General features: G+C 36.5%; 2 protein-coding genes and 1 pseudogene across 4 annotated transcripts; 2 read left to right on the top strand and 1 right to left on the bottom strand.

The window, feature by feature from the left end:
• Positions 1 to 1,612: 1,612 nt before the first annotated feature.
• Positions 1,613 to 4,405, top strand: LOC143532876 (uncharacterized). 2 transcript variants are annotated; one of them, XM_077027797.1, is made up of 5 exons: positions 1,613 to 1,804; positions 3,083 to 3,196; positions 3,511 to 3,607; positions 3,736 to 3,822; positions 4,074 to 4,405. In XM_077027797.1, exons 1-5 carry the CDS (start codon positions 1,734 to 1,736, stop codon positions 4,200 to 4,202), a joined length of 498 nt encoding a protein of 165 aa, XP_076883912.1. In that variant the 5' UTR covers positions 1,613 to 1,733; the 3' UTR covers positions 4,203 to 4,405. The 2 variants fall into 2 exon arrangements, with proteins under 2 accessions (XP_076883912.1, XP_076883911.1); XM_077027796.1 differs by having other exon boundaries at positions 1,616 to 1,803; positions 3,079 to 3,196.
• A 1,342-nt stretch (positions 4,406 to 5,747) lies between these two features.
• Positions 5,748 to 15,865, top strand: LOC143532885 (serine/threonine-protein kinase/endoribonuclease IRE1b-like). The gene is made up of 6 exons (XM_077027804.1): positions 5,748 to 5,916; positions 9,503 to 9,734; positions 9,847 to 11,150; positions 11,235 to 11,410; positions 12,106 to 12,352; positions 15,268 to 15,865. The coding sequence occupies exons 1-6, from the start codon at positions 5,774 to 5,776 to the stop codon at positions 15,716 to 15,718; spliced, it is 2,553 nt and encodes an 850-aa protein (XP_076883919.1). The 5' UTR covers positions 5,748 to 5,773; the 3' UTR covers positions 15,719 to 15,865.
• Positions 15,866 to 16,412: 547 nt separating this feature from the next.
• Positions 16,413 to 27,725, bottom strand: LOC143532879 (uncharacterized; annotated as a pseudogene). Its single transcript, XR_013135258.1, has 6 exons — positions 24,738 to 27,725; positions 24,073 to 24,659; positions 22,759 to 22,811; positions 20,023 to 20,706; positions 19,137 to 19,629; positions 16,413 to 16,531 (listed from the first exon to the last, which is right to left on the bottom strand). The product of XR_013135258.1 is annotated as an uncharacterized LOC143532879 (transcript).
• Between the last annotated feature and the right edge of the window lie 44,364 nt (positions 27,726 to 72,089).

The raw sequence follows: 72,089 nt of genomic DNA on the forward strand, positions 1-72,089 counted from the left end.
GTAGAGTATATTGAAAAGATAAAGATTAATAGAACATACTGGATTAAAGATATTGGATTCTTTGCAGACTTAAAGTCATGGAGGTAGGTGGTGATGGTAGGAGAAAACAGAGGTGGTTGGATGGAGGTGAAAGTGTTTGAACTTTGAATATTGGGTTGGAAGTAATGGATGCTAGTTTATTAAGGCTATATGTAATAGAGTGGCTATAAAATGAGGCGTTTTGCGTCATGTGGCGCCCAATCAGCAAATGATAGGTTTTTGTTTTTCGGGTGTAATGGTATTGTAGCCTTTTATATATATATATATATATAAACCACACACAAACAATTATAATAATACTTAAAACATAAACCAACTGAGCGAGAAGCTTTCTTCGGCCCCCACATTTTGCACCCTTTATCGCCTGAGGGGCGGTGTTTAAAAGACAAATCGCCCCAATTTGCCCAATTTTCTCGCCCACTACGATGAGCCTTAGTGGAAGGAGGAAGTGAGCGTGGGTCCTCTAGGCTTTCTTATTATTAAATCATTAAAAATGTGATGTCATATAAAAAATGCCACATCATAAAAAAAACTTATGGAGTTATTGTTCCGTTAGTTCGGGAGTGCCAGAAGAAAATAAGGTGAACGTTGGGAGTGGTAGGAGACAAATCATTAATTGGGAGTGTTATTAACGAATGAGTAAAATGTGAGAATATTAAAAACCGATATCCTTAAAAATAAAACACTATATATACGGAGTAACATATATGTGTTAAAGAGACATCTGACTGTAAATGTTGGGTTGATGGAGGATTTAGTTAGGTAATTATGTCCTACATTGCATTTCAATCGACTAGCTTATGTAAAATCTAGTATCGAATGCAAGGCTTGGACATCATTCTCCTAAGCACTAGTTTGTTCTTCACCTTCGATACAAACACACCGTCACCGATGCCTTTTGGTGGTTTTTTCCTCGTTCTATAAAACATCCACCTTAAGTAACGATTAACGAACCCATCGTCAGATCTGTTTGGGGTTAGGCTTCTGATGAAAGGGAGAGGGAGGTCATGGTGTCGAAGAAGACGATGGTTGTGGGTTGGGTTAAATTATAATGAAATAAATAATATAAAATATTTAAATTATTTTAAATTTTTTTAAACAAATAGATCAATTTACCCTCATGTGCGAGGCACATGCCATGGCTTAATGAAGAAAAGTAATTTGGTTAAGGTCAAAGGACAAACGTTGTATCATTTCGAAACGTAAAGTACAAAACAAGTCAAGTTTAAATATAAGGGACGACGAGTGAAATCAAGTACAAACATAAATAATAATCTGTGTAATTCTATCTTATGAAAAAATAACAAAATAATATATATTGTTTTATACATAAATTGTAACTGAAAAAAATCATAAAAGTAATTATAAATATATGAAAACTAACTACTAAATAGTTAACGAGTCGAGCTCGAACCTAAAAAAATACTCACAAACAAGCTCGAACTCCATATAAGTTAAGCGAGCTAATCTCAAGCATAGTAGAGTTGGAGTCGTTTGCACCCGATTAATCAATTATCAAAACATACGGAAAATAATTTATTCACATTTCTTTTCTTGTTGTTAACAAAACAAGCATCGATTTCATCGACCGAAATAAATAATAGTAAACTCTGTGTCACAAACAAATTCTCCATTTACATCTGTGTTGTGTTGTGTTGCTAATAATTTAATTTGAAGAAGAAGAAGAAGAAGTGATGTCGTCTTCTGCACTATCCAATTCGTCGATCCTTTTACCCAACAACCCATTTTCATTTTCATCATCTGGTATTTTTCATTTTTTCCATTATTATTGTTATTGTTTCATATTGTTTGTATTATCCGTAGATTGCTTTGCTTTGCTTAACTTTAGAAGCCCTACGTATTAGTATTGCTAGGGATCACCATTTTTAAACAAATACCGGTACCCACCCAACACAATCGGTACATGTACTATGATACTCGATTTTCAAGTATTCGGTACCAGATTTTTCAGTATTTTTAATGGTACCAGTACTAGTACTTGATTTTCAAGTTTATGGTACCCGATATTTTAGTATTTTTAATGGTACTGGTACTGATTTTCGATATTGGTACCATTCGCTTTCGGTATCTTTCGAAATTTTTAGTTAAGGAGTATTTTAATCAATGGTACTGATCGCTTGGTAACGATTGATACTATCGATACCGGTACTTGATTTTCAAGTCTTCGGTATTGGTACCGGTATTTTTCAGTTCTGTTACTGATTGGTACCGAAACCGAAAAAATAATTCGGTATATGGTTTGGCTCATTTTTGGTATCGGTATTTTTCGGTACGGTACTAATCTCATCCCTAGCTCGATTCGATTTTTTAATGAGTATTACTGCCATTTGCTACATCTGCTTTTGATTCCAGTTTCTGAACTTTTAGGGCCAAAATAATGGAATTACTAATTTTTTGCAAAGTTGAAACTTTTAGGGGTGTAAACGAGCCGAGCCGCTCGTGTGCTCTTGAGATCGGCTCATTAAAAATCTTTATCGAGCTGAGCTTAAACGAGCTGGAATCCGGATTCGGGTTTTTATTAGGGCTTATTTAAACCACCTCATACCTGGCTCATTGCCATCCTAGTCGTAGTTAACTCTTGTCTCTTGGAAACGAAAAGGCGATGCATCATTGGCTTGAACCCTGTACCCAACTATTTTTTTTAATTGTATAGTCTTCTCGGTTTAAACGAGTTCAAGATTTTATTAAGGCTTATTTAATAGACGAGTTCGAGCCTAAACGAGCTTTTTATATATAAAATTTTTATTTAATATATTTATATAATGGTGAATGAAATTTATCCCGTTTACATTACCTTAAATGTCAAGTAGGTTGTGGGTATGGCACATGAGCTGAAAAGTAAAAAAGAATAGTGTAATTCTCAAAATGGTACATAATTTGTTTCAAGTTAAGCTAGTGTCATCTTATACACAATACATTATACATAACTGCATTGTTAGTATTCATAACACATTCTTCGTTTATTTACTTTGAACAAGGTTTTTATTTTATTTTTTTTTTCGTGTGAAATCAATCTAGGTTCTTCTATAAAGAAACATGGCCAGGGTATCACCAAATTCTCGTTTGGGCAAAGTCACACAAGCAATCTAAAATCGATGACGCCCAAACAGACTCTCTCGGTCAAAGCAGGATACAGGTGAGTGTTACATGCAACTTGTATGCTTTACCAAATTCAAGACCAGTGTTTTGTTTCTCAAGATGTTGATTTCAACCATATTTTACTTGTGAACGGGTTGATTAAAAGTTTCCATATTGGGAATACACGATTTATAACGTCGATTAATATCGAGAAAACACGATTTAATGCATAACTAAAACATCATATTAGTATTGGAAAATATGCATTTTGCTAAGTGAGTTAATTTGTCATCTCATGTTTTTATATTCATTAACAGTTTCCATATTGAGAAAACACGATTTATAACGTCGATTACTATTTTGTATATTCAGTGATGATGGAAGATCGAATAACGGGAGTGCCTTCGTTGGTGGCTTTGTTCTAGGGGGGTTGCTTTTTGGCACACTTGGTTGCATATACGCCCCTCAGGTTTATTAGTAAATTAATATGCATTTATTTCTGTATATTATATAAAAATGTTAATTCATTTATCATTATTGTTTCATGTTTTGAGCTTTTTACTCAATCATGCATGATTATTATGTATTTGTAAACAGATAAGCAAGGCGCTAGCTGGAACCGACAAAAAGGAGTTGCTTAAGAAGCTGCCTAATTTCATTTACGATGAAGAAAAAGCTTTGGAGGTACACATTTTTCATAATATGCAAGTCAAGTTCTTTATGAGTCAATATAATCTTTATTAATAAACAATTTTGACCCGAACATGTTTCGACCCGTTACCTGACCCGACCCGCTTGTCAGTCTTGTGTTTGACCAATAATCTTGCTTTGTAACCCAAAAAAAAGAGAGAACTTTCCTTTCCTTTTCTTTTATTTAAAGCAACCCTTATATTATAGATTCTTGCGAACATTTATTTTTTATACTTTTATTGTAGAAAACACGTCAAAAATTGGCGCAGAAGATAGCAGAGCTGAACTCTGCTATCGATGATGTATCATCTCAGTTGAAATCAGATGACGTTAGCAACGGTGTTGTTCCTGATGAAACCGAAGCTCTCACCTAAGACTCGTGTGTTCTTGTTGTCGGGACTTTTATAAATGTTGAATGTTGGTAACAAATATGTTGTTTTCTGGTTTATACTTTCAGATGTTACATATTTACATTGGTGGCACTGTGGTAGAGCTTGTAACGGGCCATCTTCGCATTCGGCTCATGATTTAACTGAATGTTTTAATCATGATGTTTATGAACTTGTTTTTATATAAACTTCTCTTCTCTTATCTTTACTTATCATTTACTTTTGTTTTTGGTATTTGTTTCAAGAGCGTAGCGAGGGCACACACAAATATTCTTTTGGTATAAGCTCATTTTAATCTGAACTTGTGTTGACCCGTTAGATGGTCCGATCTGACCTGCTAGACTTACAGTTTTTATAATCTTTCTTCAACTTTGTTGGATACATAGTAAGTATTATAATAGATCAAATCAGTAACTACATTAGTACTAATATGTTAATGTTGTGTATCGTGATATTAACTTTGGGATAATATGACACAAATACAAAACTAAAAGCCATTAACTTAACCAAAACTTAAAGAATTGAATCTATAAGAAAGAAACATTCAGGGTATTTTGCATATCAGGAAATGTTTTGTTATATTAAAATGATGGTTCTTAAAGTTTTGTGATTTGCACTTCGCCCATGAAAGTTGAAGAGTATCCTTATCCTATAATATATATAGAAGCCGTCATCTTCTTTTTGAACATTGAACAAACCAAGTTTTTGTACACACATTTTAATTGATTTGTTGCTCTAGAAACAAACATTTGTATACAAGAAATCCATATCACACTCACTAGTTCGTCCGGGTTAATCTCTCTTTCGTGGCTTTCCACACGTTGCTTCATTGTATCTTGGAATCCAATTCGTTAAAACCCATGACACGCAAGTCGAATGACTGAATAAGGAGAAATTGGTTTAAGGATTGAGAGCACTGTCTTGAAACAATAACGTGTAAATAGGGCTGTAAGCGAACCGAATGTCTGGTGGACGTTGTCCGTTCGACATGAAGTTCGTTTATGTTTGTCCGTCTAATTAACGCACTGGACATGAACAAAAAGATTTAGTTTCGAAAGCTTAACGGGCAAACGTACATGGATAGAGGTCACGTTCGTTCAATAGTGTTCGCGAACGTTCGGTAACGTCCGTCCGATTATGTCTGATAACGTTTGTTTAATAAACGAACCTGATATGTTTTGGTTAATCTGTTTCCGTAACCGGTTTATAATTTTCTCCACCAAAACCGTTCCAAACCAGTTAAGCGAACCGAAACCGGGCAAAAACCGAACCGAAAACAATCAAAACCCAAACCCAAACCGATCGTAACCTGGTCAAAAAACCGATTTCTACTTAAACCGGCTTTAACTTTTGTTGACCAAACCGAACTAGTTTCAACCAAACTTGTTTTGAGTTTTTAACCGGCATTTTTACCTCTATAAAGGACTAGTTATGTACTTAATACAAAGTAATTCATTAATTAATTCATACGTTTCTTTTGTTGTTTTCACCATAAAATATTTATTATTATTAACTTAAATGTTGAAAATGTTGAAGAAGCTAATTCATCTAAACGAATGATGCGAGGACCATTGATTTCACTATTACGTCTTCTAGCCGTGATTCCGGCGGCTATCGGAAGCTTTCCGATCACGGCACCCACCTCCGGCGGCTCTGTTCTCGATCGCTTTCAGCTTCCGGTGAAGATCAGCTCCACGCCGTAAGTTTTTCGAGTCAATTTGAAGGTGTTTTGGATTGTTAGGGTTAGGGTTAGGGTTAGGGTTAGGGTTTTGGTGGTAGATCGGATTAGTGGATTGAAGTTGTGTGATTCATTTCATGTTTATTAGCAAACTAGCTGAGCCGCTCATGAGGTACTTGAGATCGGCTGGCTAAAAACTTGAAATCGAGCGGGAGCGGAAACTAGTTCGAGATTTTATTACAGCTCGGTTAATAAACGAGCTCGAGCTCTAGAAGTTGTGTGCTTCGTTTCATGTTAATTAGTAAAGAGCCGAGCCGAGCTGCTCGTGAGATCGGCTGGGTAAAAACTTTAATCGAGCTGAATGGAAACTAGTTCGAGATTTTATTATGACTCGGTTGGTGTATTGTGCTTGAGCGGGCTCGCGAGCTTAAGCTAGCTTTTTTGTTATATGATTTTAATTTAATATACCTTTATTGTAACATTTTTATATATAAAATTAGATAAATAATTTAAGATACTTTTACAGTAACTATTTAAAACGTGCTTAGCTTGGGCTTGTCTAGGCTCGTTTACATCTCTACTTACAATAAACCATTAACACAAGTTAGGTTCTTTATTCAGTTCACTTAAGCCTTGTTAAGAAAAACTTTGAAGTGTAAATCTATTGATCTTTATTCTCTTTAAGGGTAGTAGTAATGCATTTAGTGTTTCAAGTAGCTTTCTTTTGAGGATGAGCCTTGCTAGAATGGTGAAGCTCAGTACCAAGTAGATATATGCAGGTTTATCTCACAATTAATGTCCTAGTAACTAACTAATAGGGGTTGCAGGTTGTTGGATTATTTGAATGTTCTTTAATAAACTAGTTTGACCCCCCCCCCCTCTCCGCGCCCCCCCTTCTATGCTCTGCTACTGGTTGGCTGTTTTATCCCGATCAAAAGAAATAGTATATTGTGACTAGATAAGAAACATTGTTAGAAAGATGTGTAAGAAGTATAAAGTATTGAACTTGTGACTTGGGTATTTATGTAGGCAATGGGGGCAAATATGTCATTTAACATCAGTTATAATCCATAAATCAGAAGGTTTAGTTTGTTAAGCCAATGGAGGGTTTCCAGTGGCTTGGTTTTAGATTGCGCAATGCGCTCCGATGCGTTTTGTCCAAATCTCCAATGCGTGATGCACGTTGCAAGTGCATCATGTATGCGATGCGCTCGTCAATTAAAAAATACCATTAAATTGAAACGTGCTTAAATATGCATAGTTAATTTGCCTAAACAACCTAAATTAATTTGTATCATTTTAAGGTTATGTATATGGTGTTTATTGACCTAGAAAAGGCCTACGACAGTGTGCCACGACAGGTGCTCTGGGAGTGCTTGGAGGGTAGAAGAGTGCCCAGGAAATACATAGAGATAATTATGGATATGTATACCAGGAGTGAAACAAGTGTCCATGCGCCAGTGGGGGATACTGATTTCTTTCCTGTAGAGGTAGGTCTTCACCAGGGGTCAGCGTTGAGCCCGTTTCTTTTTGCAGTAGTCTTGGATGAGTTGTCAAAGTCGATTCAGGGGACTCTCCCGTGGTGCATGATGTTCGCAGACGATATTGTGTTACTTGCTGAGAAAAAACAAGATCTAAACATGAGGCTTGAGGAGTGGCGAACAACCTTAGAGACAAAAGGTTTAACGATTAGCCGATCTAAGACGGAGTACCTCCACTGTGATTTTGGTGGGATAAACGACAATGAAGACGCACAGATCACAATTGAAGGGCAGGTGGTCCCGCAGGTAACGAAGTTCAAGTATTTAGGATCATTTGTACAGAGCGATGGGGAATTATACAGTGATGTGACCCACCGAGTTCAGGTAGGATGGTGTAGATGGAAAGCAGCCACAGGTATATTGTGCGACAAGAGTTTCCCGACTAAACTAAAGGGAAAATTCTATAGGGTGGCAGTTAGACCTGCAATGCTATATGGAACAGATTGTTGGGCCATCAAGAAGGCACAAGTGCGGAAGATGGAGGTAGCAGAAATGAGAATGCTACGTTGGATGTGTGGGCACACAAGACTAGACCGAATAAGAAACGTTGTGTTTCGCGAGAGATTAGGGGTGGCGAACATAGCAGACAAGATAAGAGAGTGGAGATTGAGATGGTTTGGACATGTAAAGAGAAGATAGACGACGAATCCTGTAGATCCGTAGAAAACATTACTATAGAGGGGAGGAGGGGTAGAGGACGACCGAAATTGACTTGGGATGAGAGGATTAGGCATGATTTGATAGACCTAAACCTCTCCGAGGACATGGTTGAGGATAGGAATTCGTGGAGAAGTAGAATTTAAGTTAAGGATTTTTAGAGAGAATTGAATACCTTAGGGCTTAGACTTAACTTATTTAGGTCACATACCATAATGGTATTTCCCTTACATATATCATTATTATTATAATTATTATTAGCTTTTTTATAGCTGTTAAACTGTGATCTTATTATTAATATTATTATAATTAGTAGTAGTTTTTATATAACTGTTAAACTTTGATTTCCTTTATTTTGCTTCATACACATGTTCTTAGAGCCGAGGGTCTCTCTGGAAGCCACCTCTTTATTCCTTTGGATAGAGGTACGGTGTGCCTACATCCCACCCTCCCCAGACCCTACTTATAGCTTTGCTGTCGGTGGGATTTTACTGGGCATGATTGATTGATTGATTGATTGATTTAAGGTTATGTAATTCTGGACAGTTATAAATAACTAAACGTTACTTTTGTACCACCAATGCTCCTCCTGTTAAGAATCCATATAAAGCATTTACTAGCTTGTTGAGTCAAACAGATGTATCATTTGGATTAAAAAATGTTAAGTATCATCAGAACCGACCAGCTTGTAAATTGTAACCGGAGGTGAACATTTGTGCCTAATTACTGTACTACTTACCTCAATTGCTGTTCCCAGTTTGAATTTTTGGTTATTTGATTGTTGATATGTTGGTCTGTATATTATGTTGTCCATTCAAGCAGCTGTTGCATTTTTAAGTATTTTACATGGTTTGTCGCATAATTGCTGTTGTGCTCTGACGCCTTTTGAAACCAAGAATAGTGCTGTATGTGTTTATGAAATTGTTATAGTCAACTAATATCACAGTAATTAAAAGCTGAACCTTGAGAGTTGGTGACTTGACTAAAGCAGGACACTTATTTAGTGACGGGATGTGAGAGTTGTTATATGCTACTATATTTAAATGAAAATCTGATATAAAACCAACTCCTCTTGGATTGAATAAATCTGTATGAAGACAAGTTTCAGCCCTGTGTTTTTCTTATTGTACTTGTGTAACTAGCTAGTATGTTAGTAAGCACTTTTAGCCATTTAGCATATTGTTCTTAAAGTTTTTGTGTTTCTCTATGTCAATATGCATTCTTTGGTCTTGGTGCTAACATTATCTTATCTGTATACTTCTGTCACATTTATTAAATTATCTTATTTGTGTACTTTTGTCATACACTTTCAATGTTTATGATAGAAGCTTATAGCACAATATGTGAGCAAATTGCATGACTATCTGTAATGTCATTATAATATCTTGTATGTCTTGTTTGCCATGCAGTAAATACGATGCTATATTGGTGGCTGGTCCAGATGGCACATTATATCAGGTGGATATAAGTTCAGGTACAATCCTCTGGTCTTTCCCATCTGGCACGCAGATATACGATGCGCATCAAACTCTTAATTTGGAGGATGATGAACATAACTCCTCTAGACAGCATAATAAGTTTTATATCGACTGTGGAGATGACTGGCAACTATACGTCCATGGCTTGAGTTCCAAAGCAGAGGTAAGGACTTTCATTGACTTTATACTTGTTACTTTGACCTGTTTGAGATAAAGTCATAAAACTCAACCTAAATTAACTTGGTTTTTATTTTCTTTTTCTTTTGTTATTGCAGAAACTTCCATTTGGCGTTGAAGAATTAATTGGAAGAACGCCACGTGTTTCAGTTGATGGAGTTCTGATAGGGTCTAAAAAGACGACTGTATTCCTTGTTGACCCCCAAACTGGCCGTGTCATTTACACTTTCAAATCAGACGGGGGTCCAAGTTCCGAACGTGGTTCCATAGTTCTCAAAAAAGATGCTGATAAATGGAAGGATCCAACCACTTTTGACTTTGAGCCTGTTGACCATAGTCAATTGCTTTACATCAAGAGGTTTGACTATGAGCTAACTTATTCTTCACCAACAACTGGCAATGTTTTGTGGTATCTGATGTTTGCTGATTTTGAGGCTTCCCGCCAATGCCGTGGTTCTAATAACTTTTTAGGTGGAATTAAAGGGGATGAACATTTGGACGACTTTTGCCAGTCAAATCCACCTGTTTTTCGAGCCCGTGATCCTCGACAATTGGAATTAATTTTCTTGATTAATAACTTAAAAATGCCAATCCGTACTGGTGAAATATTTGCTCTACCTGAACCAGATGATGACCGTAGTTCTTCATCTGGTCCCGCTGCGTTACCAAGCCCCTTAATTTTCAATCCAGAAATACCGCATCAACTTGTTCCTTACGTGCCAATTAATCCTCACGATAAGCATGCAAAAAATGCCACCATCACATCTGAGATTCTTGCAAGTATTCATGTGTGGTTGCATGGTTTTCTGGTTGCATGTCTCTCGTTCTTAATAGCCCTAATTTTCTACTTCTGGAATTTTGGGAGGAGGAAGCAAACCAAAGTAAACGAGTTTATTAACAATACTAAAGTGCAAAATGTGACATCAAAAAAGAAGAAAGCTCGAAAATCTGCTAGCAGTAAGCTCGATGTCAATAACGAAAAGGAAATAATGAACAGGCTTCAGTATGTTGAGATAAGTGAACGTAAAATTGGAAAGTTATTGGTTTCTGTTAAGGAAATTGGCAAGGGGAGTAACGGTACAATTGTATTTGAGGGAGTTTATGATGCTCGACCCGTTGCTGTGAAACGGATTGTAAAGTTGCATCATGATGTTGCTTTAAAAGAGATTCAAAATCTGATTGTTTCTGATCATCATCCTAACATTGTTCGTTGGTATGGTGTGGAGTATGATCAAGATTTTGTTTATATTGCTCTTGAGCGGTGCATTTGTAGTTTACATGATCTAATATTGTCACAAACAAATTCAACCGTTCAGTTGCAACCAGCAATGGAAGTGGTCAAGGATTTTAAGTTATGGAAACCCAATGGGTATCCTTCACCAGAATTGCTGAAAGTAATGAGGTTAGTCATTTTCCCTTTGAATGGAAACTTCTAGAACGTATTAGATATCAATATTTATATTTATTAATGAATTAAACAATGCAGGGATACAGTTAGTGGACTTGCACATTTGCATGAACTTGGTATCATTCATAGAGACTTGAAGCCTCAAAATGTGCTGATACGCAAAGATACTAGCTATATAAATGCAAAGGTTTCTGATATGGGCATTAGCAAGCGCCTACCTTCTGATATGTCTTGGTTAACAAAGAGTACAACAGGCAAGTTTTCTTTGCAGATTTTAAAGATGTTTATTTGAACCTGTTATGATCATGTTAGTTCGTTTATTTGGAGTAGCGGTGCCAATCGTGTCTGGTTGACGGGTTGAACTGTTCAACCAAACATGACCCGTGTATTTTATTTGTGTGAAAAGCATCAACCCTAATCTGGACTCAAAAGTTACAATTGTGTGGTCTGCACATGGCCCTTTTAACCCAGTTATCTATATGTATAAAACGGGTTGGCGGGTAGTAATCAAGTTGTTAAGGTGTTAATATGGTTGGTGGGTTGTAATAAATGGGTTAAGGGGGATAGCGGGTAGACTTTTTATTAAACTGGTTGGCGGGTCGGCCTATTTAAATTAAAGGTGCTAAAAAGTCAACCCGAAAACGACTCATTTAATTGAAATGGTAAACTTGCACATGACCCGTTTGTTAACAAATAACAAGTCAGATGTGACAACCCAAAACCTGTTAATTTTCATGTCGTTTTTCCGATTGTGTCGCCACCCTAATTTTGTGGCTAGCACATGCGTCCCACAAATTGAGATCGATGATGATGAACATTTAAACCCAATTCTATGACGAGGCAAAGTTTAATCATGATGTATTAAATTAAATTGCTTTTTATGCTCTACCATGTGTTCCTTTCATGACATGTTTTTAGGAAGTTAATCATATATAACATTCACGTATAGGTTATGGTAGTTCGGGTTGGCAATCACCCGAGCAACTACGCAATGAACGACAGACACGTGCTGTGGATCTGTTCAGTTTTGGGTGCCTGCTTTTCTTCTGCATCACTGGTGGACGACACCCATTTGGTGACATGCTTGAGCGTGATTTGAACATTGTAAATGACCGCAAAGATCTCTTTTTGGTGGATAATATTCCAGAAGCTTTCCATCTTATCTCTAATCTGTTACATCCCGACCCAGAGTTAAGGTATGGCACTTAGGGGGTGTTTGGGATTCCTTATTTCCACCTCCTTATAACTTATTCTCATAAGTTATAAACCTATTCCCCTCACAACTTTCAATTTTGCCAAACGTCTTATGACTTTTATATGAAAGTTATAAGTCATAAGGAAGTAAAATAAGCAATCCCAAACACCCCCTTACAAAGACCTAAAATATCTTCCAACATCTTACACATTAAAATAATAAAATAAATATAATGATTGAAAAATAATGCTAATAATTATTAAAAAATGAATGCTTTAATTGGGGTAAAGACTCTATAACTAGGGTTATTAATCTAGTCAAGCCGTTCGGGTTACTCGGGGTCTCGGGTCAGGTTTTGGGGTAAAAACTCTTAAGACCGCCTTTATCCGTGACCTTTTGTGGCAGGTTTCCATGATAAATTGAAAAAGAAAAAGAAAAGGAAAAAGAAAAAGAAAAAAATCAATTGACCATCACAACCTGGTCACTGTGACAAGCTTGGGTTGCCATGGGTTGTATGACACATGTCAGCCCATGAGTGGTTGTATGAATTTTCTTTTTTTATTTACCAACAACTAGGTTTATTAATCATTTGATTTTTGTTTAAGTACTTATATTATTTAACCTTTTAAAAAAATATAAAAACACAATCTTCATTAGTTTTTTTTTAACATTTCGATATAATTTTTATTAAACACAGAGTATTTCAATAATATGTATTTTTTTAATATGAGTTGGTAAGTTTTTTTTGTTAAAACTTGCAAATAAGTTATTACGTTCGAAACGAAATTTAATTGTTTAATTTTATAAAATCTAAAAAACAGTATTGTTTAGTTTTTTGAAAATATAGATGTAAACATTTTTATTTTTTATAATAAAAATTATAGAATAAATTAAAATCTAAATAAGATATATGCAATAAAAAATGGTTTGAGTTGGGTTGTTAATGAGAGTGAACATTTGGGTTGGGTTGGATTGGGTTGTGTAAGCGGAAAAGAGAGAAATTAGTTTTTTTTAAAGGTTGGGTTGAGTCATGTTGTGAATAAAGTTAGTCTAGCAGCTTAAATATCTATTTATAAACTTAACGCATCTTTATATCTATCTATAAGAGGGGCATTTTAAGTTACCCAAAAATTAAGAGTTTTTAAGCATTTAATGCATAATGTACAAGTGTACAACCCTAAAATGATGGTAAATTGGTCTTTCAAACACTAAGTACACTTCAATTTTCTTATCTTAACAAAATTTTGGTTAGTTAAATAGTAATTACATTTTTCCCTTTATTTAAAACCAACAACCTCCACGATTTTTAAAATGTCGTAACTTTTTTCACACGTTAATACATTTTAGAAAATTATATCATAAAAACAAGCATTTGTTCTCTTTAATTTGAGTATACTATTGTTATGGTTTTCTTACCTTTTTTAAAAAATGTTATATCACATGATTCTCAGTGTCTAACCAAACCACTAACAGATGAAAATAACCGAAATCAACCATAAACCGAATTAACTGAATCGTTTATCAGTTTTTTTGCCCCCTCTGTTGACTGAAATTAACGAAACCGAAATGAACCATTCATATTTCATATATTTCTATCTTTTATAAGTTATTCCTCCATTTCATGCTGTATACCTCCGTTTTATGTTTTTATACCTCCATTCATGCATTTATGTCATCATTTTATGTATTTATAAGCAAAAATTTAGCTCAGGTTTGGGTTTGGTTATTAACCGAATCGAAATGAGAACGGACAATCGAAATGAATAAACCTAACAAGTTAACTAAAACCAGTTGGCTGATTAAATTGATTGACCGATTGGCCTATATCCGTACCGAACTGTGTACGCGTCTGGCAGCGTTTGTGTTCCCCGACGCATTGCGCGCGTTTTAGTAAAAGTATATGCATTTAAGTCTCTTTCAGGTAATGCAATATAGTAGGATAGAAGACGAAACCTTGTATCGCCCCTACACCATATGCTGGATTTCCTTACTTAAACATGGTTCTGAAAATTTCTAAAAAATCACTGAAATTACGTAATTGCTAATATGGGTTTATCATCATCATCATCATCATCGTACTCAGTATATCCCACCAATAGCAATGCTATGGTAGGGTCTGAGGAGGGTAAGATGTAGACAGCCTTACCTCTATCCCATAGGGATAGAGAGGCTGCTTCCGGTGAGACCCCCGGCTCGATAGTAGTTTTGAATCAAGCCTTGGACATAAGACACATAACACTCAATCATCGGGACACCGGCTGATTGGTGCATGTGCCCTTGTCTATCGGCTATCAACGCCACCACATGATGCCTGATTAACCTTCCGCCACTTTTAACGTTATTTTCACGTAATTAGTAAAATAACGTCAAAATTAGTGCAATTTGGATGATACCTAGCCTTTTGGATGTCTAGCTTTTTTTGGATGATACCTAGCCTCGAACATGTAATCTTTTGATTTCAAGTGGAACTTGAATACCAACGAACCACAAATTAGGTTTGGTGGGTTTATGTCTAGCTGATATAATCAGTCCTCACTCCAGTATCTTCTAAAGCCATATTAACAATTATGTAATTTCCGGTTTTTGTTTGAAAATATTTAGAACCGTGTTTAAGTAAGGAAATCCCATAGATGGTGTAAAGGCAATACAAGGTATTGTCTTCTTCTATCTGACTATATTGCATTACCTGAAAGAGACTTGTATACATATACTTGCATAAAAAGATGCATTAGGTATTGGTCGCGGTCATACATAGTCTTTACCCCGATTAAATCATCATTTCTTTCATTTTTTAGCATTATATTTAATTCATTTTAGTTTATTTGAAACAACATTTCCCCTGTTTTGTGATTTCAAATTTTTTCTTTCTTTTCTGTTTTACACATTAAGATATTATATTGGTTAATGTTGTTGCAGACCAAAAGCCGCAAAAGTACCCCACCACCCTCTATTTTGGGATCCCGAGATGCGTCTCTCGTTCCTCCGAGACGCAAGTGATCGTGTAGAATTGGAAGACCGTGAGACGGATTCTGATCTTTTGAAAGCACTAGAAAACATCGGCACAACTGGTTTAGGTGGTAAGTGGGATGATAAGTTGGATTACATCCTCCTCAGTGATATTGGGCGTTACAGAAAGTACAAGTATGATAGCGTTCGTGACTTGTTACGGGTCATAAGAAACAAATTGAATCACTACAGGGAGCTCCCTAAAGAAATCCGAGATGTGTTGGGGCCTGTTCCAACAGGATTCGAGAGCTATTTTAGTAGCCGGTTCCCGAAGCTTGTCATGGAAGTATACAAAGTGTTGCAAGAATATTGTGGGGAGGAAGAATTTCTTCACAAGTATTATAGACAAAACTTAGCTTAGTTTTAAGTTAAATGTGTGTTTATGTCAGCAAAATGTAAGATGGTGTACATAATTGTAATTTGAATTTATCATAGAAAACTAATACAGATATCCAAGTTTGACTTCACAAGTCAGCACTTTGACTTTTTAGGTCAAACCTGCTTTGTACGCAAATTAATTGGTCAAACTTGCTTTGACTTATGTGTAATCGTGTGCTACATAATTTATATAACTGGTATCGACGGTAAATCCCATTATGTGTTATCGTGTGCAATAGAATAGAATTGATATAACTGGACTGAACAAAACCAGGAGCCCACAAAACATGCTTGATCAATAGCCGAACCACTGTTCAAAGCAGACCTTCACCTCCACTCATAGGCACATCACTCAGCCACCAGGTGGTTGACAAAATGATCGTGTCAGGACGTATCCTCACCAAGAAATGTGTATACAACTAAGAGATTTAACATGCAAAGCTGCAATGGAGATGACTGACAACTATACTCTTCCAAGGCAGAGGTGAGGAATTTTGTGCTATTTAAGTTCTCTTTGCATTTATATTCCATGTTTTTTTTTCATGAATTGCTAATTAAGATGAAAAATCTTACGGAAAGAACACACTCGCCAATAAAGGCCATCTGACCTGCCATAACTAATTCCAAACAAGAACAGCAACACCTACTCGAGTTATAACAAGAATGAACTATATATTTTAAAAAATACATCTTGCAGATTCATATATGAAATCCACAATGCCAGTTTTAATCCTGTGTCTTTCAAACATCTGTACCTCAGAGCTTCTAAATAACACTGTTTTCAAAACAGCATGCCCTGAATACAAAAAAAGTATTAAACAAACAATTTACAAACTTTAACCAAAATGTTACAAAGTATCCCAGGACAAGAAATGAAGCAGAATTTTGGTTTTTAAGAATACTCCCACATAACATTTTAGTTCAAAAAATGTAGATTTACATATTTTGGTTCCATTAACTATTTTGACTGTTAGGTATCCAATCCAACTCCGGTCTGTGCTAAAATTGAGGTAAACTCTATATATATCCTAAAAAAATATAACTGAAGTGAATGCAGATTATTGCATCTTTAGTGTGCTGTATTGGAATAACACTTGCACCAAGCTGAGATATGTAAGATTTTATTAAGTGACTGGTCTATTCAGTGTAAAGCGCATCATTTGGGTTGTTAAAGACTTTTTAAACATGTTTAATTAACAATGATGACAAATGATAGATAATTCAAAGAATATTCATTTGTCAATTTGATTGTCTCTTACTTCTACCTTAGCATGTTTTATGTGTAATCTACCGTGTCTTAACCTACTAGTCATGCTTTTATAAAAAAATATACATTACTCGTGGTAAACAAGATTTACATCTATTTCAGATCAAGGAGACTTATTAGCTCACCTTTTTAATGATTAGTTGAAAATCTAAGTAGTCACCAAATAACATCTTCTAGAACTGAAACCCCTGCAGAAAATGTAACATAATGATGAGTAGAAAGTGATTCACTTGTTTTCCCCTCAATGAAATAACAATTATATGCAAGTTACATATGACGATTCAATGTAGAAAAACAAATAATAAACATAGACGATGATTAAAAGAATTCTAATCAGTTAAGCTATAAAATCTTACAGAAAGAACTCACTCGCCAATAAAGGCCATCATACCCACAAATTCCAAACATATTACAATATATGAAGTTATAACAAGAATGAACAATATATTTAAAAAGTTACAACTTGCAAATTTATATATGAAATCCACAATGCCAAATTTTAGTACTCTGTCTTTCAAACTTATTCCCTTCGGTGCTTCTAAATTGCATTGTCCGAAACGGCCCCTCTACTTTCCTTTTTATGTTTATGCCCTGAACACGCCCTGCTTGCGGTGCGCGCATATAATGTATATATGTGTGAACCCTCGGGTGGGCAAAAGTAAAAGTGCACTAATTTTGACGTTATTTTACTAATCTCGTGAAAATAACGTTAAAAGTGGCGGAAGGTTAATCAGGCATCATGTGGTGGCGTTGATAGCCGAAAGACAAGGGCACATGCACCAATCAGCCGGTGTCCCTGATGATTGAGTGCTATGTGCCTTATGTCCAAGGTTTGATGCAAAACTACTATCGAGCCGGGGGTCTCACCGGAAGCAGCCTCTCTATCCCTATGGGATAGAGGTAAGACTGTCTACATCTTACCCTCCTCAGACCCTACCATAGCATTGCTATTGGTGGGATATACTGAGTACGATGATGATGATGATGATGTTTATGCCCTGAACACAAAATAAGTATCAAACAAAACATGTACAAACTTTATTCATTTTGCTCGATTTCCTTATTTGTTCCATGTTTCATGGGACAAGGAATGAAGCAGAATTTTGGTTTTTAAGATTAATTCCACATCAGTGCATCACATTTTGGTTCTTAATGCAAATTTTTGTATTTTGGTTCCATGAACTATTTTGATTGTTAGGTATCCAATCTAAACTCCAGTAAGTGCTAAATTTTGAGGAAAACTCAAGAACTCAGAATTAAACACTGCATTGTATGCTTGTATATGTATCCTGAAGAACAGTGGCGAAGCTTGGACCTAAGACACCGGGGGGGGGGGGGGGGGGTCGGACTCAAAATGTATACAAAAATTCACTAACGATGCGGGTCGGGCTCAAATTTTTGGCCAAAAACGGCTAAATTTACACTACGTACAAAAAATTCTAACGAAAACGGTTAAATTAACACTATTGCGCAAAAATACAGGGGTCCGGGGTAAGTAAGCTTTGCCTCTGCTGAAGTATTTAACTAAAGTGAATGCAATTTACAGTTGACACTACAAGTAAGAAATGGTATCTTTAGTTAAATGTATTGGAGAATCACTTGCACCAAGTTGAGAAATGTAAGATTCCATTAAATGAGTGGTCGATTTAGTGTAAACTCAGGGCCGTCTCCGAGAATTTATATGCATCGGCCGAGCCGAAATAAAAAGACCCATAGACCTTAACGAGTAACAAATAAATATAAACAAAAAAAATTTTAGGCCTTATGTAAATGGTTTTTAGTTTAGTTTAAACAATTAAATTTTTAAATGGGCTTCATTGATTATGATTTAGGTTGTGTATAAAACCTTTTGTATAATAATAAGCCTAAAAATGTCTTAAGAGAAACACTAGAACCTACAACCTTTTAGTTGGAAGTCATACCTCTTTACCACTAGACCAAACTAGTTATTGTATAATTAGGGTAAAACATTAAATATACATATTTTTATGGAAAAAAATATGTATATATAAAAAATTTTGTGCCCCGCCGGTCGTCCACATCGCCCTATGCCCCAGCAGGTTCAAACTCATCATTTTGGTTGTTAAGACTTTTAAAACATATTCAAGCTCCTCAAGTTTCAAGGACTTGAGACAAGGTAACACAACCTCTTTCGGTTGAGATTCAGATTCTTCCTTGACAATAATTACCTTCAGGGTTTGACAGTTGGTTATATGTAGGTCTTGGAGTTGCAACAGACTACCAACCATGGAACTAGTAAATACATGTTTTAACCTTCTACATCTTTTAATAGAGAGTGTTGTTAGGTTTGGAAACTTCAATAGTGTCCTCCCATCATCACTGCTCTTCCATATATACTTGAGATTCCATATATCCCTTAACTCCACTTGTCTTAGGTTTGGAATTTCAACAACAGTTTCTGATTCATCGAATACCTCCTTCACATGTCTACACCCGGATACTCGAATCCTTTCCAGCTTTTGCAGATGCTGCAACTCATTGGAGGGAATAATGCATTTAACCCTATTCCATTCCATGTATTCATCCATGTGTATTTCAATCAAATTATGAAAAGACCAAGCTGGTAATCGTTCCAGATTAGTACTCTCTAAACCTGGTAACTGTGTCTGCAAGGCAAATATAAATAAGAAAACACACTTACTTATGAATGTTGGATTGACATATGACATATATAGATAGTTGGGTAATTATACACACCATTTCCATCAAACAGATACACAAATGAAAATGATACTGTCTTGCATGCGTGGTGTTTTCTTAATGAAACATCTTGGTTTATCTTTTATTATCTACTCGTATTTCAAATACATTTTTGCCACAGACTTTGTGACCCTTTTTTATTATCTTTTTTGTTTGTTTTAATTTACTTATACTGTTTTGCGACTGCTATTTGTAATTAGTTTTACTTACTTTTTCCACCAATTTCTGACCGATTAGTGGAAAGTTTTGCCTCCTATCTTTTTCGGTTGCATATTTGATTAAATTATGCAAAGATATACCTGATTTGTAGTCACATGAAAGTTAAGGCCACATTCAAGACTATGTTTTCCTAAGCTTGTATGCATGTACTCGAGCTTCGGATCTGTTGAATGACCCGATGTGAACACCATCATTTTTGCGCAGGAATCAATCACAACCTTTTCCAGTGATGGCCATTGGAAGTCATTCTTCCCTAAGAAGAAACCCTCAAGGTTTGGTAGACATATCAGTTCAAGAGACTTTAGACGAGGAAAGGCCACATCCTTTCTTTGCCTTCCTTTTTCTTCCTTCACAATTACTTTTATAGCCTCACAAAAGTTTATCATCAACTCTACAAGATGCTTGAGGCTTTCAAGTGTCGAAAAGGTGAATACAAATTGCAAAGTATCACAATATGTGATTACCAGTTTCTTTAGGTTGGACAGTTGAGGTACATTAATATTTTCTAGTCTTGGAATTGTGGTATTGCTAACATCATTTCCTTCATCAATGTTACTACTATTTCCACCATTGTTCTTGTTGATCCCTTGAGTTTCAAATACCTCTATCAACGATGTACAACATATTACTTTCAACACTTGAAGCTTTTGCATGTTTCCTACTGCATAATACGGAACCACACTTGACAATGCATCACATGAATCTATATGTATCTCTTTAGAGTACTGGCATAAGGACCAAGAAGCAACATTGGGTTGGGATAGCTACAGTAAATGAAATTCAGTGTTAAACAAATTAACTACACAAGAATGATTTGAATTTCATTGTTTATGTTTGGAAGTTTTAAAACCCCTAATGGGCTTGGTCTTTCTCCTAACATATTTAAGTGATGTATATATCATGACTCATGAGGTTGAAAAAATAACAATGATAGGTATTGTAGGGATAGGATAATGTGGGAAATATTGATTAAATAGACGATATTTAAAATATATTTAAAATTAGTTATAAATTCAATCATTTTTATATATAATTTATTATAAAATGATTACATAAAGTGACAGGCAAAAGGAAAATTTTGGGGGCAATATAATATAGGGTTTGATACACGATACAAAGTCTTTTAATAAGAGTCCGTAGACTTTCAATTTTGGGGGCAATATTATAACAGTGATAGTACAATGTATAAATTGTAAAAAGCTGAAAGTGTTTCTGTTTTATTTTGAATTTATCAGAATTTTAAATTTTTGTATGCGTTTGACTATATATTGTTTAAGAAATATTAATTAAACCTTACATTTTCACATCAAAGAGTTTTTCCGCTTTTTATACAAAACTTTCACAATGTATTTAGGGGTTTAGGATTGTTTATTTTCATCAATTTATAAATTATTAACTTATTGAAAAGTATTTAAGTGTTTAGGATTGCTTTTAGTATGGGAGAGAAAAGTTAATAAGTTACACTTTTGTAACTTATTAACTTATTGAAAAGTTATAAGGAGGTAAAATAAGGAATCCTAAACCGTTGGATGATTTCATATACTATCAATCTGTTTAGTGCTGAGCATCTCTTCCGTGCATGCTATTAACTCTTAGGGATGGGTAGTGGGGGGTGAACGGTGGGGCATGATTCAAGTGGCTGCAAACGTGGCTCGCGAACACTACTACACCCTTCATGCGATCAGGGCGCGGACGAGTGGGGTGGCCGGGACCACGGGGCGATCAACTAGCCGTTGGCTAGTTAAAGTTTTAAAAAAATAGTCGTTGGCTATTATTAAATGTGATTTTTTTATTACAAACCCACTATAACTAACTACCCCATTTTATAACAATAACACACCATTATCAATTTCCCGATGGATTGAACTACATGGATGGCAAATCATTTCAAGCGTTCATGGATATGTCACAATCCGATTATTCGGTCCTGGAAACGCAACAGGAGCCGGCACCAGAGAAGCCGGCAAAACGATCTCACAAAAAGAAGGGGAAGAAAACCGGAGAAGCGAATGGTCCTTCGGCACCGACTAAGCGGAAGACTACTCTATGGTCTAAAGAAGAGAATATTCGTTGGCAAAAGCTTGGATTGAAATATTCCAAGATAGGAACACGGGTAAATTATTTCGCGAATTTTATTATTTAATATATTTTTTAAGTTTTGTGTGTACTTATTACATTTTTTGTTATTTATTTGTAGGCGACTTTCAAAGAGCTCGAGTTTTTTGGGCCAATGTTCGGGAATGTTTTTATGATCAAGTGGGGAGTATGGCTCGTACCGATAATATGATATCGGGTCGGTGGACTGATACTCGTAAATATGTAGGATTGTTTACCAACATACATAACCACAATGCTAACCGAATGCGGCCGAGTGGGTCCGATGATCTCGCGGTTTACCAATTCACTTGTGATGAAAGGAAACAAGAGGTGTTGAGGAGGTACGGGGTGGTGAAGACGTTTGACGAGGGCTACTTGTGGGTGGTGTTAAGAAAGTGCTTGAAATAGATTGAACTATGTGCGGAGGACGTGGCCGATGGGGCAAAACGTACAAAAACTAGTGCGTCCGGCACATATTTCTCTTCGAGCGGGTCGGAGAATCAAATTGACTTCAACCTAAACTTGTCCAAAGGTCATTTGAAAGCCCAAGGTTGTAGCTGCCCTCCAGGTAGAGATCGTGGGAAAAAACGGTTGTTGATGACGACTATAAAAAGAAATTAACGAATTTTTAAGTGGCCTCTTCTTGATTGGTGAAGCTCGACATAAAAGAAACCATTTCAAGAGTTTGGCTTTTCTAGCCAAAGACTTTAGCCACCTACCGCCATCCGACCAAGCGCTAATGGAGGAAGAAAAAGATCGTATTCGGAAGGAACTGACGACAAAAAAAATAAAAACGCTATTTATATGTATTTTTTATTTTCCTTTTTATTTATGTTTTAATGAAGTATTTTAATTTATAATTGTGTGTGCATAACAAAAAATAAATAAATAAAAAAAAATTCAAACGCCCCAGATCACCTGGAACACTACACCCTCTGAGGCTTGGTTGAGGGGCTTGATCCAGAGCCATGTCATCACATACGTGTCGAGTTTTGATTAGATCACTTGAAGCTTAACCAAGTCCCATTACCCTTAACTTTACTCGATAATGTGATGTCTTCCTTTGAAGGCTGAATGCTCATCAATGCGTGGCTATAACAATAGCCTTCCCTCCCACTGTTTTTATTCTTCTTCTTTTAGAATAAACCAATTTATTCTATTTTAACGTAAATTTCTTTTATAATTGACTTAAATGTAATAAATGGATATCTGTGCATTGAGAAAATGTGAAGTGTTTGAAAACGGTACTTGGTGGTCGACCACTGATCGAAATTTTTAAGATTTAGTTGGTTATATAATTTTTTAATAGAATTAAACAAAATTTCTACCAATAAATATATATATATATATATATATATATATATATATATATACTAATCATTTTCCTTAACGAAAAATATTACTCCTATAATATTACATTTTACACCAATAATTCTACTCATTTGCCCGGTTATCAGACCTCCTATCTAAGAGGCAATTTTGCATTTAAGAGGCAATTATGTATTTAGCAAGTGAGCTAGTCCTACATTAACGTATAATAGTCATTTTATCTATTTTGTCTTCTCCGTTATAAAGAGAATTAGCTAAACTATCATACAAGTAATGAGACAAGGAAAAAACATAGGTAGAAAGCATACCTTAAATTCACCAACACCAATTGGCTTTAGGTTCTCTAAGAATTCAAAAGAGAGGGAAGAAATGATCAGTTGGTGTGTGGGTATAGATTTCTTCATCATCTCTATTTGACACAACTTCTTCTTCAATATCTTCACAGAAGCCTATATAAATTTTTGCCATGAGAGGTAAAAACAAGTACTTAATACCATAGAAATATGGTTGTGGAATGAAGATGGCGAGTGTTGCTTTTGAAGAATTAGTAATTTATTCCACACATGAGTCCATATGTATTATCCTTGAGGTAGGGAAATAGTAGCTAGCGTCTGTTGTTGAACATCACACGATTCTCCATTAATACTTATCTCAAACACAGCCTTCACTTTTTCTTTACCACCCTCCAAAATAAGGTATGAGACTGGATGATGGAAAGGCAGCATTACTAAACCTAATCTCTATGCTTTCAACAGCTTCAAACCCATGCGTTATTTTCACCACCTTTTATCCTCCATACCTCTCTTAATTTCTCTGAATCTATCACTTTAATGCTTCTTAAGTTGTTGCTAACTTGGTCAACCCCACCAGCACATTCCAAGTCGATGTTGAATATCATTTCAACTGAACCACAATTTTCGACCGTAAGCTTTTCTAAATGATTCAGTAATCTCATTGGATTGATTGGAAACAGATTCACAAGACTATTACATCCCTCCACTCGAATGATTCTCAATCTGCTATTAATTTTCTCAACTTCACCATCACATCCTATGTATGTATTGAATACCTCTTTAAGGGAACCACAATTTATAACTACAAGCACTTCTAAATGATTCAGTAATCGCATTGGATTGGTTGGAAACAGATTCACAAGACTATTACATTCTTTCACTTCAATCTCTCTCAACGTGGAAATGTTTTTAATTTCCTCCTCACTACTACACGCCCAAATTTGCTTCAACTTCTCCATCCTATGAATCTTCAGTATCTTCAACTTGGAAATCTTAACCTGCATGCAGAAATATATATATATATAGCTAGGATTTGTTGGACCCATAAACTGAATTTTCATTGTGTAGTCAGTTACCTGGCTATTTAAGAATGGTTGCGATGCTGAAACATTGTTCGTGTGATCAGGATAAATGCTAGTGAAGTTGGGAAGCCCATCCACTTCTAACTCAAATAGCTCTGGTAGCTCAACTACATTTTCAATGGGGAACATACATACCATTTCGGGTAGATTTCCCAAAGATAAAAACTTTAGCTTCTCAAGTTTGATCGTTTCACCTAAGCTATTTATCTCGCTCCCATCACTCTTTACCGGTGCTTTCAAAATAGCGCATGATGTAATCTTTAGGCACTCAAGATTTCTCAAACCACGTGCCACAACAATTGGGAAGAGGTAATTTAGTTCAACACAAAACGAAATTTCAAGGCCTCTTAAATAGAAAAATGAGTGTTGATTATAAGGATGGTGTGAAACATCTTCAAGACGAGTCATATCCTCCACATGTAAATAAAGTATCTCTGTTTTCTTGAATAACTCACTAATTTCGCAATCAAGAAGGTAGCTACAACCCGTCACAAGCTCCAAACTGTTTTCAAACAAATACTTTTCCATGTCCTCCTCTACTCCTAATAAGCAACCAATAGATATCTTGAACTTATCAAGTTTCTTAAACGACACGTTTTCCAGCTGGCTCTTCCAATCCACAAGCTCGACCTCTAATGCACAAAGTTGGCTTGATAGCATCTTCAGCTCTTCAATATTAGCATCGGTGAACCTGATACCTTTATTATCAGAAACTTTCATATAAAGCTCTACCAGACTGTAAATTTTTAAACACACCATCATCAATACGAAGGTCAACACATCCCGTCAAATCCAGTAACTTTAGCCTTTTCAGATTCCCGATTTTAGACGGTAACTTGCGTATGCCACAATGAGAAAGGCTAAGAACTTCCAAGTTAACAAGATCTCCAATCAGAGAGCAATCAAACACCAATTTGCATTCATGGAGAAAAAGAGTTGTGAGTTGGGCAAAACATTGTGATCTCGGAAGCAATGGATACTGCATTTTATAGTATGCTAGGACTTCAAGATTTTCCATGTTTTCATATAAATCTTCTGGAAACTCGAGTGACAAATCTCCATGCATAAGTTGTGGTAGAGAGAGATTTGGATACCTAAAGTTTCCAGGAAATTTAGACATAGTTCTGCATGTCAATGAAATTTTTTTACATGACTCGCTCAATCCATCTCTGTCCCACGTGGATATATCATTATGCTCAATAATCCAGGTGGGATCACCTTTAGAAGCTCTACCTAACACAAAAGTAAGCACAAGATCGTGCATTTTGACACACCCATCGTAATCACTGTTGATCAACAAATTTGCATTTATGAGACTGCGAATGCATGTATTTGTTCTGTCTCTGGCCTCACTCAAAGTGGAAACGTTTTTAAACAATTTTAGGCCCCATGCATATCTCACCAGGTACTCTATTGGAATATCATAGTCATCAGGAAACAAGCTGCAATGCAGAAAAATCTCTTTGTCATTATCCTCTTTTATATGCTCGTAACTTATCTTGATAATTTCTTGAACATCTTCATCAAGATCATTATTCTTCAAGCGACTAAGTGCATGTCTCCATGCATATTCTTCTTGATCTTTAAGAGTTGATGCAATGAGTTTGATGGCCAGTGGCAGATAACCACATTTTTTGATTATATTACATCCTATAAGATACTTACTAGGATGAACATGTTCTGAAACTTCTGCAATCTGAAAAAAGAAATTTTTTGCTTCTTCCTCCTCCAAGGCATGGACTCTAATTTCTTTAAGACTTGAATTAGCATCAACTGCAATTTTTTTGCAAATATCATAATTTCTTGAGGTGAGTAACAACTTGAGGCTATTTGGAAGAGGAATTGGTAACCCAATATCTTTGAGTTTGATATGCTCCCACACATCATCTAGTATAAGTAAAATCTTTTTCTTATCTTTAGACAAATTCTCTAGTTTTTTACAAAGAAGGTCTGCCCTTACTGATTCAGAAGCTTCAGGTAGATCAAGATCCCCTATTTGCACTGCTATATCAGTTTGAATAGAAAGCATGTTCGGTTTTTGACCAACAACTATCTTAATAATCCAATCAAACATTTTATTAGCGTGTGCAAACTTTTTGAGTTGTTCCATCATGGTGGTCTTGCCAATACCACCCATTCCCCACAAGGCCATTACTTGACAAGTCTTGTCGTCTTGTTGAAGGAACTTCAATGCGTCCTTAAATATCTTCTCTCTTGACTTGAAGTCATTTTGAGCAGTTTCACCTGATGTTGTTTGTGTCGAGTTTGATGACGGTTCAGAATCGACTCTTCCAAGAGGTATATAGGCTTCACCCCAACTAATCTCTTTTTCTTCATTCATTAGACGTTTGATCTCTTTAACAGTCTTCATGGCATTTTTTCCCGCTCGGTACCTCTTTTTCACATTTAAACGTTCATTAACAGTTGAAATGTTGGCAACATCTTTCTTAATCTTTTCAACCTTTTCCAACCAACCCTCAACATTAGCTGGAATCTCTTTATTATTTATCTTGTTTCTTTCCATGTGCATGTTGACATCTTTTCTTTTACCCTCTAAAACCTCCATCTTGTTCCTCATGTCTGTAACATATATTCTGGAGGAAGTGACATATCTTAGGTGTTTCGTTATGTAGCCGGTTAAAATGTTCACAACATGAACAACAACTTGAGATACAGTCTGCTCCATTTTCCTGAAACCTCTAATCATGTAAACATGTGAGCAAAACAGAACAATTACATATTGCAGTCAAGTAAGCCATCAATTCATATATAATTTGCAATAAGAAGTTATGAGTAACATGATTGTTTGGAAGAAAAATTACATCTGCCAATGATTCAAAAATATTTATCTTCATCATCGTTCCAAAAAAATATAATAACTAAATAACTACAAGTACAACTGCCATGATTATTTTATTATTCTTATTTTCATTAAATCTAAAATTTTATTTCAGAATATTGTATTCTTTTAGTACAAGCTCAATTCCATGCAACAGATATCTCACACAGGTCCGTGTATCTCACACAGTTCTGTGTGTGGATGAGTGTTTGCATCCTTCTTCTTTCTTAGGGTACAAAGTCTCCGACTCCGAATCAAGAAGGGGCAACCCATTTGGCAACCTTCCTGGTGGTTAACATTACTACCAAATGGCGGATTAAAATTCTTTTTTCACAATGTCACAGTTTACGGACTATATTTATCGAAAAAGACACTCAGAGAGTTGCAATGTCCCTAAACATAAGTATATATGATCCTTCATCCGCATTTCAAAGGGTTATATTCTTTTAAACCACACAACAAACTTATAAGTTGCGTAAAAAATAAAGCCAAATACATATATACATATAGGGGTGTTGAGAATGTATAATCAACAGTAAATATTTGACACGAGGTACATCAACATTCACTCAATTATATTACACCTTTAGATAAGACAATATCACATTTTTAATAGCATTGACATAAGAAATCCAAAAATAATGTATAACAAATATAAATTGTAACAAGAAGTAATAATCAATTGAGTTAATTAATTAAGCAAAATATAACAAAAACAACTATAGAAAAGGATACATGCCTATATGGTAATAAATTAAATAAAAAAGAACAAAACATATATAATATACGGAAATATCAGTATTAAATATAATAAACTTATACAATATGCATGTATTGAGTTAAATATAATTAACATGTGACTAAATACAATAAAATATAGCTCGTGTAATTTTGTTACTAATATACAATCGTTAGTATACGCATAATTGTTTGATCACTAAAAAATCAAAACACCTATATGTCATGACCAGCTTTAAACGCTCAAATTCAGCATACAAAGCTGCATTTTCAGGACGTTTTGGCCAGCAGAGACGGGGCTGTTTTGGGCAGATTCGTGCTGAAGTGTTCCAGGGTGTTCGGGACTGTTTTAGAAGCATCTTAGACCATCTAAGGGCTGAATTAATCAGGTTAGATCAGGTTTTGGAGCTGCACATTCCGATCTGTTTGGACAGAAACGTTCTAGAGAGTTCCAGGCCGTTTTAGCACGTTCAAGACATCAAAGAATGGGCTGTAAGGATCTGCATAAATATCACACCATGGCTGGATATTTTGGATGGAATTTCAGCAATAAAAGCCCTTGATATGTCCATGGAAAGGCCTAGAAAGACCTTGTAAAATATCATAGATATTTGTTGTAGAAAATGCTAGAATAGGAAGAATCTATAAATAGCTAGGACATGTAAACTCCAAAATGAGATCATAAACACTTTTTAGGCTTTATAGCTCTACTGTAAACTCTTCTTGTTAGTAATAAAGGTTTACTTTGGTTATGATCTTGCTTGTTTTGTAACTGTTCGCTTCCGAATCGCTACCTGGTTGGGTCAAAGTCTTATCTTAAATGGTGTCTAAGAGCCGCATGTGACTTGAAAAGGTTAAGTCCGTGACAAGTGGTATCAAAGCACGTCGGTTCATTGAGATGGAAACATATTCGAGCAAGGTAGACGTTGCTGCGATGCTTGAAATCGTTTCACACGAAGAAGAGAAACGAGGTCGAGATGGTTCTTGAAACGGAGCTTCCAAAAAAGGCAGGAGTCCTTCTAAGGAGGTGACCTTGGAAAAACGTCTTTGTGACATGGAGAATACCATGACAGGACTAGGATCACAAGTCCAAGACATGCTCCAACAGTTGTGTTGGACCTTGTTTTGTTTGTTTATTGATTAGGCTTATGTATTAGACGAATTTCTAATGTAGTATTCGATTAGCTTCTTGTTTAACTCTATGTATTGGGCCATAGGCCATTTGGTATGTCACAAGCCCATTGGGCCGGCCTTAAGGCCCATTAATGAAAACCCTAGGAGAATTGGGTCACCCATTTCTTTTTAGCAATTTTGGAATTTCTCTCTCTATCTCCACTACTTTCTCTCTCTACGTTTTTGCTACTTTTTATCTGAGATCCGAGTGATTCTAGTGTCACGAATTGATCTTAAACAAGTTGTTGATCCAAATGGGAACCTATAAATTGGATTCGTTGGGATGACTTCCTAGAGCTCCGTGAGAACACGAAGGATCCATTCAAGTACATCGCAATGAGGTGATATTGTTGGTGAAAGAGGAGATTGCTAAGTGGCGTAGAGACATAGATGAGCACTCTTGAGACTGCCATAGAAGCGTAATAAACTTGGAGCCCAAGATGAATGACTTCGGTAAGGCCTTGGTTAACGTTAGTGGGAACGTTAATCCGTTTGCTCCACGCGTCAAGGTCCTAAAACCTATCCCATTTGATGGCAAACGTGAGGCAAGGGCTATTGAAGATTTCATTTGGAAGATGGAGCAATACTTCAAGGGGGTCAGCATCATAGATGACGAAACGAGATCACAACAACTACGATGTACTTAATAGATACCGCAACTTTGTGGTGGCAACGAAGACATGGGGATATCAAACGAATGATACTTGGGTTGAGTTTGTTTCAGATTACAATAAACAATTCTAACTAAAGAATGTTGAGCATGAAGCAAAGAGTCGACTACGCAAACTCAATCATGTTGGGTCAATCCAAGAGTACATTGTTGAATACACTACTTTAACTCTTGTGATTCCAAACCTATCGGATGGAGATTCCTTGTTTTATTTTCTGAATGGCTTAAAACTGTGGGCCAAGACTGAACTAAAGCAACATAGTGTCCAAGACTTGGCTTTGGCTACCACTGTTGCCGAAAGCGTTGACAACTTGGGTGAAACATGGTCTCATAAACCCATGGCTAAAGATATTAAGGAACATGATGGGGGAGCCAAACGGGATAATATTAAAAAAAAAGATACATGTGCGGACACAAACCAAGGCGAAGGGTGTTTCATCTGTAGTAACCGGGGACACATGGCCCACTTTCGTCCTAAGAAGGCAAAGTTATCTACAATGGTTGCCAGGAGGAATGTCGGGTTGATGAGCCAAAGAATCAATGGGAGTGATGTAACTAATCAACACAATGGGTAAGACATGCCAGGATTGGCTAATGGGCAAGCCATGAACCCAATGGCAAAGCGTTAGGGATGCTTGAAGAGGGCCAGAAGACATGCCAAAGGTAAAGCGATTAACGAATCGCTTGGTACTAAGGGAAATGGCAACACAAATGACACATCAGGCTAGGAGTGATCGCGAGAACAGTCACAAACCAATGGAGTCAAACTGGTTGGGCTTTATTTATAAGCTTGGTGGTAAACAAAGTGCCAACACGAGCCTTAGTAAATATTGAGGCAAGTCACAACTTTGTCCAAAGGATGAAGCATCCAAACTTGGGCTCAAGACAACCAAGGAGTTGGCATGGATCAAATCAGTACATGGAGATGCCAAGTTGATTCATGGGATGGTGATGGTCCAAGTTATCAAGGCCAAAATCGTATATTGGGAAGACGCATTGGACTTTAGTGGATGACTGCAATTTTGTGCTTGGAATGGACAGTAAAACTTGTGCAATGCCAACTTAAACGACCCGAACGATTAATGTGAAAAGTATTAGGGTGGTTTGGTTTTGGTCTCATGGGGTGGCTCGGAGGAGATCAATATAATAGTTAAATTAACTTTTATCATTATCTTTTATTTGAAGTTTGTATTATATATTATTTATTTAATTTGTTTTCTATTTTAGTTGGAGTCAAATTAGTATTTTGAGTTTGAGTAGGATGCACTTTGCAAGGCCTATATAAGCCCAATAGTTTTCTTTTGTTTTAGTATGTAATTCCATTCTTGTTTATTATTAATAAAAAGAGTAGCATAAGGGTTATGCAAGTTACGTGTTCTTGGTTCTTGATTCACTTTCCTAAGGTTTAAGATGGACCTATTCACTCAAGTACAAGCATGTCTAGTCACATTCATAGATATGCTATGCATCATGGATGGTAGGACGGTGGCCAAAGTCGCATTGTTAATTTGAGCACGACATAAAGCGTCAAGGCAAGACAATGTCAGCTATGTTACTAATATTTGGGGAACCAAGGCATGTGCAAAATTATGAGCATGTCGTGACCAAGGAGGTTTCCAAATACGCACGACGAGGGCGTCGTGAACTTAGGGAGACCATATTAAAGGAGTCAAAAATCTAAGGGTTTAGTGGTTGGATATTAGACTTAGGGTGTTCATATCATATGAAACCTAATAAAGAATGTTTTAAGAGTTTGAAATTAGAGGATCTTGGTATTGTAAAACTGGGTGATGACCTGGTATGCACCATTAAGGGACATGGCATAGTAGTTTTAAGTTTGGAAAATGGAATTTAGGTTGAATTGACCAATGTGAACTATATTTCATCATTAACCAACAACCTGATTTCATGGGAAACATTTGGAAGGAAAGGCTATACCAATAGTTTAAAGAATAGTTAAGAAAGGGTTATAAAAGGGTCCATGGTAGTTCTTTCAAACACTAGGGGAGAAAAAAACATATATGTGTTGGATGATAGTGCAATAGTTGGATCTGTTTATGTGACACAGGGTAATTCTATCAATACTGCAAAGCTTTGTCATAAGAGACTTAGTTACATGAGTGATATAGGCTTGATAGAGTTGAAGAAACGAGAGGTAATTAAGGATATGAAGAGTTGTGAAGTTGAATCCTATGAAAACTGTATCTTTAGGAAGAATAAGAGGGTGAGTTTTTCAAAAGGCAAACATAAAACCAAAGGTGTTTTGGTTTATTTTCATGCAGATTGTTGGGGGAAACTAAACACAAGTCCTTAGGTTGTGCCTCATATTTCTTGTCTATTATAGATGACTACTTAAGAAGGGTATGAGTTTATATCCTTAAAAACAAGTCTGATGCATTCAATATGTTCAATGATTGGGTGGTGTTGGTTGAAAATCAGTCTGAGACCAAGGTTAAAAGTTGAGGACTGATAATGTATTAAGAGTTTTGTAGTAGTAAATTCAATAACTACTTCAAATCTAAGGGAATTTCTAGGCATTTGTCTATTCTTGGTACTCCTTAACAATATGGTTTGGTTGAGAGGATGAATAGGGCCTTGTTAGAAAAAGGTATGGTGCATGTTGACTGAAGCCGGTATGCCTAAAGGGTTTTGGGCAGAGGTTGTTAAGACAATTGCTTATTGTTGCAATGGATATGATGGTGCCTATGGAAAAGTGGAGAGGTGTGACATTCATCAAAAATCGATTTAGTATTTGTACTCGTTTTATTACGCGTTTGTAATCAGATCGTCGCATTTAATGAAACGTCGAGTTATTAATTATGATATTCGGTTTTATCTTTATTTACGCGTGACTCGTATTAAAATATTGTAATCATTCAAAGCATCTATTATATGCACTTCTAACCCTTACACTATATTGTTTACCACAAATTATCACCAAAACAATCATGAGGGACCTTTTAGCAATTTAACAAAACATTTTCCCTCTTCCCTCCTTCTCCCCGTCGCACCATCATCCCCCCCCCCTTTTCCATATCTTGTTTCTAATTAACCCATAAATTGCGGAATTTGATTAATTAGTTGGATCCTTGTCATACATGCTCCTTCTTATTATAGTATAACGCGTAATTGACAACCAAAACGAATCAATTATGAATCAGTTTCGTTAACATCGTACGCAACTGATTTTGATCTCGTTAGCCTATAAATACGAGTCCAAAACTCAATTAAATTGCTCCATACCATCACCTCACTATCACGAGACAAAACCCTAAGACTATTGCAGCCAATTAACAGTTACTAATCTCGTTTGAGTTTGTTTTCTGGTCGCAACCCTAACTCATCATCCTCCTACAATCCGTAACCAATTAAGCTAATTGTTACATGCTTTTAGATCGGATTTTCGTGCTTAACTAAAGCCTTAAATCAAATTTTTATCAGCTATAACGAATTAAACAAGTTAATCAAATTAGGGTTCGTATGGTTTAGGGATTAATATGATGTAATGGTTTTATATTTTCCTTTTCAAAGTCTTCACGTATTATCCACCGGCCTAGTTGGCCAGTGTGCTCGGTGTATAATCAAGACCCGGCCTGGGGCACAGGTTCAAACCCCCTGGTCTGGTTTTTTGGGTATTTTTTTTGTTATTCCTTTTATTTCTTTCATTTTTATTAGTATTTGTTTAAAAAAATGTATTATTTTTACTTAAAACTTTAATTATATTAACACCTAATAAATGTACACTTGTTTACCAACCAAACACTATTAAACTTTCAATAATAAATTCTCGTTAAACGTTTTCGAGTATATATGCATATATACATATTGAATTAAAAATATATACATTTTTTTCTATAACAATAACAACAACAACAACAATAATAATAATATCGACTTTTGAGATATTTAAAATTTATTATACGCAAATTTTAGGAGAATCCTTTAACGATCCCAAATATATGAAACCCATGTTTGCTCTTGTGTTAGTTCGTTTACATTGTTTTAGATATTTATTTTTGTATATACTTTAATAACTAGGACAAATTGTCGGGACTTATCGCGGAACCATCTAGTTGCTTTAATCGTTACCATCTCCTCGTTACCGTATTCCCTATTCCAAGTGAGTTCTTCATAACCCCATTTTAACGCTTTTAATATTTTTGGGGTGTAGCATGTCACAAGTTTTATCTCCTTAGTTATGTGCTTATTAATAAACTGATTCACAATTAGCGTACATGTTAATATTATTCTTGCATATTGTTTATGATTATACGTGAACTTGTTTGCAACGTGTTTACTATTCTTACGTTGGAAGTTACGCAAACGCATACACATAGTGGGAGGGTCCAACGGGACGTACCTACGCCGTCTAACGTTACGACTTCGGTTGTTCGTAAGGTGGTTCTCATTTCCCCTATTACTACGGCCTTGGCTAAAGGAACGGGAGGACGACTTTAATTGATTTCATTTACTTTACGCTCGAATATTTATTACATTACGAATGTTGAATCGTTCCTTTCATATATATGTATACTCAGAAACTTATGAAAACTCACCAACTTAATTTTTGACAAATTTATTATTTTCAACGTGCTACAGGTTGAATCGATGGCATACTAAGGATGAAGATCATTAGTATACCTTAGGTTATTTGATTAAAGAACTTATTTATTGTTTTGATGAGGTGTTTCTTTTTATTTTTAATTATGAATAATTGTGTACTTGTTACGTTATGAAATGAAATGATATAAATATTGCCGCTTTAATAGTGTTACGAGCTATGAGTGATATGTACGTTACACCCGGGCGTATTCCGCTTAAATCCGGGGTGTTACAGATTGGTATCAGAGCCGTAAATATAAGATAGGTTGTTATACGTATCGGCCTAGTATAGTTATAGTTTATTTTAGGGCCCCGAATTGCATGTATACCCTATGTGCTATGTGCCCGCACTTTTATTAAAAATTTATTCATACGCTCGAATTTATTACGTTTTATAACGTCACATGTACACATATTCACACACAAACTCCAAGGCTTATGCCTAAACTATTTATTTTATTTTTATCTATTTATTTATTTATTTAGTTTAAAAAACGATTTTCAATCCTCTTAAAGATGGTTCTACGTGATGGGTATGCATGTCATAACTGGAAGGGTGACACACTTGTTTTTCGAACCGTTGACACCAATGTTTTAAAACCTAAGGATAAGCAATGCGCATAAATCCCAATTAGATGCGGGACCCGGTTTCTTACCTGGAGGGTTCGAAAAGGGTGCTTGAACTTACTAGGCCAAATCATACCACACAAACGTCATACGAACCATAACTTTAAGTTGTCAAACGTGGCCATTTTCCTTTGTGAATAGAGAATGGTTGCACTCCTGCTCTTAAATTGCATACAAGTCATGGTGGTAAATGGTATCCTAAATTCAATACAATTTTCATGTGATTTTAGTATTATCAGTATTTTTTTGTTTTTCAAAAGGTTTAAGTATTCCACTTCTCGAAATCTTCACTCGATAACTCACGCGCGTAGTACTCTCTCTGTTCAGCATGATTGCTCGTTTCCCTCGTCGTCCTGCAAGAAACTCCAGCCACAAGATGACAGCCCAGACACTAAGCAACTGGCTGCTGTGCTCCCGAATATGGTGGCTCAAATGCACCAAACCATTGCTTCTAATTCGAACTCAGCCACTTCGGGTTCGAACTCCAGCTCATGTCGTTATAAGACCTTCACCGATACGAATCCTCTTAACTTTGATGGCTCTAAAGGTGCCACTGCCCTAGTGGAATGGTACCAAAGTATGGAGAGTACTTTCCTCCATATTGAATGTCCCGAGGACAAGAAGACACGTTTTGCTTCAAGTGTCTTCAGGAAAAGAGCCTTAACTTGGTGGGTGCAAGAAAAATCCACTCGTGGTGCTGATGTAGCCATGGCCTTGCCATGGGGGGAACTTAAGGAAATCATGACCGAAGAGTTCTGTCCACCCAAAGAACTCATGAACCTTGAGGTGGAATTTTGGAATCTTAAGCAAGAGGGTGGTGATAACGTTACTTACACCGCTCGCTTCAACGAGCTTAGCGTCTTAGTGCCACATCTTGTCACCCCTCTTTCTTGTGAGATTATCAAGTATGTTCGGGGTTTGCCAAGGAAAATCCAAGACTCAGTCCAAAGTAGTGCCCCCAAAACTCTTCGCGAGGCTGTTGTCCTTGCTGCATCCTTGTCTGATAACCACGTTAAGTCAGGAACCCTCAAAGGCAGCAAGAAGATTGTTGAGAAAACCGAGGCCGAACCTTCCAAAGAGGTCACGGCCGAAGCCACACCAAAACCAAACCGCAACAACAACAACCACTCCAAGAAACGAAAGCAAAACTATGCTTTAACCCAAAAAAACCCACCTCAACCTCAATACCAACAAATCCAAACCCAAAACCTTCAAGCTCCACCCCCAAAGAAACCGTACAACGGACCACACCCGTTTTGCCAAATTTGTCAATGACACCACCAACTCGGCATACCTTGCCGAAAATGCACCCATTATGACCGTTACGGACACCTGCTAGGTGCATGTTTCGAATACATGCGTACCCATCCAACCCTCACCAAACCACCCCGCACTCCCCACACTTTCAACCATAACCGTGTTTTAACTCATGCTCAACCCATTGCTCAAGCTTACCCTACCCCTCGAGCGTGTTTCAATTGTGGAGATCCTAGTCATTTCCGCAACGCGTGTCCTCAACTCACATATCAAGTCCAAATGGCCGCTCCGCCTGTGTACCTGATATACATCTATTTATACATCTCGATTCCCTTGTAAAGTTATGTCTATTTAATGTTTTAAGTTCGTTTTAGTTCGAGTTTCGTTTATCTTTTTTATTATTTAAGGTTTTGAGTCAAGTTATTTATAGTTATTGTGTTAAATATCTTTTGGTGTCTTGCATGTTAAACTTATTTCTTTCTATCTTTTCATTGCGGAGTTTAAGTTCGTTTTGTTCGTCAAACGGTTACGTGATTGCTTCACTAATGTTTTGTTATGTTTTCATATATATGGTGGCTTGGAGAAGCAAAGGAAGCAAGTTCTAGAAGCTTCTCATCATTACTTGGAGATCAAGGGAGATGTTTATCAAGTTTATGCAAGATTTAACAACAAATAAGAAGAAAATATGTTGCCTCCATTTTGAGTACGCCGCGCCGCGCGAAGGCATGCCCAGGGTGGGGCCGCGCGGAGCCTAGGCCTCCCTTGTCAGCTCGTTTTGCAAGTACAAGCCCATTCTCGTTTATATAAACATCTCTTGTTAAACCTAGCCGATTCTAAGACTTATTGCAGCCTATTTTGAGAGGGTTTCCAAGGTTTTCAAGTTGTTTTTGAGGCTAGTAATCAAGGAAGATCATCAAGCTTTCATCCAAGTGTTCAAGGGTCGATTAAGACGGGTTCTCTCGTTCTTTATCTTTATTTTTGTTCATTATCTTTCAAGATGATTATCTTTGTTCTTAGTTTGTTATTTATCTTTGATTTTGACTATGCTAGGCTAGACTTCATGTGTACCTAGGTTTGATGAACATGCTTAAGACTTGATTCTTGCTTTGGACAATTTTTTGATTATGGTTTCGTTTTATTAATAGTAAAAGGCTTGGTTTTGCTTTCATGATGCTTATAAGTGTTTATTATCTTGGTTGATTATTAACTATTGCTTCACATGGATTTTGTTTTCTATTGATTGTGTTCTTTAGATCTTAGGGTTCATGTTTAATCTTTACTTGGTGTTTTGATTATTATGGTTGAATAGGCCTATTAGATCATAGAAGCTTGTTGATTGTTGATTAGGATTTTTGAATGCTTTGCTAAATTCCAATAGCTGTAAGGTGAGGAGTTGTTCATGTGTCTTGGTCAATTGCATGCTAGGATAGGTAGTGACAATATTCTTGCTTATTGTGTTGATCCATGTTCATGATGTCATGTTAAGGTTATCAAGTTATCTAGGGTTTAGTGTTTCGTAAGATTGCTTGCTTTAGATACTATTAATTAACCCTAATTGATGACTTTGCGGAAATCAATAATACTGATTTATTAATAATCTAATAATTATCTTTAGGATGTCGTTTGATTCGGTCAAGGGTCCTTTAGGGTTTGTTAGATGAATACGTTTAGAAATCGGTTTCCATAATCATGTTATTTGTCCATTGCTTGATGATTGTTGATGCATGGGATTCTTACCAAGGTAGATTCCTTATCTTATTGGTTTCGATTTTGTGTTTGATTGCTTGTTTCTCGTTTACTTGTTCATTTATTTTCTTAGTTTAATATTAGTTTTAAAAACCCCCTTAAAACATTAATAATAAATAGTCGTGTCGTAAGTCGAGTCTAATTAGTTTATTAACGTAATTTATAGAGTCCTGTGGGTTTCGATATTCCGGACTTACTTAGCTTTAGTACAATTGACCCGTTCACTTGCCGGTGTTTTGTGTAGTTGAGTCATAAGTCTAGTTTCTTTACTTGTTTAGTTTAGTCAATAATTAATTGACTGTTTTCACCACATCAGTACCCTACTCAAGCATATCAAGTTCAGGCCTTTCAACCAGTTCCGCAACTTATGGCAAACCAAGTTATTCAACCGGTTCAAGCCAATCAAGCCTCGACTTCTCAAGCTACACCAGCTGTCCCCAATGCTCGCGGGAGGGCATTCGTGATCAATGCAAATCAAGCCCAGCATAAAAATGATGTGGTGAACGGTAAGTTCTGGGTTAATAACGTTTATGCATCCATATTATTCGATACTTGTGCCGATGTGACCTTTGTGTCTTTCGATTTTGAGCCTATGCTTTCGTCGTCTCGGTCTAAACTCGAAAGTTCCTTTACAGTGGAAGTCGCGAATGGTTAAACTATCTTGATTGACTCGGTTATTCGTGGTTGTACTCTAAATCTCAACGACTATGATTTTTCTATCGATCTCGTTCCTATGCAACTCGGAAGTTTTGATATCATAATAGGCATGGATTGGTTATAAGCTCAACACCTTGCCAAAATCGTGTGCTTTGAGAAGTATATTTGAATCCCGCTAGATGGCGATCAGATTTTGTTTATTTTCGGCGAAAAGCCTTCTAAGGGGCTCAAGCTTATGTCGTGTACTCAAGCCCAAAAATACTTACGTAAAAAGTATGTGGCTTTCCTTGCCAACGTCTTGGAAAAGAAACAAGAAAAGAAGACAATGAAAGACATTTCGGTAGTTCGTAGTTTTCCAGAAGTTTTCCCTGACAACGTTTCCGTTTTACCTCCTACTCATGAAGTGGAGTTTCGTATTGACCTTGTGCTTGGTGCGAATCTCGTCGCCAAAGATCCTTATCGTCTCGCACCTTCAGAAATGCAAGAGCTAGCGAGTCAACTCCAAGAACTCTCTAGCAAAGGTTTCATCCGCCCAAGTTCGTCGCCTTGGGGCGCACCTATCATTTTCGTTAAAAAAATGATGGTTCCTTTCGAATGTGCATCGATTATCGTGAACTCAATAAACTCATGATTAAGAACCGTTACCCTTTGCCTAGAATTGACGACCTTTTCGATCAACTTCAAGGCGCATCTTGTTTTTCAAAAATCGATCTTCGTTCGGGTTATCACCAATTGCGCGTTCATGAGGATGATATACCCAAAACCGCTTTTTGAACTCGGTACGGTCATTATGAATTTATGGTTATGCCTTTCGGCTTAACCAATGCACCTGCGGTGTTTATGGACCTCATGAACCGCGTATGCAAGCCTTATCTTGATAAATTCGTGATCGTGTTCATCGACGACATTCTCATTTACTCGAAATCTAAAGTTGAGCATGAAAAGCATTTGCATGATATCCTTTTGTTGTTGAAGAATGAACAACTTTTTGCCAAGTTTTCCAAATGTGAGTTTTGGTTAAACGAAGTCCAATTCCTTGGCCATATCGTTAACAAAAAAAGCATTCATGTTGATTCTGTTAAAATCGAAGCCGTTAAAAATTGGAAGACCCCGACTTCACCTACGGAAGTTCGATCCTTTCTTGGTCTCGCTGGTTATTACCGTCGTTTCATGTTGAACTTTACCAAGATCGCTTTACCCCTCACTGCATTAACTCGTAAGGGTAAACCTTATGAGTGGGGGGCTAAGCAAGATGAAGCTTTTCAAACCTTGAAGCGTTTTCTTTGCGACGCTCCTATCCTAGACCTTCCGGAAAGAAATGAGGATTTTGTTATCTATTGTGATGCCTCGAATCAAGGTCTCGGGTGCGTTCTCATGCAAAGAGGCAAGGTCATCGCCTATGCGTCACGACAACTTAAGGTTCATGAAAAGTATTATGCGACACATGACCTTGAGCTCGGTGTTGTTGTATTCGCGTTGAAAATTTAGAGACACTATTTGTATGGGACGAAATGTGTGGTATTCACCGACCACAAGAGTCTCCAACATAGTTTTAACCAAAAAGATTTGAACATGAGGCAACGACGATGGGCCAAAATTCTTAGCGACGACGATTGCGAAATACATTACCATCCCGGTAAAGCAAACATAGTAGCTAATGCCCTTAGTCGCAAAACCATGTCAAAAGCATTCTTCTTCTATTTGTAGTTATCCAAACCGATCTTCAACTACGTATATTTGAGGCCCAACACATCTCTGTCACTGAAGGCAATATGCACAAAGAGATGTCGTGTGGTGCTGAACTCTAACTCGAAACAAAGCGTGATAGTTTGCTCTATTTTCTTAGCCGCCTTTGGGTCCCAGATTGTGACAATCTTCGCACGTTTATAATGGACGAAGCTCACAAGTCACGATATTCTATACACCCGGTGCGGATAAAATGTATTTCGACCTTCGAACTACTTTTTGGTGGCCCGGCATGAAGAAAGATATCGCTATCTATGTCGGAAAATGTTTAACATGTGCTAAGGTAAATTCAGAGCATCAAAAACCTGCTGATTTGCTCGTGCAACCTTTTATTCCAGTCTGGAAGTGGGAGAAACTTATGATGAACTTTGTCACAAAACTTCCCACAACCATGAGGCAAGATGATAGCATTTGGGTAATCATCGATCGATTAACCAACTCAGCTCATTTCATTCCCATTCGGGAAAAGCATTCGATCGAGCAGCTAGCTCAAATCTATGTCAACGAGATTGTTTGTCGCCAGGTATACCCTTGAGTATTATATCTGACTATGATGTTCGTTTCGTGTCTCATTTTTGGAATTCGCTTCAAACCGCTTTGGGAACCAGCCTAGATCTTAGCACCGCTTATCATCCTCAAACAGATGGTTAGTTGGAAAGAACCATTCAAACTTTTGAGGACATGCTAAGAACTTGTGTGCTTGATTTTGGTGGTAATTGGGATACTCATCTTCCATTGGTTGAGTTTTCATACAATAATAGTTATCATTCTAGCATCAAAATGGCTCCATTCTAAGCGCTCTACGGCCGTAAATGTCGTTCTCCTATTTGTTGGAATAAGATCGGTGAGACTCAGCTCACTAGACCCGAAATGGTACAAGATACCACCGACAAAATAGCTCAAATTCGTAATAATCTGCTTACTGCTAGAAGTCGCCAAAAGTCTTACGCTGATAAGCGAAGACGACCTTTGGAATTCAAAGTCGTACGTGGCAGATTTTGATCTCGTTAGCCTATAAATACGAGTCCAAAACTCAATTAAGTTGCTCCACACCATCACCTCACTATCACAAAACAAAACCTTAAGACTATTGCAGCCAATTAACAGTTACTAATCTCGTTTGAGTTCGTTTTCTGGTCGCAACCCTAACTCGTCGTCCTCGTACAATCCGTACCAATTAAGGTAATTGTTACATGCTTTTGGATCGGATTTGCGTGCTTATCAAAAGCCCTAAATCAATTTTTTATCAACTGTAACGAATTAAACAAGTTAATCAAATTAGGGTTCATATGGTTTAGGGATTAATATGATGTAATGGTTTTATATTTTCTTTTTCAAAGTCTTCACGTATTATCCACTGGCCCAGTTGACCAGTGTGCTTGGTGTATAATCAAGACCAGGCCAGGGGCGCAGGTTCGAACCCCCTGGTTCGGTTTTTCGGTATTTTTTGTTATTCCTTTTATTTCTTTCATTTTAATTATTATTTGTTTAATCAAATGTATTATTTTTACTTAAAACATTAATTATATTGACACCTAATAAATGTACACTTGTTTACCAAACCAAACACTATTAAACTTTCAATAATAAATTCTCGTTAAACGTTTTCGAGTATATATGTATATATACATATATACATAATCAATTAAAAATATATACATTTTTTTCTATAACAATAACAACAACAACAACAATAATAATATTAATAATAATATCGACTTTTGAGTTATTTAAAATTTATTATACGCAAATTTTATGAGAATCCTTTAACGATCACAAATATATTAAACCCATGTTTGCTCTCGTGTTAGTTCGTTTACATTGTTTTAAATATTTATTTTTGTATATACTTTAATAACTAGGACAAATTGTCGGGACTTCTCGCGGAACCATCTAGTTGTTTTAATCGTTACCATCTCCTCGTTACCGTATTCCCTATTCCAAGTGAGTTCTTCATAACTCCATTTTAACGCTTTTAATAATTTTTGGGTGTAGCATGTCACAAGTTATATCTCTTTAGTTATATGCTTATAAACCGATTCACAATTAGCGTACATGTTAATATTATTCTTGTATATTGTTTATGATTATACGTGAACTTGCTTGCAACGTGTTTACTATTCTTATGGTGGAAATTACGCAAACGCATACACATAGTGGAGGGTCCGACGGGACGTACCTACGCCGTCTAACGTTACGACTTCGGTTGTTCGTTAGGTGGTTCTCATTTCCCTTGTTACTAAGGCCTTAGCTAAAGGAACGGGAGGACGACATTAATTGATTTCATTTACTTTACGCTCGAATATTTATTACATTACGAATGTTGAATCGTGTCTTTCATATATATGTATACTCAAAAACTTATGAAAACTCACCAACTTAAATGTTGACAAATGTATTATTTTCAATGTGCTACAGGTTGAATTGATGGCATGCTAAGGATGAAGATCATTAGTATACCTTAGGTTATTCGAATGAAGAACTTATTTATTGTTTTGATGAGGTGTTTCTTTTTATTTTTAATTATGAATAATTGTGTACTTGTTACGTTATGAAATGAAATGATATAACTATTGCCGCTTTAATAGTGTTACAAGCTATGAGTGATTTGTACACCCGGGCGTATTACGCTTACGAGATAAAACTTGTGACATGCCACACCCCAAAAATATTAAAAGCATTAAAATGGGGTTATGAAGAACTCACCAACTTAATTGTTGACAAATATATTATTTTCAACGTGCTACAGGGTGAATCGATGGCATGCTAAGGATGAAGATCATTAGTGTAACTTAGGTTATTTGAATAAAGAGCTTATTTATTGTTTTGATGAGGTGTTTCTTTTTATTTTTAATTATGAATGTAACATCCTAAAATATTATAGCGTTAAATAAAGAAAGTTACGTTTAGTGATTTTGCGTTATTAATTAATTAATATCGAGTAAAGAACGGATCATGGACTTAGATTAATTAAGGTGGATTAAGTGGTAATGGGCTTTAGGTCCATGGGCTTCAAGAGGTATAAATACCCTCTTAAACCAACCTAAAACCCTAAACCCTCATTTCTTTCCATCCTAATCTCTACACACTAAAAAACACACACATCCTTCACCATATTACGGCCGAGAGAGAGACGAGAGGGATTTGAGACCAAACGGACGCTAGCTTGTAGTAGATCTTTACCACACGAGCTATATACAAGATCTAGAGTTTATAACCAAGCTTAACGAAATCCAAACGAGCACTAAAGGTACGTCTTTTACCTTAAAGATTACGTTTTTATTAACATTTAACCTTGAAACTTAGAACGAGAATGAATCGGGTGTAAATGAAACGTAAAGTTGTAAACCTGAGGCTAAAACGAACTTACAGGACCTGCGATAGGTGCGGCTCGTTTAAAGATAAACCTTAGACCTAATATTAAACGTTTTAATCAAAAAGGTCCGAACTTTATATGTTTTCGAGTCAAGTTTTATCCGGGAATGAACACGAGAACGTTTACGGGTTTGATCCGTGTCATATTCAAGGATTTCACGACAAAACGATAATGATTAAGGGGTTTTAGAGCAAACAGTAACTATTGCTGAGCAACTTCGCCTGCAAAGCTAAGTTCGCTCAAGGTTTAAGTTCGCTAAAGACTAAGTTCGCCGAATATTAATTTCGCTCAAGTTAACTTCGCATCTATACAAGTTCGCCTACTATGAACTTCGCCTAATACAAGTTCGCATGAAGTTAAGTTCGCTTACAGTAAGTTAGCTTAATGTTAAGTTCGCTTATTGTTAAGTTCGCTTAATGATAAGTTCGTTGGAGTTAGCAAATTAGAAAATAAATTAATAACCTAATGAAAAATGTGATAAGTTCGTTGGAGTTAGCAAATAAAATTTTTCCAAGCTGACCTGGCAGCTCGACCCCAGCCAGGGGCTCTGCCCCTTGGACCCTGCTAGGGGCTTCCGCCTCTAGAACCCCGCTGCCAGGGGCGCTGCCCCCGGACCCCCGTTCGTTGTGGGTTATAATTGAACTAGAAACACAATATAGATAGCGATAGATGACTGATACGTGTATTGTTATACAGTTAGCCGTGCACAGCTCAAGAAGGGAATAACAATTAACGGTGAACGTAACCGTGTTCAGGTGAGTTTCTAGCCCCATTAATGTGTTATGTTTTCGGGGCTGTGTGCATACTCAATATGTTTGTTAATACGCTTATCCTAAGAGATAAGTGTATGCCTTATGTGAATAATGTGAAATGTATGAATGATTGCTTGATGGTACGTGAACGATCTTCGGATATTGCACGTACTTTCAGGTTGTAACGCTATGTATAAGGTAAGTATGATATGTATGCTTATGTGTATGAACGTGATAAAGTTAATAAAATATGGAAATGATGGTTGTATGGTTACGAAAAGGGTACCGAGCCCTAATAATACTCGAGGTATGATGTATGGTTGTATGGTAAAGAAGAGGGAATCGAACCCTACTAATATTCGAGAACTAGGGAACCGAACCCTACTAATATTCGAGGAAAGAGGGTACCGAGCCCTAATAATACTCGAGGAAGGAGGGTACCGAGCTCTAATAATACTCGAGGAAGGAGGGTACCGAGCCCTAATAATACTCGAGGAATGTAGGGCATAATGCTCTTTATAACGTAAGATATGAAAGCAAGTTAGTACAAAAGAAAGCATGAATGAAAAAATATAAGTTTGTGTGTATTGTATAATGTATGATTAACTAGAACTCACTCAGCGTAGCTGACTTTTAGTATGCACGTAGGTGAGTAGGATGAAGCAGCTCGCTTGAGGAGACCCGTGGCATTGAATAAGAGGCTGGCATCAGAAGGCTCAATACGTGATATGTTTTAATTACCTTGTTTTTGAAAGACAAGTTGTTTGTTTAAGACAAGTTTTGGATTGTTACGAAATGTTTTATGAAAGTTTTTAATGTTCCGTGAATGTTTTAATTAACTATGATATTTAGAACTGCGTTTATGAGTAAATCCAACACGAAAGTAGGGCTACCGGTAACGGGGCCTTACAATGAATAATTGTGTACTTGTTACGTTTCAAAATGAAATGATATAATTATTGCCGCTTTAATAGTGTTACTAGCTATGAGTGATCTGTACGTTACACTCGGGCGTATTCCGCTTAAAGCTGGGGTGTTACAAGAGGGGAGAGGACATATTAAAGCAATTCTAGAGTCTTTGGTTGATTGGCTTATTCCCACATAATTCAAGGGAAATTAGAGCCAAACGCTCTCAGATGTGTCATAATTGGGTATCCTGATGGCGTAAAGGGACACAAATTATGGAGAATGGATGATGGGTGTCCCAAGGTGATTAGTGGCAGAAATGTTGTGTTCAAAGAGAATGTTTTGTGCAAACAAATAATTGGTAAGTCAATTGATGGTCAAGAGGGTGACAAGGGATTTCAGTTTGAGATGGAGCTAGTGCCTAGTGTGTACGAATAGTGGAATATAAGTCATTTTGCAAATGATGAAGACATGGTAGTTCTGATATTTTTTGGGAATAGGACTGAAAGTTATCAGTTAGTCAGAGTCAGAGACATAGAAGGAGAAGAGTAGTATGTTTTTGCATATGCCTTTCACATTGCAGAAGAAGATTTTTCTACTGAAACTTCGTCTTATACTGAGGCAATTCATTCAGTACAAAAGAAAAGGTAGATAAAATCTATGGAAGAAGAAATGGAATCCATGTATAAAAATGAAACCTAGAAGCTAGTTGATAAACCTAAGATAAGAAATTAGTGTGAAGTAAGTGGATCTTTAAGATTAAAGGAGGAATGCATGGAGAAGAGCCTAGGTACAAAGCTAGGCTTGTGGCTAAAGGCTTTACACAAAAGGTTGGAATAGATAACACTGGGATCTATTCACCTGTTGTGAGACATGCTTTCATAAGGGTGATACTTGCATTAACAGTTGTTCAAGGGTTAGAGTTGGAACAACTTGATGCAAAGACAACTTTTGTTCATGGTAATTTGGAAGAAAAGATCTATATGCATCCAGCACAAGGATTTGAGGTTGAATGACAAAATGGTAAAGTCTATCTTTTGTTAAAGTCCTTATATGGGTTGAAGTAATTTCCTAGACAATGATACCTGAGATTTGATTAGTACATGGTGTCTAATGGCTTCAACATAAGTAAATTTGATAGTTGTATATACTTCAAATAATTTTAAGAAGGTGAGTATATCTATCTACTTCTTGTAGATTATATGTTAGTTGCTTGTAAAGACAACAAGTGTTAATGAAAGAGTTTGACATTAAGGAGCTTGGTGAAGCCACGAAAATCTTGGATATGGAGATAACAAGAGATAAGAGTCAAGAGTTATGTTATTGTACTCGAAACAAACTGTTTATGTCAACAAGATAATGATCAACTATCCAATGAGTGATAGCAAATTTGTTACTACAGCATTTGTTAGGATTAAACACACACACGAACCGAACACACACGAAAGCAATAACGAACACGAGGATTTAACGTGGTTCAGTCTAAACTGAACTACGTCCACGGGTGGCAACTAGGTATATCTTTTATTGAGTGACTAATAATTACAAGTACATAACGTCAAATATATAGAGATACGACTAGGGTTTGTGTAACAACTCGGTTTTAAAAGTTGTGTTACCCGGCCCTCTTTTATATTCGGGTTATTTTATCAAATAAAAATACCCAAATTACCAAGTTAAGTTAATTGTTATAATATTACTTTTAATTATTTGTTTAAAGCATATTTACAACTTTCCTTTATGGCAACTTTAACCCCAAACTATACTTTTACTCATTTGTGTTTCCATCTCTAACTTTGAGGGACCAATATGCAAGTTATGTTAATTATATCCAATTAACCCGTTAACCCAATTAACCAGCCCATAACCCGAATCCATTAACTGTTTATGTTCAACCCGTGAACCCGTTTTCTTTCTTGCACCTTAATTCTCGTCGTTGATTTGGAAATTAAATCAATAGATTTGTTAATTATACCATATCAGCGTAACTGACTACACGAATTAAGAAAGGAAGCTGATGCATTATACGTATTTCCTATTTCGATAATCCGCATATACTTGTTTCTAATTGCATATGATATCGGGCACTATTTTGCAATTAAACTGTCCTTCATAATCACACCATCATCGCGACCTTAACCCTCATGATTAATTTCATTGTTGAAGCCTGCATGCATCCTATTCTTGTTCACGTTTTGGCCGTCGTGTATCGTTCGTCATTCACCATCAATACGTGTCTGTTTAAGGTAATGGATTTATGTTATCAGTTCGTCCTAACCTATATAATCATAACCCTAACTTTAATCCAACAAACATACGTAGAACAGATTTATCAATTGCGGATTTAGGGTTCTTAATCAAATTTGGGTTTTATCAGTACATGATATAACAATTTGTTTGCAGATTTGAATCAACTGGCACCCCAGCGCTGCTGGGTGTGGTGTGTGTGTTAACAGTTGTGCCGACCAGGGACTCAAGATCGAATCCTGGCCGGCCCACCTTTTGGGTTGTTATTCTTTTTTTAAAATATTTTAAATGAGTTTCCTAGTTATCTAATTAATTTGTAATTGATATTAAATACAAAACAAACTCTATTTTATTAAATCGACATCTACAAGTTCATGGTATTAATCCCGCTAAAAATCTTTTGTTTCGTGTGTATGTGTGTGTGTGTATATATATATATAAATATAAGTGTATGCATTATAAGCATATAATAATAGTAAACCAAATTCATTTTATTTAAAACCCGACACTTGATTTACGTTTCGTCATCATTGGATGTTTTTATAAACTTAATTATATATATGTATATATATTATGTATATATTAAACATATTAAATAGATATTTCTTTAAAATATTTATTTATATCTTACTATATTTTATATTTAAATAATTACATATTATTATTATGTTTATTTAATTAGTATCTTATTTATTTAAATAATAAAAATATATCTCACTTTATATTTAAATAAATTATCTAATTTGTACATTTAATTTAGATTTTATTATTTCAAACATATCTTATATTAATTATATTATTTAAGTATTTATTATATTATATATCCTGGGTAATTATTGGGTAATTTATAATTAGAAAGACTATTAATAACAATGACCGTAGAGATTAATAGATCGATTAATAACGTACTAATCCCAAATATAATTTAAATCGCATTGAAATCTTAAATCATTTAATCGAGTTATATCATTTATACTTAATTCATATTGTATTATATTAGGAATCCTTGTCGGTGAATCCCTAAGGGGTTTAACTGCTCTCATCCTCACATCCTCACTTTTACTTCGCTCATTTAATCAGGTGAGTAATCACTACCCTATTTTACTTGTTTTCAAATGTTTTGGGGACACTTGCGTACCATTTATCATATTATTTATCTTATTATTTCTCAAACGCAAACTGTGATCTTTGTGATGTGTATCAATTGAATGATTGCATGTTACTTGTTATTTGCTTACTTGCTTACTTGAATCGCATTCGGAGAGGTCCAATATAATCTCATTATAGTATGATCATACGACCGTCGTAGTGGCCGGAGCCCGATCGCATTGGCAATGGTTTCACCGATACCTCATTTTTGGTAACCAATGTCCATTCGCATGGCCACGGTTTAGCCCTTTCTTTATGGTTAATTGTTTATGTATGTGCTATGGTTTAATTGGTTATACTCACAGATAACAGTTTTGCCTATTTTTATTCTCTTATATCATTATATATTATTACCATTTTTGTTTGTGTCAAAACTGGTGATCTACTCACTCAACATGTGTTGTTGACAAACATATATTTTGTACGCATTTGCAGGTTATAGATTTGGATTGCTTATCGAACTGAAGCTCACATAGAGATGACTTTAGGATAAAACATATACAAGAATAGTTGGTTTTGTATTTGTAATTTTCTTTATTTTTGTTGTATATTAATGTTGTTTGATAATAAAAAAATTAATTAGATATTGTCGCTTTATAATTTCATGATAGTAACCTTGTCAGCTGTGGCAATCAGTTTACGCCCCGGCATTTCCGTCGTAGGTTGGGGTGTGACAGTTTGTATCTAACTAAACAAGAAACTTAAACCAGGTCAGGCTTCGGTTTGGCCACCCTACACCCGTCTGCCCTTTGGACTTCAAATAATAAATCGGGTTAATAATGCTTATGAACCCAACAATCTCCCAATCGGAGGCCTTGAGTACCCTCGTCTGCACTCCTGATTATACTTCTGTAATCTGAACATTAAATATCTTCTAGTTGCCACTGCCTTCTCATCAATTAACCTGAAGGCCCGTTGAAGCTCCCCGGAGCTCCAACACGTCACTCACAACTAAAACTACCCCTAACCTGTTCTCTGTCCCTACCGGCTCCCACTGTAATGAACTACCGGATCGTGAGATATCCTGAGAACAAAAACTCTCCATATTCAGCAAGTAATCCACTGGAGAGACTTTTACAGCTAGAATACTGATTTTCTTAATCCACTGTCGAACTGGAACTGAAACACGACCTATTTAAACGCAACGGAATAACAAACTGAAAATCGGAAACAGGAACTTTAAACTGAAACGAAAATACCTGACAAACACGATTGGTACTGGTTATTGTTTCTTTTATGTTTTCTTTTGACTAGAGACCGGTTCTTCACAAAAAATAGGATCTGACTGGCTCGTGCTTTGCAAAAACGAAACGCCCCGCAGACTGAATCAAACTTCTTGCTTGGTGATTAATTTGTTGATGGTTGCGTGTGCTTGACTTTTCCTTTTTTCACGCGGGATTAAGGTGCAAACACTAGAAACACAGATAATAAAATTTGTGGTGACTTCCGTGTTCTCACCCCTACACCAAAAGAAAATTAATCTATTATATTCCTTAGAAAAAATAAACTGGGCTCTTGCCTTGTTTTTTCTTTCACGGCCCAATGACTCATAGTCCAACAATCCCTTAATGTCTTTCTTGTTCACAAAAACGTTGCTCCTGCCTAAACCTGATCTGGAAATCTTCGGATCTTAGGCGATATAGCGTACGACTGCTTTCAAACAGAACCAACAAAACACAGATCGTCGCGGCTGAGATAAGAACCCTAGCCGGCAATCTCGTTTCTCTTCTTAATGGCGCTACAGAAAACTCAACCGGTGACGGAACCCGACCTCCGATGTCTGTTGCGGCGACGATGAAAGAGACGGTTCAACGAGTTCTTCGTGTGAAACAAACCTTAGCTTTGATACCACTTGTTAGGATTAAACACACATACGAAAGCAATAACAAACACGAGATTTAACGTGGTTCGGTCTAAACTGACCTACGTCCACGAGTGGCAACTAGGTATTTCTTTTATTGAGTGACAAATAATTACAAGTACATAACGTAAAATATATAGAGATACTACTAGGGTTTGTATCTTATTAAACAAGAAATCTAAACCGGGCCGGTTTCGGTCTGGCCACCCTATACCCGTCTGCCCTTTGGACTTCAAATAATAAACCGGGCCAACAAGGCCTACGAACCCAACACCATTGGGTCTGCATTTCAAGTTGTCTGAGAAATATTGCCCTTTTTTAGAAGAAGCTGAAAAGGAAAATATGCAAAGGTTTCCTTATGCCAAAATGTTGGGAAGTTTAATATATCTCATGGTCTGCAAAAGACCATATCTAGGATTTGTAGTAAGCATGGTAACTAGATGCATGGCAAATATTCCTGGCAAAACTCATTGGGAAGCTACAAAGTGGATAATGAGGTATTTGAATGGTACTAGAGAGGTAGGATTGGTGTTTGAAAAGGCTTCTTATGATAGAGATGTCATTGGCTTTGCATATTCAAATTTTGCAATGGACTTAAAGCATCCTCAATTCATCTATCAAATTATGTGAGTAAAGTTTTATAATATAGAGAGTTGTTTATGGTGTTATAAGTGAATGAGAGAGAAAATGGTTGTGATTTTTCTGTATATTTGAAAAATATACAGAAATAACCTAAAATTTTTTTAAATACTTTTTGAAAGTGGTTGTGAGTAGAGAAAATGTAAAATGTAATGATAAAGGTATAGAAAAGTTTTTTTTTTTTAATTGAATAGGAGAGATAAAATTTTGTAGTAATTTTTAGTGTTCTTTTGGAATTGAAGATAGGGGATTGAATTGGAATGCTCTTAGATAGTGGAAAGTTTATGACTAGATATGCTTTCAAGGTTTGGGGCTTTTTAGTGAGTTTGAAAACATCATTGCATCATATTGTTACTCTTTCTACCACAAAAGTTGAGTATGCTGCTCTAACTGAGGCAGTCAAAGAAGCTTTGTAGCTTAAATAGTTTATTTCTGAACTCATGGGTAAAATGGTCCAAGCCACACTTTTTGTGATAATCAAGGTGCAATTCAGTTAACTTAGAATCATGTGCATCATGAAAGGACTAAACACATTAATGTGAAGTTTCACTTCATAAGAGATGTGGTAAGATCAAACTATTACACGTAGAGAGTATTGATGTATTTACCAAAGTTCTACCATGTTCAAAGTTCAACTATTGTTTAGCTTCTAAATGTTTAACATAATTTAAAGGTGAAGATTATTGTAAGTATTGTTGAAATATGATAGTTGGTTCAAACTTCAAGGTTAAAGATATAACTTTCTTGGTTGCATTGCATGTGTTTAGTGGTAGTTTGGGCGGAATGTTGAGTTTTGTAAATACAGGGACTAAAAGTGTCAGTGTAAAATGGGTCTGGTTGCTATTAGTCGTTAGAAAAGATTTGGGGATATAAGCTCCAAATTAGTGTTTGTTTGGTATTCGATTTCTTCCTGTAATTCCTTTGTTCTTTGATTTTTCCCATTAATGAAAGACTAAGTTCTTGACTCTTGTACTTAATCATCTTAATTTTTGATTCAGTTTGTTACGGTTACAAATTGATAAACCAATTATATCGATGTATTTTCAGTTGAATTTAATAATAATGATGATAATAATAATAATAGGAATGTTATTTTTTTAAAATAAATGAAACAAAATAATGGAAAAACACTAAGAACAACAACTACAAAGAAGGTACTTAATTTCTTAGAGTACAAGAATAACAAAAATACCTAGCTTGAGTAGTTGGGAGAAAGAGGCATCATATTGTTCACAAAACTGAGACTTCAATAATTCCTAATCATCCATTCAATCTTTCTTAGTGATTAGCATTTAGTTAGTATTATTTGGTTAATAACGAAAAATACAAACCAAAAAGTATTTTCGAGACATTGATGGCTATTGGTGTGTTTTTGGAAATTAGAATCATATCAGATACAATGACAAAAAGGTGTTAAAAGTCATTTTATTTAATTAGGTATGGAATCAAAATATAACTAATTTATTATTAACGTTTTATTGGAAACAATTAAGGCACCATAAGTGTGCAAATGTCAAATGTGATGTTAAACACATAAAACACAACTTGGTAGAACTTATACGTACCATCGAGGTTAAAAATAAAAGCCACTTCTTAACTTTAAATTAAATCATGAAAACTATGCCTTTAAAAAAAATAATTATTCTGACAACTACTATCATTGTAAAAGAATTTTAAAAAAATAAATAACTATCTCGTGAAAAAATATGTGTGTAGCTGGCAATGGAAAATATTAAATCATATAAAAATTATAAAAACCAAATGAATTCTTATTTTGAAAGTTGTTTTCTTTGAGATTTTGGGGGTGTTTGGGATTCCTTATTTTACATCCTTATAATATTTTATTAAGTTAATAAGTTACAACAAAGTAACTTATAAAACGTTTCATATCACAATATAAGCAATCTCAAACACCTTATTACTGTATTTTTTTAATAAGTTGATGAAAATAAGCAATTCCAAACGCCCCTTTTGTTAACCTCAAGACACGGACTCGTGTGCGAACAAACATAAATAATAATAAAAAGTGGTTACCATAGCACACCAATAAGTAAATTCGTAGATAAATAAAGCCAAATAATAAAGAAAACACCTTTGCTTTTACTTGCGACGATCCTGATCTTCTTCAAAATCTCATATGAATTGTAATGAATAAAAATGAAAGGATTGGCAGGATTTTGTAATCGTGGAAAAGATAACATATATACTTTATTCCCTCACTTTTCATATTCTTGAAATAAAATAACCATTAGCTAATCCAACATGCAAGTTTGTAATATTCCTAATCCTCATAAAAGCTCAAAGCTAAAACCTCACACTCGTAGTTGCTTCATTAATTTGTTTATTACTTTATTCCAAACTTGTACAAAACATGGTTTAAGTCTTTTTGAAGAAACACAAACCTAAACTGGATTCCGAAAAACTTGAATCCGATCGAGAGCTAGATCTACAAAATTACCTAATGTTGTTAGCCTTGTTATAGAAAGGTGGAGGCCGTTTTGCGTGGTCCCACTTTGCAGTAAGTTTGTCTTCCTTATACGGTGTTGAAATTTGAACGAAGACGCCAGTGTGGTGTGTGGGGGGGGGGGAATCCATACGTATAACAAAATTTATAAACTGGGCCGGACTTAATACATATAAAAAATTTCAAATGAAACACGTAAAATTACACTACTGAAAAGAAAAAAAGATGGGAGTCTAAGAAAATAAAAAGGGATGGGGTTTGGGCCATCCGGGCCACCATTATCTTGCGCCCTTGCATGTTAGCTGGCCCGAAGGTTTATGAAGAGAAACTTCTGCCGCATGATCTCACTTTCAACAAGTATAAAGCACACACATTGAATTCACAAAAACTTAACAAATCAATACACCCAACTCAAGAGTAAAATTAGTACATATTTGCAGATTAGCAAGAATGTGCCATTTCAAGAAAGAAATAGTCGAGCCCGACTCAAGGGAAGGGTGATGGACCCAGGCCCATTTTCTCGAGAGGCCCATAACTGTTAAAAAATAAAATTTTATATTTTATAAAATAATTGTGTTTTAACGCAAAAGCCTACAAAATGACTCTATGGTTGAATGAAAAGTGCTATAAACTATAGAAACAAAGGTCATCGATAGTGTTCATTTTTTTATAATTTGTTTATTTTGGGCTTTTGAAAGACAACGTAAAATTGTCAAAATATTTATTAAATAATTGATAACACGATTTTAGAGACCAGTTTCTTTATTCGTCACATGCCTCAAAATTTCAATGGTTATCGGAGACCGCCCTAGAAATAGTACAAGTAAGTCATACCATTCATCTTTACATTACTTAATATCGGTGTATAGCAGCCATGGTTTTCTCCTAATATGATAACTATCAAAGGTTCTCATAAATATGTAAAGTAATTAATAACATGTGCCGATGTGATCCTTCTATCACAAAAGCAGGTTATAAAAATCATTCACGAATTTTTTTTCTTTAACAACCAAATATATATTTACAAACCAGACTAATGGGATCGAACTATGACCAGCATTTGAAATAAAACCACATTTGCCACCACACCAAATGGTGTGGGGGTAAAATCATTGGGTATAAGAGATCAATATGTAAAAGATTTCATTGGCAAGCATAGGGAGAAGTAAGGTCGATTGATTTAGTTCCCATAAATTCGTTCGTTGTTTATGAATTCACAGCCCTAGTCCAATTTCATTTTTATAATAGAAAATGGAGCCCTACCCAAGCTTTATCTAGGATGACCATAGCGTCGCCCGTAACATTTGCGGTTTTCGCATGCTTATATGAGTCGTACTACGTTTGAATATGTCAATAAGAGTACCATATGATCTTTCTCTTATCTGAATATTAGTTTCATGTCATTTACTATTTCATGATACAACACAAAACGCATGTGAATTGAATGTTCACAGCTTTGATTACATATTGGTTTTTCACACATGCTTATTAATATTTATCTTTAAACATGTTAAACACATAATGACTTGATCACCATCTTAAAAGCCTACATTAATAAGAAATAAGTCTCAACGCTCCTTAATAATAATACTTGTGTTACTTATTCTAAAAATACCGTATGGTATGATGAAAGGAATGAAATGGAGGAAGTGATGGAATAAACAAATGGATGGAATGGTAATGGTGGCGGTGATTGGTGATGGCCGCTGGGGGTGGTGGGTGGTGGTGGTCGCGGTGGTTTGAATTTTCTAGTATGAATATTATTTTTGTCAAGTGGGTTTTATAGTGGGTAACGGTCAAAATCCGGTGATGAGAAACGAAAGTTATTGAATATTTAAACTTTTAACAAAAAAATATATATATATGAATGGTTGTAAATTGCTTATTATACTTGTAATGTTTAACGGGAATGTTTTGGTTTTAGTAAGAAACCTTGGAGTATTCACGAAGCGAGAAAAGCATATGGTTAGGAGAAGTATGTAAGTAACTGAAATTAAATTATGAGGCATCATGGTTATAGGACGTCAAAAGAACGAACAGTTGAGACGATAACGAGTTAAACATTCTGTTCTTTCCAAATCTATTATCAAACAAAAACAAGATCGAGATGCGGGTTCGTTCGTGTTCAAAACCGGAGAACATCCATCCGATCTTGGAGGGGTGGGATTTCATGTTTCTTCATTAAGTAAGGCTAATGTCACGGAGTTATTTCTTTGACTCACGTGCGGCCTTAGAACTTGGTCTAAGTAAGCCTTGATGGTTAGGTTTGTAGTGTTTTGGCAGCGAAATTCTTAGTAAAGTAGTGTTGCCTTGAAATGTTGCAAGTAATGGTGGTTGTGTTTGAACAATATGGTGATGCTTGTGATACTTGAACAAAGTATACAAGAAAAGAGTTTATATTATATTACTAGAAAGATAGGTTACAAGTGTTTATGAGTACAAGAGCTTGGGTGATTACAAAATGAGCCTAGCATTCTCTATTCATACTAGTTCCTTATGTCTAGTAACTTCTAAGTCTAGAGAGTTCCATCAAAATATCCAGCTTTATGCCTCTATGTAGATCTTGATCCATCTTGAAGCTTCTTTGATGTCCTAGAAATGTCTTGGTTCTTCTGGAATGATGTAGTACGTACCGGGCTGTTCCGGGGAGTTCCAGAGAGTGCCGGGCTAATCCGGATTGTTCCAGGGAGTACTGGGCTGTTTCGGAGTATTCCGGAGAGTACCGGGCTGTTCCGGAGAGTGTCGGGTTGTTCTTGAAAGGTCCGAGTGGTTCCGGAGTCTTCTAGGCTACTCTAGTTTGTTCTGGAATGATCCATATGTCACGAAAAATATTGTGCACTTTGGCGGTGCGTGACATCCTCCCCCACCTGATTTCTCAACGTCCTCGTTACGAGTCTTCATCATTCGGCTTGGGTGGATGAGTCTTATATGGGTTATGGTCTTCTCTCGTTTTGTTTTTCCGTACTCCATGGTTATCGAGTATACTTAATCCTCCTTGATCAAGCAAAGAGTGTTAATGCTTGGTGCAATGGCAGCCCCGGTTTGTCTAAATAAATCCATCCCATGTATGATATCATAATCTTCTATAGGTGCCACCGAGAGGTGTATTTTGCCAGTCCATGCACGGATCATGGTCCTTACACCCCAGGCTACTCCTTCCAGGGAGTACCGGGCTGTACCGGAGTATTCCGGAGAGTACCGAGCTGTTCCGGAGAGTGTCGGGTTGTTCTTGAAAGGTCCGAGTGATTCCAGAGTCTTCTAAGCTACTCTAGTTTGTTCTGGAATGATCCGGATGTCACGAAAAATGTTGTGCACTTTCCCCACCTGATTTCGTAACGTCCTCGTTGCGAGTCTTCATCCTTCGGCTTGGGTGGATGAGTCTTATAGGGGTTACGTTTTGTTTTTCCGTACTCCATGGTTTTCGAGTATACTTAATCCTCCTTGATCAAGCAAAGAGTGTTAATGCTTGGTGCAATGGCAGCCCCGGTTTGTCTAAAGAAATCCATCCCAAGTATGATATCATAATCGTCTATAGGTGCCATCGAGAGGTGTATTTTGCCAGTCCATGCACGGATCTTGGTCCTTACACCCCATGCTACTCCTTCGATCGGTTGAGCATCACCGGATGTAGGCTTAATTCATGCTTCTTGTGAGGTAATTCTTAAGCCAAGCCTCCTTGCTGTGTTAGGAGTTATAAATGTATGACTTGCCCCGGTGTCAACTAGTGCCTTTATTTGCCGCCTTTTGATTTCTATGTTGACAAAGCGAAGCCCCTTTCGTTTGTTTTCAACGAGTGTTGGATTTGATTCGCTTTCTTGCTGAGTGATTAAGGTGTTTAACAATTGTAGTTGCATCACCCCTAAACGAACTTCATCAGTCTCGTCGGGTTCTTCTTCGGATTTTATTAATGCTGTTAACTTGGACTTCTTTGGGCAATCTCGTGTGTCATGTGGCTCATCACAAAGGAAACAGTTCTTACTTGTCATTGGTTCTTTGCCATACCTTGGTTGGTATGTTGCTTTCTATGTGTCGTCTCTTTGATTTTGATTGTAACTACTGATGGCTTTGGCTCCCACACCAGCTTTATTGTTACGATCCACGGATGTGGGCCTAGGTGATCGTTGTTTGTTATGATCAGCCAAGTTTTCAGCAGCAGAGATGGCTGATGACAAGTCTTGAACGTTTCGGCGTTCAAGTTCAGTTTTGGCCCAATATTGTAAGCCATCGATGAAGTAAATTAGTGAATCTCTGGGTGAAAGATCCGGAATTTCAAGTACAAGAGTAGTAAAGTTGTTAATGTACTCCTTGATTGAGCCCTTATGTTTAAGGTTTCGAAGACGAATCTTAGCTTCATGTTGGGCTCTTTCCGGATAGAAATGTTTCTTGATTTCTTTGACGAAATCAGCCCAAGTGGTAAGGGTACATGTACCTTGTTCAATGTCCATGTTTTTACGTCGCCACCAAAGTGCAGCGATGTCTTTTAGGTAGAGTGTCCCCATATTGATTTTCTTGGCGTCGTCTTTAATTTCCATGCCTTTGAAGTATTGATCAACTTCCCAAAGGTAGTCGTCCACGGCTCGAGCTTCTCTTTGCCAACAGATTTTGGTTGGTTTTGGGTGATCCACCTTGGTGGTGCCTCTAACGTCGCCTCCATTTGCAAAGGCTTGTTTGAGTACCTTTACTTCGGTTTGTAGCTCTTTGAAGCTTTCTTCATGTGCCGCAAGTTTGCGTTCAAAGCTTTCTTGAATCTGCCCCAGCTCGTTCATTAGTAGTTCTTTTATTTCGGCTTGCATCACCGTGATTGCAAGTTTAAAGTCTTCTCGTAGTCCTCCAATGTTGCTTTCCATGGGGACTATTTTGTGTAGAGATTCATCGAGGTGTTCCCTATACGTGTTGAATTCAGCTCTGAGTGCATCGACATGTATTTCGGTTTCTTCAACTCGTTTGACTAAGGACGCAATCAACTCCTTAGCAGACTTTTCTCCCTTCTGAGTTTCTGCTCCCGTGGCGAGGATTAGATCTTCAGCCTTCTTTTCAGACTCCATCCCAATGAATCGAACGCGCTTTGATACCAACTGTCACGAAGTTATTTCTTTGACTCACATACGGCCTTAGAACTTGGTCTAAGTAAGCCTTGATGGTTAGGCTTGTAGTGTTTTGACAACGGAAGTCTTAGTAAAGTAGTGTTGCCTTGCAATGTTGCAAGTAATAGTGCTTGTGTTTGAACAAGATGGTGATGCTTGTGATACTTGAACACAAGTATACAAGAAAAGAGTTTATATTACTAGAAATATAGATTACAAGTGTTTATGAGTACAAGAGCTTGGGTGATTACAAAATGAGCCTAGCATTCCCTATTTATACTAGTTCCTTATGTCTAGTAACTTCTAAGTCTAGAGAGTTCCATCAAAATATCCAGCTCTATATAGATCTTGATCCATCTCGAAGCTTTTTTGATGTCATAGAAATGTCTTGGTTCTTCCGGAATGATGTAGTACGTATCGGGATGTTCCGGGGAGTTCCAGAGAGTATCGGGCTGTTCCGGATTGTTCCAGGGAGGACCGGGTTGTTCCGGAGTATTCCGGAGAGTACCGGGCTGTTCTGGATTGTTCCGGAGAGTGTCGGGTTGTTCTTGAAAGGTCCAGGTGGTTCCGGAGTTTTCTAGGCTGCTCTGGTGTGTTCCGGAATGATCCGGATGTCACAAAAAATGTTGTGCACTTTGGCGGTGCGTGATACTAAGGTGAGTTTCTAAGACTTTTACCTTTATTAATGTAGCGATTGATATGAAGAAATGGAGTACAGAATGGAATAGAATGTAATGGCCCATTATAAAGGAATGAACAAAAGTATTTTTGGTTGATTAATGAAATTGAATTTCCAGTTACCTAGTCAATTTCATTCCCAAAAACACCTCAATTTCATTTCATAAATCCCCATGTTTTGTTTTCCATCTTATTCTCTCTTTCATCCTACATCACGTCCATCACCCCCCTCACAAACACCATCCACCGCCAACCAGCACCATCGCCGCCGCCACCCACCATCACCAGCCACTACCGCCATTATCGCCACCACCCTCCATCGCCACAAATTATTGCCACCGCCATCAACCATCGCCCCCGCCCCTCACCACCACCCCCACCCACCACCATAACCATCGTCGCCACCCACAACCGTCAACCACCACCGCTCGTAACCTCCATCACCCTCGCCCTGGACACCACCACCCACCACCACCATTATCGTCGGCCGCCTCCACCGTTACCGCCGCCACCACCCACCTTCAATCACCATTATCTCTTGTCGCCCACCACCACCTGCCATCGCCAATCATCATCACCACCCACGAACGGTAACACCATGACCGCCACCTAGCTCGCACCACCGGCCACTGCCACTCACTACCATTTTAATTTTAATTTTTCATCTTTTCCTGTCGACCAAACAACGCAATGTAATGATTCCTTTCATTCTTAAGTGGTGACCAAATAATTTATTAGAATGGTTATAACTCATTCCATTACTTTGCTCATTCTATTACCACGTTCATTTTATTTCTTTGTTCATTCTATTAACTTATATCAAATTGTGACATTCGTCAATTTCAGGTTAATTCCGTTAACTCAACTCCGTCAATTCAAACTTAAAGATCACTGAATCTATAACGCACATCTCATTACATTTAAACTAGGGTTTAAATTACGCTTGACACTTACTACATGTGTAGTCTTTCGGGAATTGCACCGAAACGCAAACGAGTTGACGCAAACCATTGGTGAATAAACGAAAAACGTCAAAACAATAATTATGTGATAATTATGTGTTAGACATATGTGATACTTGATTATATTATATGTGATGCTAGACAAGAAACAAGAACTAGTTAATTTAAGCTAGAAAAGTACAAACTAGAAGTTGCGGGACCAAAGTGTATTATATTATTATTAATAATATTATAAAGCCCTAACTCTCCTCTCTCTTTCCCTCACATTAGACGACGGCAGCCCCCCCCCTTGCTCTCTTTTGCGATCGGCTCACACACACACACATAATACTTGATCTTTGATCTTGTTTTTCACAATTGAAGCATCCTACATCCGTTTCTAGCCATCTTCTACCTTCCTCTTGCTTGTGTTGGTGTTTTTGAAGGTATAATTGTGAACCCTAGGTTCCGAAAATTTTCATATATTGTGTTCATATGATTTGTTTGATTAGATGATGTATTGATTGTGATTTGATAACTAGAATTGATATTATTACATGTTAATCGTTTGTGTCTTTGATTTTGAGTTCAAATAAAACCCTAATCATGTATGTAATGTATAATTGATGTGCATGGATAATGATTATGGTGTCTAGAATGTCATATGAACGGATTATGGTCTATAGATAGTTAATATGTTGAGTTTGGATGCAAACAGTTTCTGGACAGATTGTGTTGCTGATGTTCAATCGACTGTAACGGGGTGTAAATGTGAAAATTGGTTGAGATTATTGATACTAAAGTGTACTAGGTTGAGTCTAGTTTCTAAAGAATATAAATTTGCAATTTTTGGACGTGTAAAAGTTAACTTTTATGATTTTACAAAAACGTTGTGCAAAGCTGAGTTGTGAGACCTGCTGTTAGGTTGTTTTGTAGATATTATATCTCATGAACTACAAGACCAAATGGGTTGGTTCCACTTCTGGAAGTTAACTTGTTGAGTTAAAAACCTAACCTAATTGGTCTTGCATTTGTTGGATTTTTCATTTAACGGGAATTTCAAATAACATTATGTTGCGCATGAATTTGACTGTTATGAGTTTGCTGTACTGTTTTGATCATTGTGAGAAACCTATGTAGAATAAAAATATAATAAAATATGTTCTGGAAACCTAATTCATGTATTCTTTTGTGATGATTTTTTATGAATTAATTGAGATGCTATGATCGGTGGAATAGTAAAATCTTTCAAGTAGAATTCTGTCTCGGTAAAGTTAACCGCCGAACTTTGTGAAAATGCATGAAAAGTGCTAGTTGCTAGTTAATTGTTATAATTTGACCAAATTGCCCCTGCGGGGAATAGTTGCTAAATATGTACACTATAAATACTTGACACGTAGATAGTCATTCACAACATGTAACGTATCACAAATGTACTTGTTAAAGTCACACACGATTCACAAACGAAACACAAAACGTAATATTTGCATAGGTATTACGTGCCGGGTCTAGAGACTCATTAATAGCTTGAATACTTAGAAAATCTCTTTTTTGTTTTAGAAAACTAGAGAGAGTTTTCTGTGACGCGCATCACTTGGTGATTTATTTTTGAGAATTCTTCGCAAACAGTGAGTTTCACTTACCCCTTTAAACTTATTAAACGCTTTTCACTTGGGGGAGATAACATACTCCGAAAACGCTTTTAAGATTTTGTTAGTAAATTATATATCACTTGTAAAGACTAAGTGGCAAACGAAACAATTGAAGTCCTACACATCGAACCGGTTAATATTTGGATAATAGCAAGTCACTGTTGAGTAATACTACTGGGTTTGACAAACCCCACCCAACGCTAAACTCGACTGGAGGTCGAGTGGGTGTAATTTTGGCTAACACATTACCATGGTCTGGATGACCTGGTGGCAAGGCACTTGATAAACAGTCAGCTTCGGTGTCGAACACTTAGTAATACTTGTTTTATAGGCTAGCTACATATAGATATATAATTGATTTAACACTATCTGGTAACGCAAAACGCTGAACGCAAAATGCTAAATGCTTTATTTTAGATAAACTTGTGAACTCACCAACCTCGTGTTGACACTTTTAGTATGTTATTCTCAGGTAGCCGAGGCGGGCGCGCGGTATAGGATCATGCATTGCTTGAAACGCTTTTGTTATGCAAACTATTTTAAAACTGTTATCATTGGGTTTAAGTCGTCCTGCGTGACGCAACATTTATTTTATGGTTTTTACACTTCCGCATTTAATTACTCGTAAACGTTTTCTTGGTTTGAAAACTTTGTTTTATGGTTTGATTATAACTAATGAATCCGATCCTGTTAGTTCACACCCTCTGACGGTAAAACTCCGTTAGTGGATTTTGAGGGTGTGACACAAATAGACCCTCAAATGTTTTGAGTTGGAATGCTACTCTAAATACTACCAACACCCTTAGGCTATATGTAGTGGGCGAGAATGGGCGTGAACACCTCCCACATGGGTGACAAAAGGGGCGACAAGGGCAAGGGCGAGTTCTTTTTCTCGCCTGTTTGTTTGTTTGGTTTATTATTATTATAATATAATGTGAGTGTGATATTATACATACATATATATATATATATATAGGTTTAAGTTCAAGAAAGAAATCAAATTATTGCAAGAAATGAGATAAATGAATATGGGCGTGAACACCTCCCACATGGGTGACAAAAGGGGCGACAAGGGCAAGGGCGAGTTCTTTTTCTCGCCTATTTGTTTGTTTGGTTTATTATTATTATAATATAATGTGAGTGTGATATTATACATACATATATATATATATATATAGGTTTAAGTTCAAGAAAGAAATCAAATTATTGCAAGAAATGAGATAAATGAATATGAGCCACTAGTTTTATTTTATGTTTTAAATATTTAAAAATAAATAAGAAAGATGTAAATACAACAATAAATGCACTCTCTCTCTCTCCAATTAATAAAACTAATATAACCATAATAAATATCTCTAATTAATATATCTAACTAATTTAACTATAATAATTAAAAAGATAAAAACACTACTTTAGTTTATTTTTTATATACACATTCTTCATTTTATTCAACATAAATACAATTTATTCATATAATACTATTTCTTTATATTAAAAAAATAATTTTTACTCAATATATTAGCATATACCAACGTATTTAAGTTCAATAAATATACAACCTACACAAAGTTATATAACCTACACTTGTTTTGAGCAATAAAAACATACAACATACAAAAAGCATATAACTTACATATGTAATTCGACATCAACAATTATATAAACTACACAAAGATACACACACCCTACACATGCGTAGGTCATATGTTTTTCGTATGTAAGCTATATGTTTTCGTATTCTTAAAACAAGTTTAGGTTATATGTTTTTGTGTAGGTTGTATATTTTTTATTGACATCCTAAGAGAACCCTTTGCAAATTGCAAACTTTGAGAACCATTTTAAACCACTAAAAACACCTTTAAAAAAATCATAAAACAAAAAATAACAAAAATTTTAAAAAAGTAAAAAAACCAAAATACTTATATTTCATTCCGGTTTCAAGTAAAAAATAAAAAATAAATAAAAAAACGTCATATTATACACATATGTATAATTTTATTTAATCTTTAGTTACGTAATATACACATATGTACAATATCATTTATCTTAAATTATACATATGTGTATAAAAAACATGTTAATGTATGTTAGAACCCGGGGAATCAATCCTAAAAACTATAAACAGATCTCAGATCTGTGTTAATACGATTAATACCTTAATAAGGATCTAGCTCATAATTATGTTTGATTAAGTGTTATATGTGTATATATATTATCAGTATATTAGTGATTGTATGTGTATGATCAATAATATTAAGGATGAAGGTCGAGAGAGTGTTTGGACAGCGTATCGTTAATTATCTCCAAAAACTTAAATTAGGTGTGAATAGTGTTCACCTATATATAGAAGACGGACCTAGTTCGTTAACATTCCCTAACGAACTAGAGTCCGCTTCGTTACATATATTATAAACAAAATAGATTAACGAATCACCCCCTGATTCGTTAACATCCCCTAACGAATCAGGAGGGAATAAACTTAAGTCTTAGTTCGCTAAACAACATTAGCGAACTAGACGTTACATATAACGAACTAAACAGATACTTGTTTATTACATTAAACAAAAACGACAAATACATTACTGATAATTACAAAGACTCAAGACGCAAAAACGTGCACTAACAGACACCCCCTCGTCTTGAGCTCTTTGTCTTTTGTCTTCACTTGAATCGTTTGGACTGCCAGTCTCTGCAACTATAAATTTCGTTTTCATAACAGACACGCACAACGCGCTGGAATTGCATAGCCAGCTCGTAGTCTTCATTGCGTTCAAATAAGATCTTGGTCTTGTGCAGCACGTCATTGTCAGTCTCAGATAAGTTAACCAACCACATCGGGTCGATAATCTTGATAAGCTTAGTCTTCAAACCTTTACCAAGTACAATGACGGCCTCGCCAGTATGATTATCATAGTACCAGCGGTCAAATGAGAGATGCAATTTTTGGGGCATCGTCTTCACCGGCACCCTTTCATCGTCTTTGGCGGTTTTACCTTCAGAACAAGTTTCCTCCAGCCAGTCCTTGGATCAATCTCGTCAATACGTTTACGTCTCGGGACCTAAGGCTTGAAGAACTTGAAGCCATGATTGAACTCGAACAGTAAGTGTTGATGAAACCACTCAGGTATTTCGTAACCCCCTCGATTGATAAATGGACGTCTCGCGAGGGTACGAACATCCCAACGCGGTAATGTAAGAACATCCATTATCGTTTCGTAGTACTGGATCCCCTTTTCCCATTTAATTATACATACTTTAAGCTCGGTATCATATAACCATGAAACAATATCACCATGTACCTTGGATACAGTCTTGAAGGAGGTCACTTGGTTTGCTTTGACCCAAGCTGCAACTACGTCGTTTCGTTCTTGATCAACGTACCGATATGCTTTAATAATCTTACATGCCACTTTGTGGTTGAACCACTTAGCAATATCGGCCTCGGTAGGATTTTCAATCGAGCTGAACCGAGTTTCCACAACTTTCTTACCCTTTGACGTCTTTTCCAACTCATCTTCAGCTGCTTTAACCATTTGTTCATCAAACACTGGAACACCTTGATCAACATTTGTGTGTTGAAACAGGTCGGGATACTCCTCAGCAGTGACGTCTTCCATTTCAACATCCTCGTCCTCATAAATAAAATCCGTATTCATTTGAATAGACGGATCATCTGTTATACCTTCTTCATTCACCACCTCAACATCAGGTTCTGTCTCTAACACGGTTAATTGTTCTTCATTCAACCCAAGCAGTATGGAAATCTGCTCTTGTGTTAGAGACCTATCAACGAACTCACCAACCTCGATCTCATCCCTGTTCACCATACTTCTAACCACCCCAGATCCATCCACAAATATTACAGTGTTGGCTTCAATCATTTCAATAGGCTTAACAGCAGTTGTATCCTGATACACAACAACCTATTTACCTGAGTCATCACCGCCACTTGTACCAGCACCAGAATATGAGTCATGAGCTTGTTTCGTCTCACCACCAGCACCAGCACCAGACTTATCAGGATCTTCATCGTCGTTCTTGAGTCTTTTCAGTGCATCATCTTTACACGTCAATTGTAGAATAAGTTCCTCCTGCTCCTTTATCTTCACCCCCTGAGACGTAACAATCTCACGTAGGGCCTTTGTTTATTTTTGGCAGAAGGAGACATACCCCATTAGTCTCTTTTGGTTCTCCGTAAGACGTTCTTGATTTTGACAGTCAGCAGACATTTGGTTTTCATACAGATGGAGGAGATTTAACAGCATATTTTTCTGACGGTTCTGTGGTATGTTGTACAAGGATGGATGAACAGGTTGGATTGGTCCTTGAGGCCGAGTAATTCTCATAAAAGAGACATCACTTGGAGAAGGAGGAGGAGGCCTCATGGATGGTGTTGGAGGGACAGTAGACAATATAGCAGGAGGCCTTGGTATTTCAGATAAAGCCATTTGTGGAATTAAACCAAGTCTTTCATGAGACACCAACGCCGTTGTCAATGTGAGCATCGGAGTGCTAGTATTAGGCGACACTACCGAGCGTTGAGGCGTTGATTGACGAGGTGGTGGCACACCAATAATTACCCCTGCCCCAGCTGACACACGTCTCTTCTTTGATGGCTCACCAGTTGCCACTGCTTTCCCTTTTCTCTTTCTTTCTTTTTGAGCTGCAATGGTGGCAGCTAACGCAGCATTTACAGCATCTTGTTGCTCTTGAAAAGCAGCATCACCAGCTCCACCATTTCCATCATCTCCATCATCATTACCATCATCATCGTTCCCACCTTCTCCCCCTTCACGCTCGGAATCCGAGTCATCATGGATCCAGCGTTCATTAGGAGGACATACATAATTCGGATTAATTATATGATCAATCATGCGCTTGTCTCGTGGTCTCTCCTTACGATAAATCTTCATTCTACGGACAGTGTCAGCCGTCATGTGGTCCATAGGAAGCATATCATTCACCAGTGTTTGATCAATAACTAAATTGGGGATCAAATCTTGAATGATCAGTTGTAGAAATCGTGGATACATTAAAAATTTCTTCTTCTGAGTCGTTTGCTGAACTTGTTCTTTCAGATGATCGAAGACTAGCTCAGAATAGTGAAATGGCTTGTTGAGGATAAGTGCAACAAAGGCCGATTGTATACTGCTTCTTCATTGGTCAAATCCTCCATGACGACCACTCATTCAATGAATCAAAACATGGAGAAGATACCTGTATGGTGGACATAACCCATTCTTGTTCAACATAGATTCATCAATACTTCCATCATAACGTAAACGAGTAAATAAACCCTTGATCAGTTGCTTGTCAAAATCACTTGGATTGTCATCATTGTCATCAAAACGAAGCACACGGCGAACCACTTCCACATCAATTGTAATAAGAGTTTGATTAATCGTGGCTCGAATGTGATTCTCCACCTCAACATACTCTGCAGTATCCCAAAACTGCCTAATAATGCTAAAATAAACCTTCGGTCGAACAGTAATTGCATAATGTATCACTGAACGTCTTAAGAATGCCAGCATGTCTCCAAACTCAGCAACATCTTGATCAACGTAAGCACAGATGTTGTGTTTCGTGTCATATGGTAATAAAATAACTTCTTCCTGCTGTACTTGAGGTGGTTGCTCTTGTGGTGGTTGCTCTTGTTGCCCTTGATCAGCAACAGGTGGATCTTGATTCAATTGATCAGCCATTTTACTGAATAAATTAGAATGAGTATAATAATGTGGTGGTATAATACAGTTAACATTTATATATCTATTTGTCTATAGAAGGTGTATTTAATTTTATATGTCGTGTGTAATTAATATATTAACGCGTTTAGACGATTGGAATAAATCATTAATTTACAAAAGTTAATTAATTTCAATATGGATCTACTCCCCTTAACGAGTCCTAGATCCGATGAGTCAACAGGGTAGGATACGGTTAACTGCTGATACGATACGCCTTGATCTTCTTCTCCGGTTGATCAGATCTGCCATGGAAAAGTGGGGGAGTGGAGGTGACTGCTAAGAGAATGAACTCTTGTTTACAGACACAAAAATATGTGGGAGCCTAGGGTCCAAGGGAAGGTCCTTTCAATGTATGATAAAGGCTCCTTATATAGGGACTCCATGGCTACCATCATGAACCCTAACCTTTATTGGGCCAGGCCCGGTTAGGGGTTACCTCCACAAACCCCCGGCCCAATGGGCCTAATTAGTAGACAATAATAATAATGTAATAAACATAATATATTATGTAATAAATAAAAGGTCGTACCGGGGTTGACGCACCCTACAAACATAATATATTATGTAATAAATAAAAGGTCGTACCGGGGTTGACGCACCCTGTAGGGTGCGTCAACCCCGGTACGACCTTTTATTTATTACATAATATATTATGTTTATTACATTATTATTATTGTCTACTAATTAGGCCCATTGGGCCGGGGGTTTGTGGAGGTAACCCCTAACCGGGCCTGGCCCAATAAAGGTTAGGGTTCATGATGGTAGCCATGGAGTCCCTATATAAGGAGCCTTTATCAAGACATATTTAACGAATCACCCCTAATCTCGGTTCAAGCTTAATTTGATTTTTACCAAATCACCCCAACTTGACTTAAACCATTACAGTGTTGATCAAAATCTTGAAGATTTAAGAATATATGAGCAATGCATCAAGTTTCCTTTACTGTGAGTGAGTATGCACGAGTCCATCTGTCGGCTTACAGACACTGTATCCCCTGGGGTCTGTTTCTTATTGGTATTGAGATGCACGCAAGGGAGGAACAATTGTATGACTAACAGCGGATTTTGATCAAGTCAGTAATTTAGATTGTACAGTGTACAGCAGTGATCAAGTTTAATGACTTTGGGTTTGCTCTAAAAGCGAATGAAATATTCAAGTTTATGAATACCCAGATGGTTAAGCCGCATAAAGACTCACGGTTTCCAAAAGCCTAACGCTTCTTATTTGCTTTATTATATTTTTGGGTGATCAACAACTATAAGGCTTGAGTATGACCGATTATTACATTTCAGCCATCCTCACCGAGACTTTTGCTAGAGACTAACACCTCTTTCAATTTGGCTTTTCTTTAGGTTTATATCACTTACTTTACTCTAACAGCTTGTTTAAGACCTATCAATGCACCAATGATTAAGCGCTCAGTCTTTTAGGCTTATTTCTTGCTGGATATGGGGTCAAATAATCAATGTACTATCATTTTCTCTTTTTGCTTCAAAAACTCAAAATATTGAGGAGCATAAAATAAAACGAATTTAATCGCCTCATATATTTAAATCTATAGACAAATGGCTATCCTATTCATCTACAAGTAGAGAACAGGACCAAAACATGCAAGCATGCTCCACAAACTTAAATAACTGATAAAATTTTCAGCAAGAAAATAAGGTAGAAAGCTTAACGAACGCCCCAAGTACTACCCATTTGTCAGGTAAATGGCTAACCCGAAGATTTAAAATAAATTATCAGGACCAAACATATACAAGTATATGTCCTTCCAAATAGAAGCAAATGACATAATTTTCAGCGAACATAAGCAAAAATCTTTTTGGTTTTTCTCTTTACAAACTAAAACACAGCCTTTTTGTCTTTTCGGATTTTTCTTTATAAGTACGAAATTCACATTCTTTTTGACTTTTTCAAAAAATTTTCTGTACAAACGGAAATCACAATCTTTTTGTTTTTCAACTTTCAACATGTTTTTGGTTTTTCAAATATTTTGAAAAGGTTTTTCAAATATTTTTGAAAACGTAAAGACATGAAAACACACTATTTTTGATTTTTGATATTTTTTAATGTTTTTGGGTTTTATCTATACAAACAAAAGCACAATATTTTTGTATTTTCTAAAATTCACCCCCTAAAACCTATAAACAAAATAAAAATAATAAATCAAAATGAATATAAAAGACAGATAATCATCCTTGTTTCAGGATATCAGCAAGGGTCTTCAATCCATTTAAACCAAGCAAAAATTGAAAACGTGTTTTGTCAAAGGCTTTGGTAAATAGATCGGCATTTTGAAAATCAGTATGTACTTTCTCAAGGTCAATTAATTTCTTTTCATAACAATCCCGTATAAAATGATATCGAATTTCGATATGTTTCGTTTTAGAATGTTGTACGGGATTTTTGGTGATACTAATAGCAGCAGAATTATCAATCAAGACGGGAGTAGAAGAAACTTCAAACCGTAGCTGTGAAGATGTTGTTGGATCCACAAAACCTGGGAACAACAACTCGAGGCTGCAACATACTCAGCTTCGGCGGTTGAAGTGGAGACCGTTGTCTGCTTCTTACACTGCCAGGAAACAAGCCGGCTTCCTAAGAATTGACATCCCGCTGTGGTAGACTTGAAATTGATCTTGCATCCTCCATAGTCTGAGTCTGAATAGGCGGTAAGGTCGAAAGTATCATCTTTGGGGTACCATAACCCGATGTTAAGATTTCCCCTTAGATATTGCAGAATACGCTTGACCGCTGCCAGGTGAGTCACTCGGGGACTAGCTTGGTACCTAGCACATAAACAAACAGCAAACATTATGTCGGGTCGAGAAGCAGTTAAATACATTAAAGAACCAATCATTGCACGATAGAGGGTCGGATCAACGGTATCCTCCAATTCATCCGGTGATAAATTGTGACCCACGGGAAGAAGAGTAGAAGGGATTTTTCCAGCAGTAATCTTGAAACGGCTCAAGACAACATTCACATATTTCGTTTGATGAATGAAAATTCCTTTGTCAGACTGATGAACCTGCAACCCTAAACAGAAATTCATCTCTCCCATCGAACTCATCTCAAACTTGGTTTGCATCGATTTCTCGAACTCCTTACACGTGTCATTTGTTGACCCAAAGATTATGTCATCAACATAAATCTGAACGAGGAGAAGATCATCACCAATATTCTTATAAAACAAAAGTGCAGTCGACAGTTCCACATTTGAAGCCATTATCCGTCAGATGGTCGGAGAGCGTGCCATACCAAGCTCTCGGGGCTTGATGTAGACCATATAATGCCTTGTTTAATCAGTAAACACGGTCAGGATAATCAGGGTCTTCATAACCTGGAGGCTGTAAAACAAACACTTCTTCATGAAGTTCACCATTGAGAAAAGCACTCTTGACATCCATTTGATAAACTTTAATATTCTTGTAAGCAGCATATGCCAGAAAGATTCGAATCGACTCTAGTCTTGCAACTGGAGCATATACTTCAGTATAATCACTACCCTCTTGCTGATGAAAACCTTGCACAACTAATCGTGCCTTGTTTCTCACAATTACCCCACGATCATCTTTCTTACATTTGTATACCCACTTAGTCGGAATCGCCTTCTTGACTCTAGCAGGTTTATCGATAAGATCCCAAACACCTAAACGTGAAAATTGCTGTAATTCTTCTTGCATGGCTTCTACCCAAGAAGGATCTTGAAGTGCCACACGAGGAGTCATTGGCTCAAATTGAGATAGAAAACAAGTGAATTTAGCAACATTTACTATCCCAAACGAGTG

Source organism: Bidens hawaiensis, unplaced genomic scaffold, assembly GCF_021521415.1.
Source record: "Bidens hawaiensis isolate Kalapana, Puna unplaced genomic scaffold, B.hawaiensis_p1.1 tig00009567_1, whole genome shotgun sequence".
Lineage (NCBI taxonomy): Eukaryota > Viridiplantae > Streptophyta > Magnoliopsida > Asterales > Asteraceae > Bidens > Bidens hawaiensis.

Coding starts and splice junctions, on each gene's coding strand:
- LOC143532885 (XM_077027804.1), top strand. CDS start 5,774: ATGATGCGAGGACCATTGATTTCACTATTACGTCTTCTAGCCGTGATT. Junction 11,151..11,234: donor GAATTGCTGAAAGTAATGAG/GTTAGTCATTTT, acceptor TAAACAATGCAG/GGATACAGTTAGTGGACTTG. Junction 12,353..15,267: donor CATCCCGACCCAGAGTTAAG/GTATGGCACTTA, acceptor ATGTTGTTGCAG/ACCAAAAGCCGCAAAAGTAC.
- LOC143532876 (XM_077027796.1), top strand. CDS start 1,734: ATGTCGTCTTCTGCACTATCCAATTCGTCGATCCTTTTACCCAACAAC. Junction 3,197..3,510: donor TCGGTCAAAGCAGGATACAG/GTGAGTGTTACA, acceptor TTGTATATTCAG/TGATGATGGAAGATCGAATA. Junction 3,608..3,735: donor GTTGCATATACGCCCCTCAG/GTTTATTAGTAA, acceptor ATTTGTAAACAG/ATAAGCAAGGCGCTAGCTGG.